Raw genomic sequence first — 72089 nt, 5'->3', positions numbered from 1 at the left:
ACTGTGTTTGTTTGTTTGTTTGTTTGTTGTTTAACGTCCCTCTCAAGAATTTTTCACTCATATGGAAACGCCACCACGCCGATGGAGAGCTGCAAATTTGACCTATACTCGGTACTCAGGGTCATTGAGCATTGAGGGATCTTTTTCGTGCCAGCACCTACTGCGACGCGGGACCTCGGTTTACACTGTCTCATCCGAAGGACTGGTCCCCACGCTCAACAGTGGAATTCGAACCCACGACGTTGGGATCAGCTCCTTACTCCGCGACTCTAGAGGAGGAACTCACCACTGCGCCACTCGGGCGACCTCCAACGTCGTTGCGAGGGGATAAATTTTTTTTTTCGGGTTTTTTTCTCAAGGAAAACACACAATTTTACTTTTAATATTTTCCTTGGAGAATACTTTTATAATTCTAAGTAAATAAAATGTTGACACTAGGTTTTGAATATTGAGCATGTTGAGTTTTGATATGTTCCATGTCATGAGGTATGTGCATCGCTGATACAGTTTGTATTTTCAATCAGTGTAAATTTATTTATGAATGATTCCTGAGTTAAAACTGAATGCAAGTCCCATACTTTGCAGCTATTATAACAAAAAAGTTAATGTTGATCTTAAGAATGTTGTTAAATATCGACTTCACTGTACGTAGTTAATTCAAACTACATGTATAATGATTGGACAAGCGCTATTAAGAAGTAAATGTTTACTTGCTTAAAAAAATACCGACAATAATCGTGGAGACGTAATCCTGTAGCGACTTCACTGTACGTAGGTAGTTCACGCTACGTTGCTAAATATGATGTTAACAAGAATTTTGAACCCCTTTGCACACAACTCCATTACAATTTACATTTGGATAAACAAAATACTGTTTGTTATGTTTTATTATTCCCTCGTTCAATTTTATTTGAATATGAGAAGATCAGACCAAAAAAATAAATAACGTCATTTCCCTTTCGCACACAGGACAAGCTAACCCCCCCCCCACACACACACACACACACACACACAAATAGCGCATTTCTAGATGCCCACCTCAACTCCGTTACGAAGGGATAATAAAGATGTACCATTCTCAAATGAAGAAAAGAGGATTTTTTCTGAGTTAAATAATACATTGAAATCTCAGTACAAAACCCTCACAATACTAGCATTTAAAACATTGATAATTCGTGTGAACACCTTAGTGACTTTAACCTTGGTCCGGGGATTCCAAGATATTTGTATTCACTAAAACAACGAAAATAGGAAAACAGATAATTGTCCACAAGTCGCCTAAGACAATAGACTGGAGAAGATCTAAAATTCTACGTTTATAAATCAATTGTTTGTACATGTGAGCATGGAAATAGTAGATAGTAGCGTTCATATTGTATTAAATCTGTGAAAGGCACGGAAAAAAAGATTATAAGGTGCTTCCCAGAACGAGTAGAAAAATTGACATACAATTTCAGACGTATTCTTGCAGTAACCCATAATGCATTTCAACTCATTTAGCCGATTGGTTAGTGTTTAAGTAACGCTGGCATCTCATTTAATATTATATTCATTCTGATGTCAAGGAAAACAGTTTCCTGGACCTGTGTAAGTGTCTCACAAATGGTTACCTTTGCAGGACTCAGCTTTTATGGGCTTCAACCGATTACTTTTTTTAAACTTAAGAATCTTTTGTAAAACTGATTTAATTGCAGTAGTTGAATGAAAGTGAATTTGGATAAGTAATCACTGTCGTTCATTATACCCGCACTTTCTAAAGAAAGTTCGGGTATATTGTTGTTACTCATGTCTGTCCGTCCGTCCGTCCGTCTGTCCGTCTGTCCGTCCGTCCGTCCGTCCGTCCGTCTGTCACACTCTTATTTCTCAAACTCCTCTTACATTTTACACAGTAGCCTAATCATCTTTTGGGAGATATTTCGTGGTGTCATGTAGATGTGCAGTAAAGTTTCGGAATTTTCATTTTCACCCTGGGGGTCAAATGGGGGTCGAAAAATGACGTTTTTTATGCAAAAAGCCCCTGGTTCCCTGAACTCCTCTTACATTTTTCACAGTAGCCTAATCATCTTTTGGGAGATGTTTTGTGGTGTCATGTAGATGTGCAGTAAAGTTTCGGAATTTTCATTATCACCCTGGGGGTCAAATGGGGGTCGAAAAATGACGTTTTTTATGCAAAAAGCCCCTGGTTCCTTGAACTCCTCTTACATTTTACACAGTAGCCTAATCATCTTTTGGGAAATGGTTGGTGGTGTCCTGTATATGTGCAGTAAGGTTTCGGAATTTTCATTTTCACCCTGGGGGTCAAATGGGGGTCAAAAAATGACGTTTTTTATGCAAAAAGCCCCTGGTTCCCAGAACTCCTCTTACATTTTACACAGAAGCCTAATCATCTTTTGGGAGATAGTTGGTGGTGTCCTTTAGATGTGCAGTAAGGTTTCTGAATTCTCATTTTCACCCTGGGGGTCAAATAGGGGTCGAAAAATGACGTTTTTTATGCAAAAAGCCCCTGGTTCCCAGAACTCCTCTTACATTTTACACAGTAGCCTAATCATCTTTTGGGAGATAGTTGGTGGTGTCCTATAGATGTGCAGTAAGGTTTCAGAATTCTTATTTTCCCCCTGGGGGTCAAATGGGGGTCAAATTTTTTTAAAAAAATATTTAACATGTTTAAACATCCTGGTTCCCAGAACTTCCCTTATATGTTATGCACTAGCCTTAAATCATGATCATTTGGAAGATGATTGATTTTGTCCTGTGGATGTGTAAAATGGTTTTAAAATTTGCATTTCCATGTGGATAGCAAATAGGGGCAGGAAAAAAATGGCCCCTCCCTAACCCATGGGGTCATGATTTGTACAAACTTGAATCTACACTTCTTGGGAATGTTTCCATATTAATCATGCTTTTGTTGTTCTTAAAAAGAAGAATTTTGGAGATTTTTTTCCTTTTAAATCTCTATAAAACTTTGATCCCTTATTGTGGCCTGACCCTATCCTCGTCGGTCATGATTTGAAAACTAGAAATATGTCCATAGGACTTAAATGCCCCGCCGAATGTATATTACTAAAATGCAACATGAAAATTTGTAAGAGTGTATGAAGTTTGATGAGAATATCTTGAACAGTTTCTTTAAAATTGAAACTAAAATCTAAAAAAAAATGGATATAGATGATAAATTCTCACAAAATTATGTATAAGTGCAATGCTTACATAAAAATATCTTAGATTGTTTCTTTAAAACTAAGCAAAATACAAATTAAAGAGAAGGGAGGTCAAGGTCACAGGAAAGTGCAAGGTGAAAAGTTTTTGATGCAGTTGAATAGCTCTCACTAATACATATCAGCATATTAGGTTTGATAAAAATATCTTGAATGATTTATTTAAAACTGAGCTTAACACTTATTTGAGAAAAGAGAGGTCAAGGTCAAAGGAAAGGTTGAGGTCAAAATGCTGATGCAGTTGAAAAGCTTATATCAGTATGTATTTACTATTAGCATAGAAGTTCAATAAAAATATCAGAAATGGTTTATTTAAAACATAGATAAACACTAATTTAAAAAAGTGAGGTCAAGGTCAAAGGAAAAGTCAAGGTCAAAAAAGTTGATGCAATTGATATCTCTCAGCAGTATATATCAGCATATGAAGTTCGATAAATATATCTTGAATTGTTTATTCAAAACTGATCTAGACACTAATTTAAGAAAAGTAAGGTCAAGGTAAAAGGAAAAGTCAAGGTCAAAAATTTTGATGCAGTTGAAAAGCTTACATCAGCATGTATCAGCATATGACGTTTTATTGAAGTCGGACATGACAAACACTATATGCCTCGGCCATATTCATGGCAGGGCATAAAAAACTTGAATCTACACTATATGAGGATGTTTCCATATCAAAATGACTAACAAGCAATTTCAAAGAATTGTGGTCCCCTGCTTTCCGTGTCCTAGTGGATGGGATGCCATTATTTATGACATATTGTTTCAAATATGCAGGCCTTATCATATGTCATTCAAAAGTAATCACCAAAGTTAAAATTTTTGAAAATTAGGTAAAACATCAAGGTCAAGGGTTAAAAAAATCATAGCATGCTTGAAAACATCTTGTTACAGGTAATGTACATGTCAAATATAAAAGTCCTATCTCTTCTCAATCAAAAGTTATAAGGAAATATAACATTTTTGAAAAGTAGGTTAAACTTCAAGGTCAATGTCACAGAGTCAAAAGTCATGATATATTTAGAAAGGTCTTGTCACAGGTAATATACATGTATAATATGAACGCCCTATCTTTTCTCTTTCAAAATGATCATTTAAAATAATGTTAAATTTTTTGAAAAGTAGGTCAAACTTCAAGGTCAAGGTCATGGGTTCAAAAATCATGGTATGTTTAGAAAGTTCTTGTAGGTAATGTACATGTGAAATATGAAAGCCCTATCTCTTATTATTCAGAAGCTATGACCAAGGTTAAATTTATTGTGTCAGTGGTTCTTGAAATTGGCCCAGCGGTTCTAGTGAAGAAACAAAAATGTGAAAAGTTTACAGGCGGACAGATGGATGACAAACAAAATGTGATCAGAAAACCAGAAAAACTCAAGTGAGCTAAAAACTGATGATCACAAGTACTTGGAAAGAGTTACAGTATTTGAAAAGCAGGTTTTTTTTTTTTCATGCATTGTTTTCAGAAGCTGAAAAGGTATGACTTGTATCCATGTTGAAAAAACTTCACATTTCAGAAAACAGTATGATTAAAAATAGTTAATCAAGGTGCTTTGAGTAGCAAAATAAGCTAAACTGGTATAGCTAATTCAACCACAGAGCTTAGTGAATTTTAAAATGCACAACCTTTTCAACTCTTAATCATTCTTAAAATATTTATATCATCATTTCTGATTCAAGGGAGAACTAGAGATATGATCAGAAGTATATCCGTTGACTAATAAACATGTACATGTATATTGTGTTTTTTAAGTCATTAATGTTTGTTTGTTGTTAAATGTCCCTCTTGGGAATTTTTCACTCATACGGAGACACCACCACTGAAAAATAATGAAGTCGTACAAGTCGGATTTGAGGTTAACATTCATTTTAGGAGTTTTCAACAATTAAGACGTAAAGAGATAACTCCTTCCCCTTGCCCCTTCCCAGACCCCTGTTTGTTCATGTATGCAAACTAGTCTAATACTTTGGTTTGACATAAAAAAAAAATCTGAATATATACAGATAGTTTAATGGTCCATCTCTTTGAATGATTTTCATTCCTAATTCTAGGAGGATACATGGGTTGACCCAAATTCATGAATGAAATGTCAAGTAATCTTATCATTGATGCACTTTTATTTAATTTGATGTAGTCATATTATGAACATTTCCAGTTCATTAAGAGAGTGGGGATGACCTCCAGGGGTTCATAACCTTAAACCATTAGATATACATAACATAATAACACAAGAAACAAAATTATGTATAGTCAAATGGAAAAGTTTTCTACTATTTAGGAGTCACATGATCATTTGTCATTTCAGGGACAGGGAGCGGCTAGGGAGATTGGAAACACCCCCCCCCCCCCTGGAATTTGCAGAGTTATTTAAATAGGACTATATACTGATTTACAGAAGCAAATAAAAAATGACTTTGGATGCCCTCCCCCTTTAAAAACATGGACCCCACCATCATTGTTTTTATTTTGTTTGTTTGTTCGTTTGTTTTTTTTTTTTTGTTTTTTGTTTTTTTTTTTTTTTGCTCCTCAGGAAATTCTGGGAAAAAATTCCAGGATCTGTGCCTATAACTGAATGTAATGTCGACAACGGGAGATAACTCTTCAGAATGTGAAATTCGTCTATTGTGGCATCTGATGATCCACTCTCTACCATTGGCCAGAGACATATGTCTCTGCATTGGCTCATACATTCAGTGTCTGAGAGAGAAACGAACGACAACTCTGCATAGAAGATTGCCGATGATCTTTGATCCTTTTTAAACTTTAACCTAACTATTTGCATTTCGGTTTATTTTACCCCAATCTATAGTTAAACTTGTACTTACCGACTGTCATAGGTCCTGTCAACTTCATGAAATATAATCCAATTATAACACAAAATGAATTAATTTCCACTGATATACATGTAACACTGCACCATGTCACATGGCATGTGCAATCTAAAAATGATAATGGTAAAACTAGTACTAGCACTGATAGGGTGACGCAAGCCCAATGTGATGTAGAAATTTTCAAGGTGTTCACATACATGTACAGTACAAGAACAAATTTTAAATTATCATAACTAACGATGTTTTAACATAACTTTGCCATCTAGGCCTATTTTCAAAAACAGGCAAATTGTGTGTGTGTGTTGGGGGGGGGGGGTGACAAAATTGATTGGGTATGGCTTTTCAAGGAGGTTTTTGCCTTATCAAATACTAAAAAAAGTTTGCACATTTTGATAAATTCATAAAAAACGCTTTGTACTAAAATAATATTATTTGTTGTTGAGAAAGTAAATTTAAAAAGTTCCAATTATGGGCCAAAAATTTATATCCCCCCCCCCTTTTATCAAAACCTAATTTACATCATTAATTAAATTCTGTTATTTCAGACTGGTAATGAATTAAGTATATGAAATGCGTATAAGAGGTTCATGGGTCACATGGTCACCTGAGCATTTTATGCTCGATTTGACGAATACATGTACTGTGTAAATTATAGAATTATTTGGACTTTTTCCTTGGTAAGCCCAATATGAAGGAGTGTGCATTTAGAGGCAAACACCTTAGTGCGGGTATTACTGTCTCATGACAGCATCTAGTTTGTAGTTGATTGTTCAAAAAGTTGGCGACATTGTCACGTCTGGTTGGGAGCAACAGATTCTGATATGGAAGGTAATTTCACCTGGGTCAGGAACAACAAGGAACTGACGTATCTGCCATGGGATGTTAATGAACCTGATGATGCCAGCGGAAAAAGGAATTGTCTGAGTCTTCAGCTAACTGGATTGTGGAATGATGTTAGGTGTGAAGATGATAGGCTTATCTACGTTTGTGAGAAATCTTACCAAAATTCTAATCTCTGAAAATGAGTTCAAAAATGCTATTGAAGTTTTAAACTATCTTCTTAAGAAAAATCTTTGTGCTTACTCTCTTTTGCTTTTAGATACATGTGCATGTACATTAAAAGAACCATTTTTACATTGTGTTAAACTTTCTCAGCAGGTTTTAAGACAATAAATAAATGTAATAGGGTTTAGAATATACTTTGCGTCCATGTATATCAATAAACACATGTTCACTGGTAACGGCATTTCTTTGTTGGCCTTCCATTTCGTGTGAACTACGAAGTATGCCCAGATTATGACATGCTTTGCTAAACGCATGTGAGTTAAGACTAGATATAGGCGTATCTTTGCAAATGAACCAATAAAAAGCAATTTAAGATATATATTAATTATTCAGAGAAAGTTTTGATTTATTTTCTTATACATAGTTAGTATCCACGATATGTTATAGCCAGTACAAATTATGACGACATATTATTACGTCATTGTTCTTACCTACTGGTGGTAAAAAATAGAGGATATTCAATGTTTTGTAGATGAATATGGAATTTATTTCACGAGTGGGACAGGATTATTTGATATTTTCACGAGTGCGAAGCAAGTGAAATAAATTCCATATTCATCTACAAAACATTGAATTTTCTGTTTATTACATTTCTTAAAGTTTTTTCCTTTGCCTCTGATTTTTTGTAACACAGTGTCATAAGCTGTGACGTCATAGTTGAGCGGTTGAGACGTCATAGCTATAAGCAATTGCGAGATTGAAAAAATGTTGTAAACATGGATTTTAAACGACATATTTGGAAAAACTTTGGCAGGATGGCTCATTAACTCATTATCTTATAACAGGCCAGGGATTTAAAAAAAAAAAAAAAAAACACTCTTCGTGAAGGGAAGGAAAATCGTAAGTTTTGATGCACTTCTGATATTCTCACACTGTGAGAATACCATTTTGATAACCCTTTCACACTGTGTCAGAATATCACTTTTATTCAGTAAATAAATTACAGTATTTCACTGTTGAAAATGTAATAAAACACATCAACTAAATAGCTACGGCGCAAGGGATTACCCTATTTAATTTTACATAAAAATTATGTTATGCTATAAAGAATATTCTAGATACATGTATTAATAAAACTGCTGCATAAATCCTAGGCATTTTCTCATTTGGTCAGAATTTGCGGAAAAGATACGTACTATACACCCTGATTTAACTTAAATGTTTACAAAGAGTAATTAAACAACTGAGCTGTTGATATTTGTGCAGCAATACCAGCGATTTCTGGAATATTTTGCTTCTAAATACATCTTGTTTCAGTGAAATGAAATAGAGCATGCCCTTGCGCCGAGGCATTTTTGTTGATGTCCTTTATATAATCTTGTGTAGTAAAAAACATTGACGTCATAATGTGTGCTGGCTATCTCACGTCGTGGGTACCAAGTATGTATAAGACAAGAAGTTACAACTTTTTTCTTTATAATTGATATAGTCCTTAGGCATTTTAATTAGTTTATATGCATAGAAATTCATATACCTACATGTAGCCCTAACTCACTTGCGAAGTTTTGTTTTATTAAAGCTTTTTAGCCTCACATGAGCCAAATGCTCAAATGAACTTTTCTTTACAAAATGTGTCCGGCGGTCCGTCCTTTTGTCTGTTCTTGTATGTAGGTAAAAGTGCACTGGGTCAAATATAAACAAACTTGCCAGAAAGCTTTCTTATGTAAAGAAAATTAAGATTTTTTCAAGTGAAGGGCACGCCAATATCCAGGAAAATCAAAAATATTGCAAAAATTGGTTTGAACATTGAGAAATCTCACGGAATACTTGGCTAGAAAAGACGAAATATGTGAAAGTTTCCTGAAATAGAGTAGATTCAAACATGTGAAAGTTTTCTAAAATAGATCCCAGTTTGTTCAAATCATGACCTACGTCTAGGGTAAATTTGAAGATAACAGTGATCTTTCTCAGAAGACCATTTAAACAATCCAAATTATGAACAGAGCCAACACAGACTTTTGAAAAAAGGGGGATCAGGTCCCAAGGATGAGTAAGCATCCCCTGTCGACAGTTCACACCCGCCGTGTGCTACTGTCACGATCGGGTAAGCGAAAAAAAACGGATACAATTTGGTGTGAAATAACAGCATAACAATCTGTATGAAAGACGTCAACATTCAACTTTAGTTAACGATAGATTGTATTGCTGACAAGGTCATTGTACAGACCATAGGATTTGCAAACTGTTGAATTTAAAAAAAAATAATTGATATTTTTGTATCATTAACTTAATTGCAATAACATGCCTCGTTTTAGAAATAGTAGGAACGTAAAACCTGCTCTTTCATTTGAAATCAACGGGAAATAAACTTTACATGCAGCTTAAAATGGAATATAGATGCATAATTTAGGGAAGTTGAGATAGGGAAGTTGAAGTCTTCACGTAAATCATAATATTTAGTTATCAGTTTGCCAACAATGTCTTTTTCTAGTAAAACATCCAAATACGAAACGGATGTGATAGACTATGTAGTGTATTATCTCCACATTACTAGTATTCATTTTTGGTATTTATTGTATCAACGTACGTAGGAATGAAACTGATTATTGTTAATTAGTAAATCAGTCATCAATATATCTAATGAACATAAATATAGAACTGCTTATAAGAAGGGGGTACCAACGGTAATTCCAATTATTTCTACAAAGACCTGTTCTCCGAAAACGACGAAAACATTGTAAATGAGAAACTCAAAGTAACGTTTTACGATTAATCTCCTTGTACATATGTGAAGAAGAGAATGATTTTTAACAAAATAAGTTCACAAATGTCCATTGAAAAGGCATGCAAATTAAAGTTCCATTTTTATTAAAGAAAAAAATTGCCTATTAAGTCAAAAATTTGATCTTTAATTTTTGGCGGGGAATGGTTGTTAAAAGTGTTCAAAAGTCGTACGTTTTGATGCTAATGATTTGCAAAATTATGTTATTTCAAATTTTCTACATGTAAATGTTCCTTTTTTTAATATCCACATCTGATAAACACCACTTCTTGAATATGCTGTTGTACAATACTTCTGAAGCTTCTTCTTCACTTCTCTCAATATTTTTGTGAGGAATAAAATAAGAAAGAGCAAGGGCCGCTTAGGGCCTTTTTTGGCCCTGTAAATTTCTGAAAAATTAAAACTGCATAGTTTTAGTCGACAAGGCAATAAATATCACTTGAACACTTGGTGAATGAATTTATACTAAAAATGACGTAATTTTCTTGAAAGTCAATGTATTATGACGTCATGAATTGCGTCATTATTCACATATCCCGAATATTTCTTCAAAAATGGCCAAAATATAATGCTATTTTTCAATATATCGTATACAACACAACCTCCGATCCAAAATGTGCAAATATATTAAAGAACTGCTTATTAAGATTATAAAATGTATTTTAATTTTTGGATCGAGGGGTGTGCTCATATTTTAATTCTTTGTTGAAAGTTCTCAAATTCAGCTGTTTTCTGCAAAATTGAAGAACATTGCAATTTCACACAACCTGTTTTCGAGCACCTGGACTCTTTAGAGGAAACTTTTATATACAAACTGAAAGCGCCAAGTCTCTACTTTATATTGATGTTGAGAAAGGGACATAGTGTGTAAGTGGATAAATTGGTTTATCTACAGGGCCATTTTATGCATAAGGTGAACCTAGCTCTTTGTTAGAACATTTACTGGAACCTACAGTGTACTATTTATCTTTTTGTAAGGATTTTAGTGTAGCTGAGGATTCCAGTTAAGTATGGTAATTCAAATTCACTGGTGTTGGAAATATTGAAAATATCTAAAACTGACATACGATTTTAAGGAATTTCTTCCTTAACGAGGCCCATTCTACTTAGTTTACGCATACGTTTTAACGCAGCATTGTTTCAGACGCATCACAGTACCCTTGATTGCCCAAAATTGAATATAATAATGTCACAGTTAAAATGAGGTCAAATTTTTTAAAAAATAAACTTTGTAACAATTTATTTCGAAATTTTGTGAATTTCTATTTATAAGTTTTAACTTATTTTAATTTTTGAGTTTTAAAAAATGCAACCTAAAGTAACAAATGAAGTTTTTCTCCTTGGAAATGTTATTTAACAATTTTGTTGAAAACTTAACTACATGTGTATGCATGCAGTATATTGACTTGTTTTTTTTTTTTTTTTTTTTTTTTTTTTTTTTTTTTTTAATCTACGAGTCTTATAAGTGTAACCAAGAAGAAATACTTTAGTTTCCTACATATTAACAAACTTTGTAATTTTATTACCCCCTCCTCACCTTTTTTACGTAAAAAACGTTTTGTGTAAGACAAAATAACGATTGGAGAGAAAATTCTTTCATTATGTAAGGAGCATTTAATTTTGAGAAACATCAATACAACAACCATTTCTTGATATTATGTAAACCTTACTTATAAATTATCTTAGATATAATTTTAAGTCCAATTTTTGTGTTTTGTATGCCCCCTTTTCACTATGATAAAGGCTACTCCCATTTTTCTTTTCATTTTTTAAATGAGGAATGGATATTGCATAAATATGTGAAAAACAAAACATTTCACCATTTTTTTTTAATTTATCAATTCCATTGTTTTATGTAGTTTTGGCATATAATTGTGTGTGAAACCACGAAAATTTCTCCATATTTTTAAATTACCCCATTTCCAATCAATTTTTCTTAGAATGGTACATACAAATATACATTGTATATCAAAAATTCAAAAATATTGACCGATCCGTTTTCGTAATTTCAAACTAGATTGGGCCTCGTTAAAAGAAAAATATCTACCACTTGTAGAATTCAATCGAAGTTCCTATAAAATTCAATTGTAATAATGAGCCTGAAAACAAAAACTATGTTGCTACCTTCTTCGTCAGCTTTGATCAGTCCATATTGATCGTGTAATCGTAGTCTTTTTTCACTTCGGAATTATTGAAGACAGAAGGAAAGATGGTTTCCACATTGCCCCTTAACCGTTCAACAAGGGATTTAAACATTCATCTGATACTTTTAATCGATTTTAACAAAGTGTCAAGGTCTTCTCCTTCGTTTTTGGCCCTTCATAATATTTAAGAAATATTGTCATCAGTTGAAAGATCAGGGTTCCTTAAATACATGTATTTTGGGTCCATTGTAATAATTGGTTTAAGGTCCTCATTGTTAACTTTATTCATGTCACCAGTAATGATGCTTCTTGAAGGACTATACTTGTTGGGAGAACAAGAACATGAACACGAATAGGAGGGTGTTATTTCAGATGTTTGACACCTAGGCAATAGAAAGGTTTGGGTTTTTTTTAATTATTTATTTAATTCAAAACACTGGAAAGAAAAGTCGACGAATATTTGTACGAAATACAAGCTGTGGATTTCAACTTGAAATATGGTGGAATACAAAACTGGACCCTTTTGTGATTACGAATAGTACACCGTTTACGGCATCAAACAGAGCTGATTTTGTTGAGGTAGAGACAAAAATGTGATGCAAATTTTATATCAAAATAATTTCAAATGCCTATTCAAGCACGAATATAAAAGGTGAAAAGAGTGATCAATCTCGTAGACAAAACGAATTGTGAACGGTGGAAAAATACTGCCCATGGAAACAGCATAAATGGGATCAGGTGGCGAGGAGGAGATTACATCCCCTCTTGACCGGTCATGCCCACCGTGAGCTCTATGTATTGATCAGGTAGACAAAACAGAGCATGCTATTGCTTATCCAATCAATTAGGAGCCATAAATACCATATACAAGTGAGTTTCACCAGCAATATGGAGTTAGCTCTTGAAAAAAGGAAGGAATGAAAATTAAGTGTCGGTCATTCTTTTGAGGGAAAATGAGTTCTTGATAAGAAAGCTTTGGAATTTCAATCATGTGCTCTGCATCAGCATAATATTTTGTTTCAAAATCTTGGAATGAGTAACACGAACATTAATATAGTAATACGTCATAAGATGCCAAATAATCATTATGAAAATGTTTAAAAATATTTCACCAGTATCATCTATTTTATCTATTTTTTCATTTCAAATGGAGAGTTTTCAAAATAAAATTTCAGAATATTCATCATTTATTAATAGAAGAATGTATTTTTCCCTTATGTGTCCATTTATTTCTTACATTCTAATGAAAAGATGAAGAGAAAATATTATTTTGGTAAATAAGAAATAAAGTTTAAACCATTTTGTATTTTCATGATAATGCAAATAAATTTTAAATTGATTTCTCTTATGAATATTTAGGTAAAGATCATAGTAAATCATCTTATTTTTTTATATTTTGTAGGGGCACCTATGGAAATTCAGTAAGATCAAGATTCAATTCAATGCCAGGCAGGTTTGTTTCAACAGGTCTTGCATGAGTTAAATATAAAGCAGAATAAATTGACTGTTTACCAGTTTTTGTAACGTTGCAATTTTGGTTATTGATCAATTTGATTATTTGTTAAAGTTTTTGTTTTCGTTGTCAATGATATCAGTCTATTGGAAATGATATTCATTTACTTATTGTTTTGTGTCAAATGTATGAAAACTATTTAATATACTTGAAACTATATTCCTTAAATTAACGGTGTTCTGGCGTAATCGGTGGCGCGTTGGCGTGAGTTCGATCCCTAGCATAGGTGCCAACATATTTTCTCTAGAAAAGACAGTCGTGCAGAAAGCCTTCTATGCAATTGACACAAAAAACAAAACAAATGACACTTTGGAGTTGTTTTCAAAGTAATGGAAAAGTTACTTTATTAACTTTTTGCTACATTTTAGGAATATAATGTCACAAACCATATGCATACTTTGTAGTTTTACATAATTGAGAATTACTTTTAATTTCTTTCACAAACATAGTTTATCTGATTGTTATCGCCACAATTAGCATCAATCCATTTTCCAGAAGGACTAAGACGGATACAATCCTGTCCTTTTTTATCATCAGGTTGTCCGTTACCCCAGGGCAGGTATGTCAGTTCCTTCTTATTTCTGATCCAGGTAAATGTGCCCTCTATATCGCGATCTGTTGCGCCGACCCATACAGTGCAATATCGCCATTCTGAACAATCACCTACAAATGCACGACACTCTTTCATCAAAGTGACATATTGCTGTGGGTAGAATTAAAGAACGTTTCAGCACAACATAGTTTTCTATAATATCATAATCAAATTGAATGATTAACTCAGATTATATTCATTGCACCATATACACACTTTCATTTCTAGGTAAGAAAGTTTCAATGATCCACATATTTTCCTCAACTGATTCTATTTCCAGAACATACGCTCCATAATTCTGGCATTGTATCTAGAACAAACGAAAAAATACGATAAATTGACGTAGTTTCAACGAAGTCTATGTAGATTCTTACTCATCATTGCCACAATATTTACCTGAGAGTTCGACCATGATATCAATGTATTCCCTATGTAATAACAATGACCGTTGAATGGAGTCCATCCAGAATCGCAAGCTTTTTTAAAAACAGAAATACAGATAATGAAGACACACACACATTATATTTTACATTTGATGACTTGTCACGCTTTTGAAAAATAGGGGTTTGGATCAGGTTACATATATACGTTATTTCTAAAGGTTCTGATTTATGGGCTATATAATATACATCGTATAAAAGAGAAGTGCAGCCTTTAGAGTCAAGCTTAAAGAAGGCTTCCGAAATCATAGATCTCATCATGGGGGTGGGGTCGAACATTAACAGATTTAATATGCTTTTCAGTTTGATAAATATTTCTTATAATAAAAAGTTTCAAACCACTGGGGAACGTTTTTTTTAAAAATACATTTCTTTTAGATAGATTTAAAAAAAACAAAACAATTATCATCTTTTGATTTTTCGATTTATTTATTTACCTTTAGTATCATAGAAGAACTTCCAACCATCATACAGCTCAGTCACAACGTTTTTATTCAAGTGTATTTTCAGTAACTTACAAAGCATCATTCCTCTATTGAACAGAAAGCCTACACAAACAGGCAGACGCTTCGAACACGCAATGCCACAGAATATAAGATTTATGTCCTCAAAGGATTGCAAGGAATAATTTGAATTCGTCGGTAACAGATTATCAAAATGACCTTCAGTTCTGAATGTTCTTTCTCTTTCGCATGGTAATAAAGATATTCCTATTTTTATATGAAATGCGCAAAGCAGGAAAAGTCCCAAAACAGATATCAACATTCTTCTTCTGCTTAAGGTTTCCAGATACACGTCTTAATACTAAGAGTGCTTTGAACTGTTTTAAAGCATCGTCTACTTAATATTGTTAACAGAAGTTTAACGAACCGATTCGTAAATTTATAGTTATTAATTTGACTTTGAAGAGTAGTGTTTAATCATCGAGTTTTAGAATAAGGAATGAATATTTCAGAACTTGGATTTTTCTCTTTCTTAAGAGATTACTTTCATATCTCTTAAACATTTTCTATTGTTCTTTGAATCGAATTTATTTACTGGAAATAAAAAGCCCTATAAGTACCTTGTATATTACTTGCATGACAGCGTTTCCTGATTTCAGATAAGAAAAGTAATCAATGCAAACTTCAGATGAAAGCTATTTTAAAAGAATTCAAATGTTACTTAATTTAGATCTTAAATAATTTCTGAATTTGCAGATTAAAAAAGATTTATTTTAAATATCTGATGGTATGTTCTTGCTTTCACCGACATTCTTGCGAATTTTGGATTGGAATTTATTATTCAATTTTGCATTAAAATCCATCATGTATATAACGAGTATTTTGTAGTTTTTGTTGCAAATTGGTAAGAAAGGTAAATGAAAGAAGGTAGAAAAAAGGTAGATTGCCTTCCAAATTTTTCATGAATTTGACAAAGCCCCAAGCTCAATCTTATGCTGATAATTACACTATCTTGATTTTGAATTTATTTTCAATGATATATGTTTGACTGAAATTTTTATATTCAAAAATTCAAATGCTCATTAAATATAATTTGCTTTTTAAATATCATTTTATAATTTTGTTATTTTATTCCTGTCACGTTATTTAGGCACTTAAATTAGTTTCATCTTGAGAGATTCCAACTCCATGATCTGTTTTTATCTGTAAACATAAAAGTTTAGAGACTGTTAACAACTGCTAGCTGTCAACTGTGATAGTGCCGAAGATGTGCAAGATTATGCTGGAGTTTCTCATTGACAACATCTATGTAGTCTTTGGAGATCAAGTCTTCAAATAACCTGTTGGAATTTCGATGGGCATCAATTGTGCTCCTTAATGAGCCGATCTGTTTATATATTATATTTTGAAGCAGAATTTATTCAGAAACTTCTACAGGAGAAGAAAATACTTGACATTCAGATATATCTTTAGTTATTAAATAGTTAATAGTTACTTCAATTCATGTTAACTTGATATATCCAAGTGAACACAAAAAACAGTAGACTCTTGGTTATAAGGACGTCACAAGAATTTCGCTTCCTTATAATTGAGATTCCTTATATTCGTTTAAGAAACATAGTACATGTGTATAAAGTCTTCTATGGCATTTCAATTTGCATTTACGGCATTTTTGGAATTTCAACAACTTCGTTTAAAGTCAGCATTTCGTAAATTCTATGGCCGTTATAATGACAACAGTGGTATAATATAATGATAATAATATAAATACAACCTATCTTTTGGTCTTGTTTTGACTGAAATATTTCATACCAGTTGTTAGACCTTTGTTTTATACTAATTTTGACTATGGATTACTCCTACTAGCTGATCAATACATAGGGCTTATGGCGAGTATGACCAGTCGACAGGGGGTGCTTAATATTCATCCTAAGCACTTGATTCCACCTCTGGAATTTTCAGGAGTCCCTGTTTTATGCCCTCTTTACAGATTTGTATTGTTCGTAGGGTTGTTTTTTTTTTTTTTTTTTTAGATCGATCACTATTTATCTTTTCCTATTTTATTGTAATTTAACTTTAGAAAACTGTTATATGGAACTGAATTCCATGTACTCCATGGAACTTGAACTCAAAATTAAAAGAATTCAAAATCAATCAAGGAATTCTCAGAGTGCAAAATGCTAACTCCATTAAATATTACCGGTATATAAAATATTATTAATATTCCGCACAATTACTAAATTATATTTCAAAATTTAGTGGTGTATTACATGGAGAAGGACAGTATATGCCATTGCTAGTATGCTTATAGCATTGGAAGTTTGATATTGAAATAATGATACCATTTCAGGAAAAAAATCACCAAACATTTCTTCTTTATCAAAAAAAATATAATTGTCAGAAAGAGATTTACTCCAGGAGATTGAGCGTAGTGAAATCAGGATAAATATCTGGAGAAAATCTAGCCTATTCAGGATTCTCCATTGGCCATTTAACGTGGCAGTCTCGTCACAGTTACATTGCTTAGCGCCACAGTAGTAAAATATTTTCTCCACAGTAAGATAATTGGTGATTAGGAGCATAAATTTATAATAAAAATGAAACTAAATATGTGTACCGTTTTCAGTTTCTAATGTTTAACCGTTAATTTTCCCTCATTCGGACCCATTGTTTGGCTTCATAATTAATTATCTTCTAGACCCTCACTGGACTTTACGCATGAATGAAAAGAGACAACCCATTGGTTTTCACACTTCCCAGTTTTCTCTATGTGAGTCATCGTATTGTTATCGTGGTTAATGAAATATTGAAAAAATAACGTCAGATCCAACAAAATAATAATCAATTTTATAACTCAAAATTGCCAAAGTTATTTAAATTCACATTTTCTGATACTTCAGTCCTGCAAATGTATTGATTGATTGCGTAGCCTACCAGAATTTCCTCTGCCCTTTAATGTACTCTGTTTTATTAGTACCTTTTGTAAACAAAATTATTTCCAGAAAATTAGCATTGAACACTTTAAACTTGTTTTTATTTGTAGTATTATTTTCAGATTCTATAAATATAACTATTTTTATTTGCGTATGTGTGTTGTGTTTAGAAAAAAAAAGGGGGGGGGGGATTGATCATGTTTACACGATATCGATTATTTATTTATTTATTTATTTATTTTTGTATCATTTTTTTTCCAAATTGCGAAATAAATACATGTAATTCCATTTGTGAAACAAACCTAGTGATTCAGAGAGTTGTGTGTATTTCATTGTATTAAGTGGTTTCATCGCGAATTTGGACGCGAAAATACCACAGAGAGAAAACTCGCTAAAGCCTGTGCCACAGTTAAATTTTAAATGACGGAGAACCCTGCTATTTTTCTTACATCTCTAATATATTATTTTTCATATATGTTTGAAGCAAAAACTACAATTATATAACATCAGTATTTTTAACTAACAATTTGCAAGAAAGTCTACGAAAGCAGGTGTAATAAAACAGACTTATGAAATTAAGCCTCTCGCATATGCAGATTATGGTTTTTAAGACTTAGTTAAAAAAAATTATTGGAATTCTTTTTACTTAATTGTCATCTTAGCTTTTTATAGATTATTTTTCATTTTCAAACAAGAAGACCTGTCATGCGATTGATAAACAAGGGATTTATATTGCTTGTTATTTCGGTATGCCTTAAATCAATTTAAAGAACATAGAAAAGATTAAGGAATTTCAATTAAAAAGTCAGAATTGTCTACTTCTCTTTCGAAGAATGAATGATCAATAGCACTACTGTTAAGGAAACCTGCAGAATAGCGACCAGATTCATAGTGGTCAATTTTAATAACCTTCTCTCAACTAGAAATAAAATTAGTTCATATTTTTGTCTGCATAACATTGTTCGATATCATGGGCACACGAAGAATGTTAATATCTCTTTTTGGACTTATCCTTTTTAACGTCTTTGATGTTAAAATTGGAAATTCTTTATTACAACACAAACGACAAGCAAATTTCAGAAAAGAAGCCTATTTTGATAACCTTTTACCGACAAATTCAAATTACTCCTTGGAGTCTTTTGAGGATATAAGTCTCAAGCTCTGTGGTATTGAGTGTTTAAAGAATCTGCCTGTGTGTGCAGGTTTCCTATACAAAAGAAGATCCATGTTATGTAAATTACTGAAATTACACTTGAATAAACAGTTTTCGACTGAGCTGTATAATGGCTGGAAATTCTACTATGATACTAAAGGTAAATTTAAAAATAAATGACAAAATCAAACGATGATTATTGTATTCGAGATCTGATTTACAAACCAAAAATTCTGCTTAAAATTTTAGAGCTACTCTTCATTCCCTTTTAATAAAAATGACTGCAAGAATGTACGTACATGTTCATGTATGTTCTTCATTATCTGTATTTCTGTTTAAAAGCTTGCGATCTTGGGTGGACTCCATATAACGGCCATTGTTATCTCATAGGAAATACATTGATATCATGGTCGAACTCTCAGGTAAATACTGCAGTAATAATTAAAAGGATCTTCTTGAACTTCGCAAAAACATAAAGGCTATCCGATTTTTTCCCTATGTTTTAGGTACAATGCAAGGCTCATGGAGCATATGTTCTGGAAATAGAATCAGTTGAGGAAAATATGTGGATCACTGAAACCTTCCTATCTCTACCTGCAAGTGAGTACACCATGCAATAAATACAGTCTTGGTTAATCCATTTTGAGTTTGGCATTCTAGAAAATTTTGTTTCATTGAATCAAGATATATTATGCTAAAATATTCTTTCATTTTACTCTATAAATGTTAGTGATCCACAGCGATCAGCCAAACGATAAATGTTAGTATCACCTCTGCATACCGTAGTTTTTAGTCCTTGTAGGCTGAAACAATGCCTTGCATTTGTAGGTGAATGCTTGGAATGGCAATTTTGCAATGTATGGGTCGGTGCAACAGATCGTGATACAGAGGGTACATTTACCTGGGTCAGAAACAATGAGGAACTGACATACCTGCCTTGGGATGACGGACAACCTGATGATAAAAACGGACAGGACTGTGTCCGAATTAATTCTTCTGGAAAATGGAAGGATGCTGCTTGTAAAGATTTCAATCATATGAACTATGTTTGTGAAAAAGATTCAAACTCTCAAATATGATATTTGAATTTTATACTCAAAATGCAGGTATATATAGAAAAACATGAATAAAGTATTATTAATCCAACTTTGAATTTTAACTGAGTTGTCACTTCTGTTTATTTCAAATGAAATATATAATATCCATGGGAAAAGTGGGATGTATAGAGCAGGTTTAAGAAACTTTAAATATAAATCATGACTGGACATTAGAACAAGATAAAACTTACTTATGTCATAGAAATTTGATACACAAACAGTGCAAAATGTACTTTTTAGTCGAAAGCAAATGTTTTGCTACTTTTAATAATGCTTGAATGATATACTCAAGTATACTAAAGTTCAAAATTTTTCAAATGTCAAAGCTTATTTTTCTATGCATTACTGATTTTAACAAATATTTAGAGTTAAAACATTTCCGAACAAAAAAAGTGGCGTTGATATTAATAAGACGTCAGTTTTAATTCATTTTAACATATCTGTGTTTTTCTGCACCACCCTATTTTCTGTATGTTGTTTATTAGACAATAACAGAAACATAAACGTACAAAACACCAAAATAAAACAGAAAATTATATTGTATAACTTGCCAAACACTCTTTAATGTTATCGTTGCATTGTTTATGTACAAATATGGGTGTAGACAATAAAAGTATCATTCAAAAATAAAAACCCATGCATTATACATTGCTCTGAGTACAAACTAAAAAAAAAACTTCATAATTGTATTACGCGAGGAAATTATTCCTTAAAAACTATAAAACTACGCCGAGTTACTCTTTGAGTTCTTAATAATAATAGTCTCGTATGAAGCAATTTCAGTTCGGGGGCACGTCCCAACAGTTCAGTTTGGGGAGGCACAATCTAACTAAAATGCCTTGACAGAAAAAAAGTTTGTCAGGGTTATTAGTGAGAGGTCACAACCGTGGGTTAGCTGCTTCGTTTCCTGTTGTATATACTGAAAAATGTATTAGGGGCACACCCCCTGTCCCCATGCCCCAGTTCCTACGGACTTACATTAAATATAAAAAAATGAATCTTTTCTTTATCAATATGCCAAGAAAATCTTGCAACAGGGTGAATACAAAAAATAGTTTGAAATACAATTGATTGAAAATATTTAGATCATCCAAGTTTTGTCAAAAGTAGTCTGCTTATTTACTTTATTACATATTTGATCCTACTCGTAGTAAAAATGCTATTGAGTTGTCACTGCAAGTATCTGGTTTCGTGTTATGTACATGGAAGATGAGCATGAATCTATAATATGGAAGTGTTATTCTGAGAGAAATATTTTTGATAAGCAATATCTTGAGATATTAGGTATCCCAGTTTTAAAATTATCAACTTAACATGCAGGTCGTTTGCAATGAAAATTTTGTTAAACATACGTCGTTTTACTTTAGTATGGATATACATGTATCTATCAATTCTGGGCAAGCAATTTTTGTGTATATTAACGAGCTTGATTTTTGCATCGGTGAACATAATTATAAAAACCAGTCCTAGATTTTCATGTACAGTGTACTAAGGGGTGTCTGGCATGTCAATCAAATAACACCTATTGTTTCTCGCTTGATTGACAAGAATAATGACATTCATCTCGATGCAAGCACATTTTGTGGGTGTTAACATAAAGTTAGGACTTGAAATCAATCAACATCTTACATGAACATATTTTTTCATTCTAAATAAAGTCTCTAGTCCCTACATGGGCTTTATACACAACCTTTATCTGTTCGAGCAGTTACTGTAGCATTTGTGAAAAAGTTCACAGCGTTTAACATTTCCATCTGAAGTTGACGGAAACTCTCAAAATAATGTATAAAAATTTTGTTAGACTTAATTTTCTTGCAGCTCTGTATTTGATATGAATGGTATCTTTACTTACTAAGTCAAAAAGGAAGCTTTTTCACATGGGAGGCTGAGTTTGATAACTTGCTTTCAAAACATCCATGTTTCCCTATAACGTCTTTGGAGAGAAATGTTCTTAAAAAGTATGTAATGGAATGTGTGAATCATGAACGTGGGTGTGCAGGATTCTTACACAATGATGAACTGATGTCGTGTAAGTTACTAGTATGCCATCTCAACGAAATGTTTTTTACCTTTGAATACGAAGATGGATGGAGGTTTTTTATTGACTATACACCCAAAAACATTTACAGTAGATATTTTTGTCCACCTGTATTAATGTCAGAGTCGGATATTCGTTTCTTCAGAACGTTTCTAAAGAGCTCAAAAAACTTTAAACGTTGTCGTTTCGTACAACGTCATGCAGAAAATTTGCTAATGTGAAGCACTGCACTTTATTCTTGACAGAAGCTTCCAAATTACATTTTGTACATGTACATTTCCATCACAAGAATTACTGAGACTTATTTGCATTACTATTTTTTTCAGATTTTTTTTTCTGGCTAGATTTCTTATTCCTCTGGCATAAGGCATTGAAATTTCATTTAGAAATAGAAATACATGTCTTAATTTTTGCTACCTTTAAAAAATATACAGCTTTGTTTTTATATTGAAGTAAGTTTTGGAAGATGGTGAAAACCAAGGCAAACTTTGACAGAATCCTTTATATATATATTCATGGGATCCGATTATAATTATTTTGTCAACTATTTCTAGATTTGTATATTTCTTTACATCTAATACTTTTTTACACCATAATAATAAGTGAGAAGACCTTATTTCGAAAACTCCCCATAATTTTATAATTATAATTCTAAAAACTTCAAATTAAAAAAAAATGCAAAAAGGTATTTATTAAAGTTTTTTTTTTTAAAGAAACACTTACTTTCGGGCGTCTGTTTTGAAAACCACTTATATTTCTTTAAAAGTTGGTAAGGACGAAGAAGAAAGCAAGGTTGTTTTGAAGATTAAGTTGCACCATAACGTTAGGTTTTCTTTTTTTATGTATCTAATGTTTATGAAATCGAAAACAATCATCAGGGACTGTATAGTACGAGTAGACAAGAAACACATTATAGGATAATATTTATTGTGTGTTGCATGTATCAAACTTGTTATATCTAAGGTGTTGAAATGGTGTGTACACGTTTCTCCTCGGGAATTAAGTGTTACTGGCATTCTATCTTTGACATGATGCCCTCTATTTAGAAGGCATCATGTCAAAGATAGAATGCCAGTAAATATTGTAATTGGGAAATAGACGTCCAGAAAATGGTTAATGAATAAAGAGAAAGTATTCTGTATTTAACTTGTAATTACACTGATTTTAATCAGTGTATTTCTGAAGGACTAGTTTGGTCCTAACAAATAAACAAAATGATTATAATCATACACATTTCCCATCTTTCATTGCAGAAAGGTGAAATACTAGAATTATTTTCACTGATGATTTCCAAAACAAAAATTTTCGAAAACAAATTACTCTGAAATCATATTAAAGTACATCAAACTTAAAAATTCAAATTTGATCAGTAGCTAACGCACCACTTGTTATTCTTATTTGTGAATTGAGAATTTACCTCATCGGTACTATTATATCTAATATGCCATCTTTTCCAATACAGTTGGATTGACAATGTCTTGGTGACTTGACAAGACCCTTAAATAGCCTTCTTCTCCGAAAACCAATTTCCAACGTGCACTACGCACCGTTTTTGCCCAGATATGTAGTCGATGATTACAGATGGTGGTCCATGAGGTTGCACCAGAAGTACATGTAGTCTCTCAGTTAAAAGTCAAACAATAAACAGCGATTGACTATCATATCGCCTAGTAGTCATCCTAATTTTGTGGAACAATCTTGAAATTGTCGTGTGATGCTTATTTAATGCCGTGGTTATCTATAGTTAACATTTTTATGTTTGTTAATCTATTTGCAACAATTTTGCACTAGAGAAATGAATAATCATTAATTGTTTTAATTTTTTTTTTTTTACAAATATCTCCAACCCCCCCCCCCCCCTGCCGACACCATACTGACTGCTTTAGCACTTTCTTCTAGGGTCAAACACCGCATAAGGTTTAATTTTCTTTATGATCATTGAGTTTTTATAAGTACAAACATAAAAAACGTGAACACAAAGAAAAAAATAGAAATTTATTCCTCCAAAAAAGCAAGGGTACGATTTTGATTATTTCTATGAAATGGTTACGCTTCAGTTAATATTGTAGTTATTTATCAGTTAAGACTTTTGAATGCCTGATTTTTTTTATTTTATTTTTTTACTTAAGTGACTTAATTATTATCAAATATATCATGAACAAGTTTTGAAAAGTAAAATATTGATTTTCTTTGGTGGTGCGTTAGCAATTTTGTCTTGTGTGCTCATTAAGGTCATACACAACTTTACAAATAAGGTCATATTATTCTGATATGATTTATTTCTTGACAATGATTCTGGAATGCTTTCTAAGTACATGTAGTTTGAACAAGTGTCGTTAACGTATAATATCAGATCATCGTAAATACTCAGAGGATATTCAGTTTGTTTCGTAGTTGGATATGGAATTTAATTCACGGGTGGGACAGGATTTTTTGATATTTTCACAAATCTCTCATGCAGAGTTGTTTTTCGTTCCTCTCTCGGAGCCGATGATAGAGAGTGATTTTCACGAGTGCAAAGCACGAGTGAAAATATCACCAAATTCTGTCTTAGAGTAAAATAAATTCCATATTCAACCACAAAAATATTGAATATTCTTTTTTATTATATTTTCTTCGGTGTCATAGGTTGAGACATTATACAAATCAAGAGTAATAATTTTAGGTGCTTGCATAGAGCATTTTAATTCACCTGTAAAGTGGTAGTTTGGTTGATTTTCAAACGCAGTTTCGTAAATTCAGCTATACTACATTATTACTTCATTATGTAATACAGACTGACAATTTTATCTCAATTTGAGTTATTATTGTAATTTTATTTGGGTTTGCTCCATTTTTTTTAATTTGTGCACTATTTTTTTTAATGTTTTATATTATTTATTAAAGCTATATATGGCGTATCTGAGCTTGAAAAATAATAATACGAGATTAAGTGTATAAATATACATGATATATATGTTATTTACGTTCAAATTAAAATTTTCACCGATTGTAAGCTTGAATAACCTCAAGTATCTATAGTTAAATTGACTTTAAATTTGTCTGTTATTTAATTGTGGAGTCGGTAAATATCTTGGTTATTATTTCAAATTTTTAATATCTTTGAAACGGGATTGATTAAAATTGTGTAATTTACGGGAAAGTCCTACCTTTACATAAAGTGATAAAACAAATAGAAAGATCTTTTTAATTTTGATTACATGAACTTATCAAAAAATATGCCATATATGGCTTTAATGTTGGGCTCTTCAAAATTTAATTTTAAATTTGTGTTTTATATTTTTTTTCTATTTCATTTTTTATTTTTATTTTAGTTTGTTTTCGTTTCTGTTTCAGTTAATTTTTATGCACTATATGGTCACTGAATTTTTCACTAAAGAATAAAAATAAACAGATCATCTAAGGATATCCCGACAAAGGTGTAAAACGGTGCTGAGAGAAGGTAATTTAATGATTTAATCTAAATGACATCATCCTCGTTTGTTCAAAAAAAGTAATTCAAAGACTGGTGAGACACAGTTCCGAGAACTAACAAGCACAGCAGTGCAGCTGACTAATTAATTTTAAAGCTAATTTCTTAATACTAGTAATTTGAATAGTACTCACCAAAAATACATGCTTAATTTCCCTAATGCTGAAATTTTAGAAATCCTAGTTACTATACAATTAGATTAGATACATATAAATCATACTAATGTAATACTAAAGGTCAAAGCTAGTTTGAAATGTCTGTGCAAGTTTTGCCTGAGTATAGGGAGTATTTAGAACTAAAAAATAAAGTAACAGTTTGAATAGAACTAAATGAGATTTTGGTCGAAATTTTCTGTTGGAAAATACTGTGTTGCAGTGATAGAATATTACAGACACGGATCACGTAACCTTCATCCTCCGTTCTTTAAAGTTCTTCAGACTGAAATAAATTAATTTTTATGGATATTAATCTGCTAAATTATTGCAGAAAAAATGTTTTAGTTTGACGTTTCGCAAGCTGTGTATGCTTATTTTTTTAGAATTTGTTAAAGATAAATTCGAAAATCTTCGTTTTGAGATTTTGTTTTATGTGCTATACAAGACTCAATCATACATTATAGTATGTTTATTTGACTGAAAATGTGTTGCTATAGTCTTCATTTCTACGAAGTTTTATCCGAATCGGACAAAACTGTATGGAGGGGTTGTGTCTTGAAATAAATTAAAATTCATTTAAAAATAAAGGAATCTAATGAAACTTTTGTATTTATGCAAATGAATGCAGTCATAGAGTATTTGGGTGGGGGGGGGGGGGTCTAACATATGGTGGTATGTACTTATCTCTGGGGGGAATATGTTCTTGGATATTGTTTGGCTAAAAATCTGTTTCTAAATTTACGTCGGAAAAATATCGTAATCCTTTCAATGGAAAATAAAACTTAAACAAATTTGATTTATTCACTACAATATATAAACACTGGAATTGAATTGTTAAATCCACTAGTTTTTAAGTTTTGCTCTCTGCCCGAGATTACCCTAACAAAAATTTACTATAGTTAACTATAGTTACATATTGTAACCATAGTTAACTATAGTTTACTATAGTTAACTATAGTGAAAACTTTGATACTTTGATTGACTATAAAACTTTACTCTGGAATTTTATTTTTTTGAGATTTCAAAGCTTAAAATCTCTAAAATTCGATAACAGTAATGTAAAATTTGGAAATAATGTGTGAATATACATATAATATTTCAATTTAACATAAAAAAATGTGCAGGTATTAATTGAAGAACAAAAAATATAACGCTCTGAAATCCATAGTAAAAATACTTTGATTTACTATAGTGAAAAAACTTTGAAACTATAGTAAACTATAGTTAACTAAAGTAAACTATAATTAACTATATTGTACTTTTTTGTTAGGGTAGTACATGTACATACCACCTCATGGTGTGAGACGAATTTTCCAGTCGGCAAGCAGGGTTACAGAGATATAAGAAAATAAAGACAAGCATGACAAAAATGGTTGTGTAGATAGATTATCGTTGAAGGGAATGATAATATTATAATAGTTCTTCTTTGCGTTTTCTCTGAATGTGTAAATGATAAATAATATCTTGTGTTATTATTATACTATGAGTAAAAAAATCATTACAAAAACAAGTGCCTGTGCTACAGCCATCCGCCACGAGTGTTCAAAACTCTAGATTTTACATAGCTAGCCATGCCAAACACATGAACAAAATGCATACAAAAAGAATTTATACCTTAATGATTTGTAGTTCAGTTTGAATTGAAAGACTTTTCCATTTCAGATTCTGTATAATTAGGACAATATACAATATATTTGAACTTTTCTCCAAAAAAAGAGTTACCCCCCGTTAGTCAACGTTCCTCTACGGCAATGTTCTTTTGTGGTCAGAACCCCCCACCCCACCCCCAATATACGACCCGAGTAAAAAGATATTTTACGTAAAATAATACCTCGGGTATTATGATTTTTCAATAAAACGTGTAAAAATGTACGCTAGACTGCTCTCTGCTTAGAAATATGCGTGTTTTTAGCTTACATGTGTATACGTTTTTCATTAATTTCTGTAAAACTTGTATTTAACAATTCTGTAATTTATTGGTAAGCAATATTTTCAGGTGAAAGTATAATTATTATACATATTCTACATGTATTTTAAAATAAACGTTTTCTCCTGACTGTTTATTTATTTTTCTTTTTAGAATAAATTCAGAATACTAGGCAACACGGAATGTCTATAAATACCCTCTCCATCGAATTATTCCTGGAAACACTGCGTTTTACGACGATCCTATGAGGACATTTTAAAAGAACATACGTATTACTTTCACTGTTACTTCATTGTCAGACTTCAGTTGAGACTGAGATGTATAGAAAACACTTGAATCTTACAGCTGATGGTTTGTTTGTTTGTTTGGTTTTTTTTTTTTTGTTTTTTTTTTTTTGTTTTGTTTTTGTGTGTTTGTGTGTTTGTGTGTGTTTTTGTTTTTTGTTTTTGTTTGTTTTTTTTTTGTTTTGTTTTTTTTGAGAAGCCGTGCCTTTTCATTTTCAATATGTGTTCATTTTCAGTCTGCCTATATAGACTTTTATATAGTAAGTTATATAGGTACAAAATGTACAACTTCGCAGCTGGATGCTCGTTTTTTAAAACTTTCTATAATATTTTTTGAATCGTTTATACAACAGGCATAATATTTCCGGGTTTATAAGAGGAAGAAGATAAAGTTTAAGAGGATGAACATAAATTATACCATGAAATCGTATAGGAAATCCTGTACTATTGACTGCGGAAATAAATAAATAGAAGCTGTCAGTCAATCTCATTAATATAATCTAATAAATGAATACTCTGGTTTGTTTCCCTTTGTTTGAAAAAATGAATGCATTAATTGCTTATCTACAATGTATATGTCAAAACAATATCCAGAACAAAACAAAATTAACCAAAACAAGTTCAGAACAGAAATATTTGCTTAAGTTATATAATCATACATATAGTAATAGAAGACTGAGAAATAAATGTAGCAAACTTAAACCAGCCATTTTCTTTCTTTTTTTTTAATTTTGGCTTACAAACCCGCAAACCCTAATTATTAAAATCCAGAATAAAAAATACAAGTAATCAAATTTTTTTATACCAAGCCCGCAGAACACTGGGAGGGGGAGGGGCACTTTTTGTTGCTGTAAGGTGGAGCATTGGAAAATTCCATGGAGGATTTGGACAATAAATCATGGCATTTTTTTATTTTTACTCTTTATTTTTCTAGTCAGACTATTTTGGGAAGTCCCTTCTCCCCCACTTTTGGTCAGTTTAGGCTTTTTTTTTTAAAATTTGCTTGTAAGATTTTTGGGGGAAGCCCTAGGCCTCCCCCTACTTTTGAAACCGTTGCTACGGGCGTGTTTATTCTGATAATTTGCACCAACCCAACATATTTTTTTTCTAAAAAATAAAAATGAATGCCTCTACTTTCCGTCTGTAATGCACATATGTGCAGGTCACATTCTAATCACGCCTAAATTAAGTACTAATCTAATGCTTCACATAATGTACTTGAAAGTAAAGGAAATTTACAGCTTCTGGTTATTCGCACTTGTCATGCTTTAAATCAGTTTTATCATAATGAAATTTAAACAATATGTGAGACTTCACAAAAAGACTCAATGTGGCATTTATATGGAACGCCATAACTGCCTGAAGGTCACTTTCATATATATTATATGAGGTGGTATAACCTTTATATAAAGTGGTGAAGTCATTATATATAGTGGTGAAATCATTATATTCAGTGATAACTTTATTATATGCAGTGGTTTTATCATTATATACAGTGGCAACGCCATTATATGTAGTGGTTAAATAATGTAAAGAAGTGATAATATTGCTACATTATGCTGTAAAATCATTATATGCAGTGGGTATTCCATTATATACATTAATGAAATCTTTCTATATGATGTGATAAGTTCAATATATACATTTATAAACATAGTTTAGTGTAATAGTGCAATCATTACATTATATGAAACACGCTGCATGTGCAGTGCCAAATGCATTTCATTCAGTGCGACACCTTTACATGAAGTGAAAAGCTTATTATGTGCAGTACTAATATCATACATTATGTAGTAAAATTATTACACTTGTATATATATATTCTAAAAATCATGCTATGCAGTAGTAACATCTTTATATGAGGTGGTTAATAATTATATGTCGTTGTTAATTCTTTATAAAAAGCGGCCAATTCTTTATATTCTTTAGTTGTTTCATGTTATGCAGTGGTAACTTCTTCATCATCATCTAAACTGGTCCTCTTAAACCGTAAAAAAGCGCGGAGATCCAGTTTAAAGCGGGTATTGCTAAAACGCGGAACGGAAAGCATAACGGAACGAAAAATGGGTAATGTGATACATGTACCAGTTTAAATCCCTTGAAAATATATAAATTATAACAAAAACGATATACATTATATAAGTTGTTCATATTTAACGTTAATTATGAAGAACGAGTTGATTTATTCATGTTTATTCTCAAATGAAGATTCCTGCAAAGCATAGGGTACGGAAAACATAAAATATAATGCCGTACACTGTACACATGTAATATATAAAACGTTGTGGTTAAATATGAGTTAAGTAACTTTATAAAAGACCACTTTGATCAACATGAATAGCCAGTATTCGATATTTAATTATACATGTATGAGCGAACACAACAAAATTTTCGATGCACAGGCACCTACACTGTATAAAGCGTGATTAACCATGATATCGTAAAACTCTGCACCCCCCAAAATTGTAAAACTGGAAAACAACACAGACCGATTGCACAGAATAACATTAAAATTGCTATAATGGAGAAATCACATTTTCTAGAAAATGCACTCACGTAATTTATATATTATTTGGTAGGGAGGGGGGATGATGAATAGATGTACGTTGTCCACCCTTCAAGTGCCTGACGGTGAATAGCGGGGATCCAGGATATTTTTCGGGGTGGGGGGGGGGGGGTTAGGTTACACCCAATCCAAAAACAGCGTTTAATGTTTACTTTTTCCCATCAACTTCACAGGGGTCCGTGTTTTCGGGGGGGGGGGGGGGGTTCCAGGGTCATTTTTCTTTTATTTACTTTACTATGTACACATACTGTACTTTGTCCTTACGTCACGGGTTCGAATCCCACTGCGAGACGTGGAGACCGGTCCTTCGGATGAGACCGTATAGACCGAGGTCCCGTGTCGCAGTAGGTGCTGGCACGAAAAAGATCCCTCCCTGCTCAATGGCCCTCAGTGCCGAGTACTGGTCTAAATTTGCAGCCCTCAACGGTCTCCATATGAGTGAAAAATTCTCGAGAGGGACGTTAAACAACAAACAAAAACTATGTACACATAGTAACTCCACAAATTTCAGGGGGTCCGAACCCCATCTCGGACCCCCTCTTAGATCTGCATATGCCTGTAGTTGTAATAAGCGTGTCCTCTATTCTTTCGTTGTCTAGAACACGAATGTGTACATAATTTTTCTCTTTCTCTTCCCTCCACCTGTTTTAAAACACCATTGCCCGTTTCATAATAAATGATAAAAAAAGAGAGTTTTGTCTAAGGTGAATAAGCTTTAAAAAAAAATAGATTTTGACGAGTGATGAATGAGGCATCAAGATAGATACTTGGGCTGTGTGTCTAATTAGTACGTAATTCAGTGACCACCGCATGTACTAGTATACACTATAACAGTTTGATAAAGAATTCTGGTTACTGCATGTCTGATTTATATATGCGTGTAGTAAATAATTTGATATCAGATTTTCCGTTCCGTTCCGCTTTCTGTTCTTTTTTTCCGTTCTGCGTTTTAGCAACACCCGCTTTAAACTGAATCTCTGCACGTTTTTTTACTGTTTAAGAGGACCGGTTTAGATGATGATAAAGAAGTTACCACTGCATAACATGAAACGACTAAAGCATATAAAGAATTGACCACTTCCCATTACGAATAAAAACAACGACATATAATTATTAACCACCTCATATAAAGATGTTACCACTGCATAGCATGATTTTTTAAAATTACTACATAATATAATGATTTTACTACTGCACATAATCATTTTTTCACTTCATGTAAAGGTGTGGTACTGAATGAAATGAACTTGGCACTGCACATGCAGTGTGTTTCATACAAACTATGCTTATAACTGTTTATATTGAACTTATCACATCATAGAAAGATTTCATTAATGTATCTAATGGAATACCCAATGCATATAATAATTTTACAGCATAATGTAACGATATTATCATTTCATTACATTATTTAACCACTACATATAATGGCGTTGCCACTGTATATAATGATAAAACCACTACATAAAATAAAGTTATCACTGAATATAATGATTTTACCACTATATGTAATGACTTAACCACTTTACATAAAGGTTATACCACCTCATATAATATGAAAGTGACCTTCAGGCAGCTATGGCGTTTCATACATTTAGATGAATGCATTTCAGGTTTCGTTGACCGTGACGCGACGTTGCCACTACCCTCTCCTTGTAGGTAAGTAAAACTGTTTTATGAGCTTAAATTGTTTTATCAAATGGAGAAAAATACTGACATGGTGAAATTTTACTTTGAAGTTTCTCATCAGACAAGTATTAATGATCCTATTTTGTATAAAACATCTACATGTGGAGAGAGTGTTCGAAGTGAACGGACGTGTTTTTCATCGCTCGTCACGGTTTATGAGTTCAGTATTTTAACGTGGCGTTGACTACTTTAGGACTATAGGATTCAGGACTATTGAATTGTGTTAAGATGTATGTAATGAATAAATAACGAGATGGTGTTGAATATTTTAGAGAAAGCATTCCCTCCGAGGGCCGAAGGACCGAGGAGGGGATGTTTTCTCTAAACTATTTAACACTATCGAGTTATTTATCTTACTTAAAAATCTTAATTTAAAAAAACTTACTTAAAAAACTTCCCCATTTTGGACCCCAAAGAAACATTTACCCATTCATTTATCCAAGAATGAAACTGCATAGTGCTAATGTCATTTCAAACCTTTCCATTGTACTGAACAGTCATGAAATCAGATGATGAATAGTTTTAAATCCAAAGTAAATTTTAAGAGGTTCAGATAGTGTTTTGAATACTTTTGACCTGAAAGCAGAAGAAAACTACAGAAGTTTTGTGAAAGGTTGGAAATCTATCATTTCGTATAAGATAATGATTTGTTGAGAACTGTGTTGGAATCTTATGGAGTTCCATTCGAACAATACTTCTAGTAGTGCTTAAACAGATGAAAAGATTGTCGGTGTTATGCGGAACCTGCTTTAAAAATATTCCATATCAAGATCTGCAATAAAAAAGGTGACATAAATATATACATGGACTGTCAATTTATCAGATTGTTTTGGGAAGTACGCTGGAAAAGTATGAGAACAGAGATGAACCTCGAAAAATCTGAGAGGATTTGCTGATAACGAACCCCTGAAATAATATTCAGCAACAGGAAGTGATGTGGTTTAAGTAAGGTTCAAGGTGAAATTGTATTTATAAGCGTGCTAAAAAGTGATGATTTCAAAAGGAGATGGGCGAACATAGCGTGCAGAAAGCCTACAGATTCAAATATATAAAAATCATGTTCAATTTGTGAATTCATTATTTAGATTAAAGTTCTCATTATTGGAATTTATGAAATTATGATAAACAAAACTTTTCGGAGGAGAATTTTCTCGGCAAAATTTATTCTTTTATTTAAAAAATAATGTGGTATTCGTGGGGTTCGAACCCTAGCAAATCCTGCGTATCATTTTCTTTCGAGACTAGCACGCTAACCATTAGACTACGCAAGTTCTGATGAATAGTGGCATTTAAATCATGTTTGTGATATGACCCTTGACTTAATGGACTTAAGTATTTCTCGAAAAGATATGCGAATGATATGTCATAAAAGCATATTTTTAAGATATAGTGTGTCCTTGCTCCATATTTTAGGAAACCAAAAAATGTTTATTTTTATGTAAACTTCGAGGATTAATTTTCAAAAAAAATGGAGCGAAGACCCATGCACTCATATCGAAAAATATTGTTAAAGTATGAGAAAATGGCTCTTTTTGCCCTCTTTAGTGTGTGTACAATATTTCATAAGCAAATAATTTCAATCTTTGTGAGATTTTTGCAAATTGTAGAGATTTTACATAAAGTATATTTGAATGTTAGATGAAAAATCAAGGAAAACTTTCATGTTTGTCACATTATAGGCTTTTCGCTCGTCATATTCACCCATCTTCTTTAAGACCGGAAACATTCTGTTAAAATACATTGGATAAGTATTGGATATTTTATTGACGACAAGAGTCTAACACTGTCTAATAGTGTGCAAAGTTCGGAGGAATTTTAATTTTTGTGAGCATTGGTAGTACATTTTTAACACGATTCTAATGGTGTGAAAAATGCGAAGTGATTTATTCCGTGCGCTTAAATTGGACATAAATTCCAATAGTGTGACAAATTCGGAGTAATTATTTTTTATATGCATTGGAAATACGTTTTAAACTCTTTTATCTCTTTTGTTCATTGCTTAATTACGTTTGTATGCACAGTTGTATATTTAGATATACAACCGATAGACAGTTGGATATTTGAATATCCAACTCAGGCCCGTAGAAAGCAATTTCAGTTGGGGGGGGGGGGGGGGCAGCCATACATTTTCATTTGAGGTGGTACTATCAACTACCAAAAATTCCTTGACAAGCAAAAAAAAAAAAAAAAAAAAAAAAAAAAAAAAAAAGGTCATCAGACGTTTTTTATTGAGGGGACACAAACAAATAGTATCTATGTTTATTATAGTACTCTATATATCGGCAAAATTGTAAACCCCCCCCCCCCGGTTCCTACGGCCATGCAACTGATGGCCAGTTGGATCTTTAAATATCCAACTAGTGATGTTGAATCGATAAAATATATGTAGACTAAATGGGTAACGTCAAAAAGCGGAAAGCAAATGAAAGCTCGGAAGTGAGCAGGTGCGTGGGTCTAGTAACAATAACATGAGTAATATGAGTAATTTCACCACTAGTTTGTGAGTGTAAATAACGTCTCTGATGGGCAAAACAAGACTTTTTAAGTCATTTAATCTCAGTGGCTAATAACGTTTTTTATGGGGCCCCCAAATTATGAGACGAGAAGCTGTGAGGGCGGAAAACAGCAGGGGGATCCGTCACTTATAACGTCAACACCAAAATGGCGGCCTACCGACTCGGACACTTTGAAAAAAAAGATGGGGACTGAAATGGAGACAAAGCATAAGATAGATCACGTGTTAAACAGACTAGACAAGTAAGATAGTATTGAAAATGTCATTGAAAAGTTGGTTGCACAAGTTTCTAACTTAAGGTCAGACGATACGTTCCTCAAATATCTGTTTTGTATATCTTCGTATTGTGTGGTAAATATCCAAGATTTTAATTACCTTCTGATTTCTAAATGGGTTTCTAATTGTCTTTCAAAAATTGAAACACTAGAAAATGTGTTATTGGCTAATTATTTTTTTTTCCAAAAGGATTATATAGGAAACATCATCCTCTGGTAATTTCCACATATGCCTGGTAAGGTACCTCATTTTTTTGTGAGTAAACATGTTAAAGTAGCAACACTTCAAAGAGAAAATCTTAGAAAAAATTATATATTATTGAGGAACGTATCGTCTGTCCTTAATTGGAATAAAGAGTCAAATAAGGTCCTGGAATCATCTTCGAACAATCATACAGACTTTAAACTTTTTGTCACATAAAGCCGACGAATTTGAAAAATTCGGTAAATACAGAAGGAGTCGGCCGCGAATTATCAAGGCAAGAAAAATGATTGAGAGTTTACACAGAGGCACCCCAGACGTTCACGGGAAGGACTACAAGAGAAAGCATCAGAGCTACAGTGGCGATCAATGAAAAACAACCTTGTTTTTACTGGGCTAAGGAATGATGAGAATTCTGAAGCCAAACTAAAGATTTCCTCCGTATTGAGTTAGACATCGATCATCACATTGACTTCGGGAGCGAACATCGATTCAGAAAGTACAGAAATGACGGGAGGAGACTAATAGTCGCTAGATTTATATACAGTCAAGATCGACCGTGGAACAAACCATACGGTATTCAGAAGCAATTGTTCCAACAGATATGACACATACGAGGGGTTATCAAAAAGTTCGTGGACTGATGCGATAAATTTAAAATACTATGTAGTCTGTGTTTACAAAATTTATAAGGAACATTAAACAACAAAAGTTTAAGAAGTGTGGAAAATTTTAGCTTGATACGTTGATAATTTGTCAAATTATTATAAAATAAAAAAGACATTATATGATCACCCGGCGCTGTTGTCTTTTAGTTTCATGACGTCCGACAACGTCATTACTTCTCAATGCGCACTCCCTCTGTCTCAATACACTTATCTTGAAGAGATTCCCTGGAGTTAAGTAAAACTGAAACCTGTTTTGTTTATATGGTATGACAATGTCATGAACGGCTGATTTCAATGCATATAAAATTGTAAACAAATCTATACATAGGGAGAGATACTCGCTTGATTATGCCAGCATATTTTGCTTGATGGAGTTCAATATCTACCACACATGATCAACGTTACTCTTTGACGTGATTGACTTTTCACACCTTGATTACAAATCGACATTAACTGTGCATCTCTCATCTTACTGAATCTCTTTTGGTATTTAAAAACAAGTACTCTGGATGGATTTTATTTCTCTATAGACAGTTTAAACATTCCCGAGGCTCATACCAGTTTTATCAGGAGCAAAACTTTATAGAATGTTGGAAAAAGAAATCCCTCCCCCCTTTTGACGTCATTTTAAGCCCTTAATTGTTTGGGCACTCCTTATAAAATAGACCATAAAATTTCATAGAACTTACAGAATTAGATTAAAATTGCACATTTTGCGGAACAATTGTGTCCCATCACATGTCTGAATTAACGGGATTTTTTGATGTCAAGTGCTCATATCAAAAGAGTTTTTCTCAGTTACACTCAGGTTGAAAAAACGTCATGTTCGAGGTTGCGCCGCCTGGACATACCATTGCTTACAAAACCAATACTAATTTATTAAAAATTAAAACTTATGATTTGTGGTTTATTCTATAGATAGAAAAGATGATGCTAACTAAGTATTTTAAAATTCATCAATGTACTTAAAGCGGTTTTAATTTTATGGCGCTAGTCCACGAACTTTTTGATAACCCCTCGTAGCTCCGACTCCGTGATGAGGGTAAACGTGTGAAATCAACTTGTGAGAGACAAACTTCTTGTAAATGGCAAGCGTTACATCCCGAACGAGCAAGATGGAAACCCAGAGGAGCAATCGGAACTTCACTCGGCCTTTTCCGTCAAGTCGAGAAAGACTTCACGGAAACGGCCGAGTGATGTTCTGACCCAGCCTCAAGCGGAAACGCGTTACGACGAGAATGGTTGAGATGAAACCTCCGTGGAACATAACATCTATCAGAAAAGTTATCTAACTCTGAATTCATATCACTGATTTGCAGTTATGACACCATTTGTCTGTGTGAGTGCAGGATTAATCCAGACGATAAATTTACTAAGCAGGTAAAAATTTATTGTTCCCAGGAAAATAAAATCTGATGGAATTTTTTTTTTTATAAAAGTTTTTTGAACTTTTTCAGTTCAAGGATAAAAAAAAAACTTCTATGAATTTACAATTACACTTGCAAGTACATGTGGATTCATGTTTGACAATGCTTTGCCTGAAAGACCCAACTGTTTGACAATATATGCTGTCAATATGGGGACATTCAGTTTACAACAACACCAGTAGATTTCAGATGATTTCAAAAGGAAGAATGAATTTGATATTTCAAGCCTTTTTTTGAAATTTGCTTGCAATGGAACATTTTGAAGATTTTATTTACATCCATCCTTCGATCAATCATTTAAAATAAAATATCAAAAATTAAAAAAAAAAATGCTGGTCTTAATGCAGATCTTCTGCATCACAAAATGTTGATTCCCATCATTTATTTTATCAAAACTTAAAAGAGACAATATACTAGGTGTATATAGTGTGATTTACTATGTCTGACTGACCAGTCTCTCTCTCTCTCTCTCTCTCTCTCTCTCTCTCTCTCTCTCTCAGTGGAATCTATTGTATACTTGAACACATGATTACTTATTTTACATACTGCTAGTATACTGCTATATCCAATCTTTTTCATGCTGCAATGAATAACAACAAGTATCGCGGATGTAGTTTGCTGAATCAAAATAATTCATTAATTTCCTTACTGTGGATATTTACATTGTCCTACAAAGCAAAAGTGTTTCAGCAACGGAAACTTGGTTTTATTATCTTCCAAAAATATTGGGAACAAATTGTTTTTACTTTTTTCACATTTCCTCTACGGAATTTTCTCTTATCCGCACGAGTTCTCGGAAACTATCCTTGAGATAATACAGATATGTTAAAGGTGCTTAGACACAGATTTGAACTTAATATTTTCTCAAATTTTCTATATAATATCACGACTTATATATTGCAATATCATTTCACACGAAAATATAATTAAAAACTTATTTTATCTGCAAATTATTGGAACTACGAATACCGGGACGCGTTTGATTAACACTTACACAAATTTTAACTTTATCCTTAATATTTAAGAAAAGAAGCGATTTTGTTATGTATTAATGAAAAATATTACATCTATAATCCAGAAAATTCAGAGTAGAAATGTTCGAAAGCAAAACCAACTCACCAGTATTGTCAGTCCGTGCTCTGTGATGTGTACAGAGTTTAAGAAATTGAACACACCCGTGAAATGTAAACTGTTTTTGTAAACAGGGCACGAGCTCTGTTATTGTTAATGTTTACGATTCACCGGGTGTGTTCAATTGTTAAACTCTGCACACACCACTGAGCACGGACTTACAATACTGTGAGTAGGTTTTGCTTTCGAACATTTCTACTCTGAATTTTCTGGGTTATAGTTTTAATATTTTTCATTAATACACAACAGAATTGCCACTTTTCTTACGTATTAAGAATAAAATTAAAATATGTGAAAGTGCAAGGATGTGTCAATCCAACGCGTACAGAAATTCGAAGTTTAAATAACTTCGAGATGAAATAAGATTTTTATTATATTTTAGTATGAAATGCTGTAGCAACATATAAGTCAAGAAATTATACAGAAAATTTGAGAAAATATTAACTTCAAATCTGTGTCCAAGCACCTTTAAGATCGTAGGTCATTTTGCGCGAACGTGCATGCATACACGATGTGTGTGCGCGTACAAGTGAAATGACTAATTAAATTCAAATAGTTCAACAATCACATATTTTGATGATATGCCTTGAAACTCGGTATACACGTACAAATTTAAACATACAGGAATAATTTACACAAAACAACATGGTTGAATGAGCATGAAAGTGGTTACATTAAAAGTTTAATCTGAAGTTTAAACTTATTTATAACTAAACTTTTAATGTTACAAAAGCAAGCGCATGCACGTGTTCATCGCTCTGAATTGGCTGCCGCAAAATTTCAATAACTTAATTCATTAGTTTTTGGCGAAATACTTTAAAATTTAAGATTTATCACAAGGTTCTATAATATGATATATATACGAAAATTCTTCAAAACACTCACATTTAATTGTGCTGAAATTTTGACTGAAACTTCAGTAGGTTGTAACTTTCTTTGTGTTCATCAACACAAGAAGAAATTTAGAACATCGATCAGTAAAATGTGTCCCTATGGTACTTGCAAATGTAAGTGCAAGGCGTGCATGAATGTTAACGTATGCTGGATTCTGATTTGGCAGCATAATGAATGTAACTCTTATATATAATTTTTATCGATTGCGCCTGCACAAAAGACAAAACAAAAATTATATAAGAGCAGTCCGAATGTAGCTTTTAGCGAAAAATACTCGATGTTTATTTTGTTAATGACAAAACACCAAAACGACAACATCTTTGCATCTGATTTATCATTTGTAACCAGATGTTACCAGATTGTAACCGGACTTTGAAAAATGAATTGATTCTCTTGCTCTTTTTTTTGGGGGGGGGGGGAGGGGGTCATGTATCAAGATGTGGTACAGGGCAATTTACCACGTATAGTGGGGATTTATTCTGTATAATGTTACAGAATGCTCTGTAAAAGTATTACATAATACTTGGTCCTCCCCAGTATGCGATTTAGGGTCATTAATGTTGTAACCGTTTATTATGTAAATTTTTGCGAAGCGTCTCAAATAAAAAAAACAACAAAAATAACAGAGATTAAAGCGAGGCAGAACACAGTTTAAGGGTCTTTTTTTTAACCTGTCCCTTTTTTCACACAACATTAACAATGCTACGTGTCTGTGACATAACAAAATACAGGTGTCAATATATATGTATATACAGTAACTGTTCATAAATCAATAAGCATGTGTTTCTCTATGTTAATAAAAACTATTGGAAGTAGCCATATTTATCGTACACATACACGTTCGAGACACTGTCAATTCATATCATTTAACTGGTGGGGAAATTTTTTCTAAGTTGTAAAATCATGCTCGGAAAGCAAACTCATTCACTTTCTGTAGTTAAGATATTGTGAATGAGTTGGGTTTCTTTCTCCGAATTGTCTTGCAGAAATCAATAATTATATAGCGGATATCCCTGAGACTGATGTATCAAGGAAAAGGATTTTGCGAAAGTCTCGGTTTCATATCAAATTTCCTGATCAATATGCTTATTTTGTAATATTAATTATTGGAAAACCTCACTTCTAAACAAGGTTTGCTACCTCTCAAAGAACTTATGTTCGATACACTAAAATAGTTAAGTGATTGCATATAAGTAAAGAATTTAAATGGCTTTTAATATTCAATTTTCTACGGTTTTTAGCGATTTACCAGGCGCGTCATTATAACAAGTATACATGTATTTTTAGCAATGCTAATTTCCTGTAAAAGGCATGTGGGCGTGTCTTACGCGCACGCTCAAGTGAACTACGTCTTGTTTATGCACACACACACACACTCTCTCTCTTTTGAGAAGGATGCGCGACAACAAATAGGAAGGTCAGTCTGCCATTTTCTTCTTCTTTCTTGAACTATACTTTTATACGCGCTGTTTATTCGATGCTTATACTAATGCTTACTAAATGGATATACATACTAAGGCCCTGCAATTATACATTTACGCTGAATGTAGCTCTCCAAATGGGGGACAATTCCCCTTTGTTTGTGACGTTCAGTGCTATTATAATTAATCACTTACTTGGCCACATGTTTTTAACGAACGATTAATAATCTTACTAGTATGTAATGAAGAACGTTAGCTGATCTGTCTGGCATACACTTGGCAGATCATTACGATAAACACATATATAACACAGCGGTTAACAAACATGTCGGAAGACATGGAAGGAGTTCAGCATCTATTAATATATTTTTTTCCCGGTATTATGAAGCGTACTTGTACACAATGTGAGTCGTTGTCAGTAAAATATCATCATCAATGATTAGAGTGCTGAACGTATTTTTTTAAAGATGGAGGCTGAGGCACATGAAGCATTGACTGTGTGATTGCTTTACATTTTAAGGAGATCTTTCATGTTAGATTGTGAGTGGGTGATTTGAACATACTTTAGTGTATCTAAGTTTCGATATGTATGTGTGTATATATATATATATATATATATATATATATATATATATATATATATATATATATATATATATATATATATATATATATATATATATTTATTTATTTATTTATTTATTTATATACATGTATATATAGGATCTCCCATGATTTGTAGTTGGATATGATTTTTATTTGTGTGTGGGTTTTTTTTTTTATCCCCGAGCCTTGGCGTACTTATTTGATGGAGGGCGTAAAAAAGTGGTTCAAGAGACCAGTTTTTCGGATCCACTTTAATAATACTTCGTTGATGATTATTTTTTTTATTCATTTTGACATGAATATTTAAAGAATCTTAAGTTTGGGGGTATACCCCTCTCTCTCTCATATGATTTCAAAACGTAAACCCTGAGTAATTCAGCACATAATCCATATATGAAAGAATCTGAATTCAAGAAATATGTAAGAACTCACTAAGAAGTATCATTTTTACGAAGTAAATCTTTTAGGGGAAGTGGCTGGTTTAGGCTGGAAATGGCTGGCCCTTTCGTAAAAAAAGAGGACATTTAACCGTTATATTCTATCACAATGTTCGAAATTTTAAACTACTATCTTTTAAAAACATTTTTGTAGTTTTTAGTTTTGTTTTATAATAGCGAAGTGTACCTTGATGTTATTTTTTTTTAAATTCTTGTCATAATTAATGTATGATGTAAAACAATTAATAGCAGGATGTTTTGTTGCACCTCCCGTGAATATTCAGTAGCGTCCGTCTTGGTCATATGTATGCTATGTATCGTCTCAGATGCGACAAAAGTGGCTGTGAGGTGCAAAATGATGTACACGAGGATAACGAATCAATATCTCATTAATTCAGCAACATGCGCTAGTCACTAATATTATATTATACTGTGTATCAATATTAGCACTGATCTAACACATGTGTCAGTTCAATTTTCGCCTGAAGATGTTACATAATATTTCTCTGTTTTAGAGGAAAATTTCGCAGCTTTATGGAGGCATGTACATGTGTGCACCATGTACACATAGCCGCACTTTGGACAATATCGGATTATTTTATCGACTAGTTTTCGCACTGCATTTAAGTGACTTGTATTTGCTGTAAATGTTGTCCTCATACATCACCAGTAGCTCAAAATCCAGGTCAGTTCAGCAGTCTAAGCAGAGTAAAATAATACGATTATTTGCAACAATTACATGTAAAAAGGCGATCCTTATAAATATACTTGAAGATCTACACTACCTGAGGATGCTTCCCTATAATTATGACAAACCATGGCTTTGATCACATATTGTGGCCCCACTCTAACCCCCCTGCCCCTGGGGGATGGGGGATGTTTTCATTTTTATTAAAGCACTGTATGTAACAGTTTTTCTTATTTACTGAATACATATTGTAATATCGATAAAATTGATAGATACATCAGGGACGTAAAAACTATCTGTGTTTTAGTACATACGGGGTCAGGAAACCAGACCACATGTAGATGACGTCAAGCGGCATTCTTTGACGAAGTTTTTGTGTAGCGTCATTCTTAGGGTAAATGAATGTTTAAATACTAAAAAAGAAAAAAAAGAGCTTCGCCCCAATTGTGCTCGCTAAAAGCTAATCATAGTACAGGTATTTTTTTTTATTTCCATATCACGTGTTATATAAGTAATAATCAGATAATTTTATGATATGACACCCCATCCCACAACACAGAGAATCCTGAATCAGGCATTTGGGAAAGGGTTGTAAGATTCAATGTACAATAACTTGAAAGTCCTTGTACAATTTTATGTTATACTTTGAACTCTATGATTTCATGCTCCTATTTTTACAGTAGCTCACGTGAGCTGATTTCAAGCTCAAGTGCGCTTTTCTGATCACCTATTGTCCTACATCTGTCCATATGTCTGTCCGTCTGTAAACTTTTCACATTTTCAACTTCTTCTCAAGAACTACTGGGTACATGGTATGTGTTCAAGCCAGGTCCCCACTCAGGTATACGTCAAATCTATAATGAAGACTTGTTTATTAGGCCTGGGTATCGCAAGCTACATGTACCTAACGATACGATACATGTACATATCACGATTCGGTCATGCGTCAGTGCGATACAACATGTATCATGATACAGCTGTCAACAATTGAATTAACCATTATCTTAATATATTATTCTTTGCTAACCTCCACAGTTATAGAAAATATAAAAAAAAATATCTTGATATCCCTGACCAAGGTGAAAAAAAGGTGGATTTATAATCTTGACATTGTATCTTTTCTTTGCTACCTTTTTTCAGCCATTTTAAAACATTAAAATTTGTTAGTTTGTATGTAGAAGTTGCAAACAAATTATACTGTATCACGATACATATGTGGCGATACGATTCGCGTATCGTGAGCCCTTGCCCAAGGGTGGGGCTAAGTTGGACATATATATATATATATATATATATATATATATATATATATATATATATATATATATATAGCAAATACATTAGGCGATCTTTAAAAAAAATTGTTTGGTTGCCCTCTCCTGACCAACTGGCTAAAAATGGCCTGACTCAAAACTTTTTTTTAACCTCCAGGAAGCAATTATTTTTTTTAAGCATTCCAGAAAATAGATTTTGAAAATTCAGGATTGATTTTGAAAGAGGGTGTTGCAGTTCTTTTGTTATTTTCCCTAAAGTTGTAGCAGTTAAAAAGAAAAATTTTATGTAACAGAAAACGGTCTTAAATTTTTTCAGATGCAACGGTATATACGGCACAGCGTAGAACAATATTTAGAAACTGCATATCGTCTTCCAATTTGCCATTAAATGAAATGTAAATTAGTCACATAGCAAAATAAGTCAAGTTTTCTATTTTTCAAATTGGGAATCCCCATTGTTCTGAAAAATTGCCTCCTTGAAACAGAATGAATTTGATATACGCATAAAGAGACAGGAGTTTTCTTCAAAACTGCCATTTCCGATTTTTGTTTCAAAGAGGCATATTTTTGAAAATCACAAAAATCGAATAAAAATTATTATCCATCCGAAATACAAAATGTTCACATAAAATAGCACGTTATATTTCACTGTCGGAGCTGGTCTAGTGGTTAAGCGTGTGGGCTCTATGCAAAGATTCTTTTTCCTGAGAATGGGTTCGAATCCTGGAATGGCTGGTATATACGTACATATTTTTTTTCTTATATAATGGAAGTACAATGTAACATCTCTCTTGAGAGAGAAAGAGAGAGGGAGAGAATGTCAGAAAATTAATGGATAATACTTTAAATGCATGCAGAATTAAATTGTTTTCCTTGATATTGTGATCTAAAACTAGTAAGACATATATTTAATGTTGTACCAGAGGACCAATGAGAGAAAAGCAAGTTGATAATTAGCACCGCCTACTACGAGGTGTCAAGCCCCGGTCCGTATATATAAGCTGTCTCCATCTGCAAGGATCATATTTAGCTGCGTCACTGCTACCTAATTTGTTGATAAAAGATTCGGAATTGGTACCTGTGAAGATATTGTACCTCTGGGATGTTGAAGACGCAGAAAACATGATCTTTGTCAGGTACAGGGGTAGCGATTGTAGGCTTTTATATTCAAGTCGTGAAGTCTGAAAGAAAATTTATCTTTCTAGATCGTTTTTTTTTAAAGGGGGGGGGGGTATGGGAAAATCGCCATTAAACTTTTTCTATATGGCAATCAGCGTACAGAAAAAAATGAAATGATTTGAAACAATTTAATTTAATTTAATTTAATTTTTTTCATACGCATTTCGTTTCATAATTGTTCTGTTTATTAGTGGCTCAGATTTGACTTGAAACAACTAAATTGAAATGACTCAATGGAATTTCTTTGATATTGCTTTAACAGCGTGATAAGTGGACACATTTTTATATATTGAAAAATATTAAAGCACGCTGTCTACAGTTCATCTTTCAAAATGATGTGCGAGGTGCACTTGCCATTGATTGTGCTTTTTATCGTTCTAACTTTTCTCGTGCAATATGGCGACAGTGACCATAGATGTGAAAAAAAAGTTTACTTACAAGTCGCCAGTCTATATAAGGAAAAAAAACTATGCATGAAACAAACGTAAAATGTTAAATGTTTTGTTATAGCAAGCTGGACATACCCGTCGTATAAATAAAGTCATCTACGTAGCATTATCTATATTTAGACATAACTCTTCAAGCGTCGTGGGTATTTAAATGTCCTTCTCGATATAGGGAATAATCACGAGTATTTGCAACACCCTCTTTTCTTTGAAAAAAAAAATCTCACCTACCTACCAACTCAATTTTCTCATCCTGAGTTGGGAGAGGGCAAGCAAACATTATTTTTAGATGGCCTTACACATTGGTAAATCATCTTTTATACTCATGGACATCCAACATATTATATAATATATAAATATTGAACAGGTTGAAAGTACAATATTGTCCTCTGAAAAAATTTAGAATTTTTCAATTTAAATTTGTATATGCCAATTTGTCATATACAAATTTAAAATGAAAAATTATAAATTTTTGAAGAGGACAATATTGTAGATTTAGATTTGTTCAGATCATGGCTTCTGGGGAGGAGGGGGGGGGGGGCAAATTATACATACATTAATATAATAATTATGTGAAAAAAATCTTAAAATTTAAAGAACCACTGGACTATGGTTAATTATATCAATATGCAAACTTCAGGTAGAGTAGATTCAAGTTTTTGGATTTTTTTTTCAATCATGGCCATAGAGGGTACTTGAAAGTTTTTCAAATTTTACTTTTAAATACATGTACATCATGTACATAGTACAAAGCTTTCAAATTCTAACTTCTCAAGAACAGCAGGGCCAAGATTATCCATATCAAATATGCAAGAACCCTTAGGTAATTTAGATTCAAGTTTTTTTTTTTCAAATCATGCAGGGGCTAGATTAAGGCCACAATAAGATTGAATTTTTACCTGGGAATACAGACATGTATAAAGGAAAAAAAATCTTTAAAAAGAAGTTCAGACTTGATTAGTGATATTTATTCTCAAGCATCCACAAGTAGTACAGATTTAAGTTTGATCAAATCACTGCCCAAGGGGTAGGGTGGGGTCACAATAGGAGATCAAAGTTTGATGTGGAAAGATGTAGGAAAAAAGTTCTTAAAATCTTCTCAAGAACAAAGTGACCATGATTAGTGAATTAAAGTAGTGACATCCATAGGTATTACATATTGAAGTTTGTTCACATTATGGCCCCCTGGGGTAGGATGGGACCACAATAGGGAATCCAAATATATATATATCCTGGGGTAAGATGGGTCTAAAATCGGAGATTAAAACTTGCATAATGTATGTATGGGAAAAAAATCTTTAATCATATCAAAGGACAAGATAGGGTAAGACCCCTTTTTGACCCCAGGTTTTGGGGGGTCTTTTATAATGATGCAACATTTTATCAATAAAAACCTGTTGTCACCACTGTCACAAAATGAGTATTGGTTTAAAGTTATGGGTTACAAAGAGGTCACAGGAGGGTCAGAAAATATGTCAATTTCTGAGTTTTCTCATTTTTATGCAAATTTTAATCAATTTTACAGCACATTTTCTTACTGAAAACATAGAGCACATGCTTGCCTATCTACCAAATTTATATTATATTTCATACACTAGTATCAGATGCATCTAGTGTATAAAAATCTCAGATGAGCAAGCTTGTGCTCTATGGTTTCTGAAGTGAAAAGTATCTCAAATTTGACGAAATTCCACCAGAATTGAGGAAATTTGGGAAAACTTCCTACTTCTCCACCCTCTTGTGGCCTCCGTGTAAGCTATGAATCAAAATTAGTGCTGGTTTTAAAACAAGCATCAATTTAAGTTCTTACTACAAACTGTCACAGTTTTAACTGTGTTCTGATTTTAACATCAAATAAGGGGCCAGATTCAGCGGTTACCATACCTTGTCCTTTGATGTTAAATATAAAAGTATTTATATATGGACTTATAATAAGGGTTTCCTTGAATATTACATGTAACTACAATAATTTAAAGCATAAAATGAATGTACTTGCATTGTAACCATCAAGATACTTGATATATACATACAATATACTAATTTCAGATAATAGCTGTTGAAACTACTTACTGTAATAATTGGTTTTATTTATCTGAGTGTATAAAATCAAAATAAAGGGAAAATATTAACCAAATTAACAGCTTAATTAACATTTTTGCCTAAGGCGAATTTTTGGAATGAATTATTTTCTGGTAGAAATGAACAAAATATTTCGATTCAAATTGACAGCAAAGCATCATTCCTTTGTAATGCCCTCGCAACGTACTCTGAAGCTCGCAGTGTTTGTACTTCTCATTTTCAATAAAAGTCAGTTTTTAAATTTAGACAATATCGGCTGTCAAAACCAAACTTTCAGATTGGTGCATAGGTGGATGATTAGATGCATGCTCTAATTGTACCCTTGCTTAATTATTAGGAAAAAACGGTGTGTCTATTACTTGGATTAATGACATTGATAGCAGAAGCACCCGAGGCGCCTTAATAAATCGCGCCCTGGGCACGCATGGTCTTGTAAACCTGTATTTCCGGGTCTAAAATTTGCTCGTTTTCACATGTGTCAAAATCATTTTAAATATTTTTAAAGAGGATACAGGCGCTTCATAAATCTGCACAATGTACACTGTAAGTATTAAAAACGATTTCTCTTAATTTTTTGTGTATATGCCTTTCTAACATATTTTCTATTTATCTATATATAATAATAAAAAAAATAAATGAAAAAAACTTCATTATAACCAATAAACAAACTAAAATTGAATAAATTCTAAATTTGATTAGGGACATGTATAATATGGTACATGTATCTAAACCTGTATGATTTCTCAAGCTATGTTATTAAGTTGTGATATATGTATATTAGCACAGAGGTTTTTACTTTACGTTATGCACATACATGTAAAATGGCGGAAAATCGCAGGTGTGCGTACAATCAGTCATTTTGCTGCATGTAATGAATGAAGAAAAACATTGATTATCATTAAACGTGTTCTCCCTTGAATTCGAAAAATTAAAAATACCGAAATGAAATTTGTGCTGCAAAAAAGCGCAGAGAGTAACATATTCTTCTTGTTGCTCATTCTCACAACTTCAGGGGGTCCAAAGTCAACACGTTGCTGTTCGCCAGCAATGTGTTGACTCAGGACCCCTGACTTTGAGAAGATGCTCTTGCTTAGCTGGACAATGTTACTTATTCGCTACGCTTCAGTGATATTTTTTATAATAATAAGATTGATTTTGTTTTCATATAGTTACATGTGGTCTTTAATCTGGGAAAAAATGTAACCCTGTCTTGGTGTAAATGAGCGTTGTTAAAGTACAGTGTATCCCTTAGGCTTACATGTAATCTGTTATTATTGAGTAGCAAATGTTAATGTGGTCAGTCTAGGATGGAATTTTAGTCAGGGCAGTGTGTGCAGGAATTGTGTGTATATATATACATGTACATGTGTCAAAATCGTTTAGCTGTTGTACATGGTAAGTGGACGCAGATAATTATCAGTATTTGTGAAAGAAAATGAATACTTTTAAAAGTCGTTAAAATTCGTTGTTATATGTGTTGATCAAAATCAAAGCCTCAGTCTACCTGTAGATATTTAATAGCGGCACGTTCAAAATAGCTGTGAATAAAAAAAGATGCAAATTGGACAAAAATACAGACTGTGCTTCAATTGCTAATTATATGTATAGAATAAGTGCCTGTAGAGAATGCCGCATTTCGTTCTCTACTTTTAATTAAAAAAAAGATGACCTTATGTTGAACCATTTGCGTCTACACGTATACATTAAAATCTGGTACAAAGGTAGTGAGAGAACGTCTTAATATATAGAACTCTCCAATGTCAGCTACAAATTCCAGTTAAGGTGGCTTCCAATCTGACATTTTCTTGGTTAATGTAATTGTTTTCTCTCTTGGAATCGTTAGAATAACATCTTAGATAATTAAAAATTCTGAAAAAATATATGTCTTGACTGTTTACTTTTCTTACCAGAATCTTCGGAAGTCGCACTGCTATAAGCAAACCGTTATAATCAAAATCAATAGGTTACTGTTTATAGCAAAATAACTCATAGATCTATTTATTTATCAGATAATTACCTGTTATAAATTCATCACCGAATTTTTATGCCCCTCGCTTGAAAAGCAGGGGGGGGGGGGGGCTTCCATCCTAACACTCGGGGTACCCATCTCTTATCCACAACTCCTCCTATTCCAATGAATAAAATTTAATGAGACTTTCTCACATGTAGAATCTTTATTACATAATGCCATTGTTTCTGTTTTTCATTTTAATCAGAAAGATATTTGGAGTTTCCCATAGTAAAACTTGGACACTGCCTAATATTCTATCATAATGATCGTTATATACACGTTTTTTTCAATCAAGTATTACAATTTATGACATCATTTGGGTACGGTTTTGGTTTTTGGTACATGTAAGTTTCTCGTTTGTCTTGAAAGAAGTTTGTACGTACATGTAGTCATGTAAGCCGACCCTAGTATAGGCTGAAAATTATTTATTATATACATGTACTTGTATATAATTATGATTATGGTATTAGTTAAGGTAGGTAAATACTATCAGAATTTTCTGTCAAACAATTTATTTTTTCATTTAAATATCTTAAACAACTCTTGAGCCAACAAAAAAACCCATATTACACATACCTTTGCACGCTTATTTTCATACTATGTGCTATAGAGCACATATACCCCCAACTTCAACAGCCAAATTCTAACACAAGGATGTATAATTTCATATTTTATTCAAATATGCACCAAAGCACACTGTATTGTGCTATAATTCATTAAATCTAATAGATAATTAACTACAAAGAGAATTTTTCGAGATATTCAATTGAAAACATGCACATTTAACATTTATACTGCTCAAATCCATCAGAAAAAAAATCACAAAATATCATTATTTTCAAAAGTCCCAAAATTTATATTGTTAACATGCCATTTTTTCTTTAAAAATATCTAAAATTATATCTAAGGTTAACAAAAAAACATATTTTATCACAGTAGACCAGAGATATTTTATTAAATCATATCTCGAATACCCCTACCCCCACTTTGGTAATAGCATGTTTTACAGTTATATTTTACACACTGTGAAAAATATCAAAATGTAACAAACAAATACAGTCTTAGAATGAAATACAAATGGAATATTAAAAAATACTGAAATTTTGGTCCTTCTAGACACTTAGAACATAAGGGGTAGGGTGGTGGGGGGGGGCAACCCCTTCCTTTTTTCACAATTTTTTTTTTACATATGTCACCGGGTTCACAGGTGTGTGAAAGTCAGTCAATATATCGGGTCTCAATAGCTCAGTGGTTAGAGCGCTGGCACGGTACGCCAGAGGCCCTGGGTTCGAGTCCCGGTTGAGACTTGATTTTTCACCACCTGTGACACATACAAGTACACATTCTTAACAATTTATAATCTAATACATATAAAGAGAATAAATGTAGTGTAACAAACATACATGTAGATTCTAGCAAGTATAGCTCATAAACAAATAATTTTGTTGAATGAAAATACTTATGATGAACTAACAAGAGTTCAAATACTCCACAACTTTGCCAGTGATCTTCTGAGACTTCGTAATTCTTGGTGTCTTTGAACCAGACACAACCTCACTAAAGACAGTCTGAATCCCACAATGGGGGTCACGCTTATGTATGAGTTTTAGCTTGTTTAAGCTTAGATTGTTAGCTGTAAGCCTTTTAGAGATCAGTGTAGAAATTACTTTGCTTTGTATCAATGGAACTAGTGAGGACTTGACATTATAATAATTCATATTAAATATATCTAAAGATTCACATTTGAATGCTAAATTTGACTCGTACAATTCTCGTAAACTACAAACATCAGCTAGAGCATTGTGTGCATCGTAACTTTTCCCTAAACACAATCTGACCAATGTTTCTTGTTTAAAATTTCCCATTGTTTTCTTGTCAAACACTTTCTGTGCAAGTTTGTATGTATCCAAAAAACCTAAAACATTTTCATCAAATCGTTTAAGTAGCCCATGTCGCTGCAAGTGATATTGAAGAATTGGAAGATCAAAGTTTTGAATATTATGGCCCACAATGACTGGTTTTGAAGCACAATCTGTTGTAAAGTCTACAAACTGGGTCAAACCACTGACTTGATCTGTTGAAGGCACAGGCTCTCCATAAAGAGTGAGCTGTCCCATGTCATATCTGAGACCCGTTGCAGCCGATGCTTCTTTACAGATTGGTACACTGGGGTTGAGATAAACATTGATTGACCTATCTTCACAAACTGCAGCAATCTGTATGATGTCAGATGTTCTACCTGAAAGCAAAATAATTTATTATATTTTATACCAAACTCGAAAATAAAAGAATATTTATATTTGTTAGTAGGGAAAAGGTAAACTAAAAAAAAATCTTACTAAGTCCAGTAGTTTCTAAATCAAAATACATCAAGCAGCTGCTCTCTGGAGAAATCCTAAGAGGCTCTGGATCAATGTCATCAAGATCAACATCCTCCTCAAGACCAATATCTGACTTATATGATTGACCTGTTACAAACAAAATTCAAGTAAATAATACTGAAATTCCACTAGCAATGGCTTCTCTAAAGGTGTGAAAAATACACAATAAATCAAAGTAAAACATTACATTCAATTCTGTTTTAACTGAAGCACTACCTTCTAGTACATTCCTCGCTGCTTCTTTAGACAACCTGGCAGCTTTAATTCCAATCGACGTTTCTTTGTGGTGGGTAAACTCTGCATCAGACGCTTCCGTTTGAGCTTGTTGGCAAGTCTAATGGTATGTTTCATTGTGAAATTGCCTGGTGACAATGCCATTTTCTTGTTCAACTGTAAAATATAATTCATGTTTCAGTAAATTTTTAATTTTGTGAGTGTTCCATATTCAAATCAAATGGTTAATAAGAACAGGGATTATAGTTTTGAATGTGAATTTCTTAGTAAATCCATATCTTTATGTACTTTATGTACATGTTTATTTAGATAAACATGATTGTAAACATCTTTTTTAAAAGCTACATGTATTTATAGTTTATAATATTTATTGTGGAAAACCATTAAAATCAAAATAAACTTCTAGGACACTAAACACATGTGAACATAACTTTCTTAGGTTTGCGATAAAAAAGAAAGAAAACAAAACATAACAAACAATAAATGTAGAGAAAAACAAATTTAAAAATGATCAACTTGAAACTTTTAACACATTTTTCTACCTCTGATATGTAACCATAACCCATATTCTTTTGACATACAGTGGCTGAGAGTCTAGCATGTAGACTTTCTGAACCTCCATAAAACCTAACAACACATTTTTTGCAATTTGAATCTCATATTTCAGACTCAATTTAAAAGATTATACCTAGAATTTTTGTTTTAAACAAAGAGAAATAAACCAAAGTACTTACAATCTTTTGGGGGCTTTAGTGGAGACCATATGGTTGAAATTCTCATTGACTTGGGTGGACCCCATCATGGCTAGCTCTTCTGCCTTACAGCAATACTTTTTGAATAGACCTTCTAAAGCTTCTCGAAGTAAGGTGCAGGAGAGAGGCTTTCCATACGGCAAATTTCGTGGTTTATAGTCAGTCTTTTTACTCTGGCACCAAGTTCCACAGTATTCGTGTTCACCTTCAAAAAAAAAAGTAGTTAAAATATTTTCACTCTTCATTCCTAATTTTGTAATGACTTTTTTATTGATACACTTACCATATAAATGTGGAACAATTTTGCCAAGTTCAATTTCAAGCTCTTTAGCCTTGCCCCTGTTTTGCTGTACACAATATGTAAAACATCTAAAACAAAGAAGGAAAAGATACTTATTTTATAATTAGCTATCGCACTTACAATTAACAAGGTTTTTGTTGGACCACAGTTGATCAAGGGATATTTTACTGAAATATTACACTTCAAAAACACAAACCTTTCAATGTGACCTCTAAGTTTTTGATTTTTCAAAACTTTGTGAGTATTGGCAAGCTCAATCAAAGCTCCTGTGAAACCTTTTTTTGTGTGGTTTTTGTCAGCTCTTTTGTTAATGGTTGGGTCCACAGTGGCTTTTACATGGGCAATAGTTGTTGAGTCATTGTCCATGACTAAAGTTCCTATCTGTAAAATACATTGGAAACATGTACTTTAATTAAAACAGCAAAGTTTTAATATATAATGTAGTCAACTTTACAGACATATTTGGCATTGCTCTAATAAGAATCAAACATTCAATGAAAAGTTACCTTGCACCCTTCATCTTGGATTGCACTCAGCATTTCACAGGCCATGGCTGGCTCCATTGCCTTTGCCGATCCATGCCAATTCCTTCGGCAGTTGTGTTTTCTGGGTGGAACTCCTTTACCTGATGCAGCTGAGCAGATTCTGCATTTTTTACTCTTCGAAGAGAAACTTACTATCTTTTTAGTTTTTTCTCCTACTAGAGATGCATGACCTGTAACAAGATAAATACTGCTAGTACATAACTACATGTATGTGTATTAAAATATGTTACTCTATAAGAAATCTCAATCCTTCTTGAGGAGGGAGAATCAAAACATGTAACATTATCACCAGGGCATACCAGTAAGACTATTGTATCCTCTACCAGTACCTCTCTTCTGCCAGGCACCATCAAAAGACACAGTGATGTCTCCATCACTCCTACAAAGTAATTAACACAAATGTGCAAATATTAACAAATGACATGTAAATACAAAGCAAAATTTAAATATCAATATTTGGTATATAAAATTACAGTTTCATTTCTTCTTGAAGAACTTTATTACAACTCTGCCCTGCCATTTCCTCTAGGTGTTCCCCAACCTCTCTTTCTCTGCTTTTTAGACTCCTGTTTGTGATCCCTGGGATATTCAGTGCAGCCAGTAATGCATTTACATGAGTTATTCCATAACCACCATTTAGCATACCTAAGATATCACAGAAATAAAATGAAAACAAAATAGTTCTTTCAGATGTAAACTTTTGTATAACTGGAAATAATTTATTTCTTATCTGCTTATTTACAAAATAAAATTTTTGATTTATACCTGCAGCAAGTTTTGTGTTGACATCCCAAGCATATTGCTTCATATCTGCTTTAACCCTATGCTTACTGCCCGTGGGTATGTCATTAACATGGGCACAGGTGGAATGTGTGCATTTTATCTGAAGAACCTGCATTTGGTCAAAAATTAATGTAAAGGGTATATACAACATCTTTAAAAACAAATCTTTGAAATACAAAGTCATTGACAATATTATAAAAAATAATAAATACCTGCCCTAGTCCAAATTTCCTTTCACCTATAGTGTTAACAAGCTGAAGTGCATTCCCACACATGGCGCAACCTCTTTTCAGATTATCTACAAGAGTGCCAAGTTCAACAATTCGTCTTCCAACACGCCATGAACTTTCTGCACTTTGACACTCAACACTTCGTAGAACAGGGGAAGAATCATTCTCCAAGCATAGGCCATCATTTTCAACATCTAATATTTACACAATAAATGATTGAATCTTTTGCTACATATTCCAACAGTCCATAGCAGAACGCTTACACAATAATTATTAATACAGACACTTACCCTGTTTACCTTTTAACGCACGGGCTTCTCTTGCTCTCCTTAGACCCTCAAGTCTCCGGAGGAACGAAGCTTTCACGAACGTTCCTTTTTTAGACCGGGGCATTCTTGTATTTTTATATAATCACACGAAATTTATGATAAATGGCCAGACTGAATGTTTTGCGCCAAAGCCGAGTCATAACCGGAAGTCTAGAGTCGGTGTATAAAATTTAAAACCGGAAGCGAAAAACTATGGCCTTTCCTTAAGTATTAAGTGCTGCATACATGTAGGAACCGGAAGTTGTCAGATTGTCCCTACATGTGAAGGAGGTTTTAATAAAATCCCTATTCATATTACTTCCATATCTGTTCAGATTTCATACATGATTTAATTCATTTTTTTTTTAATTTTCAGAAAATGAACATATCTCCACGAGTTCTCAAATTAACATTGGCCTGTGTCGTAGGCATGGTTACCATCGTCATGGTCAACAATTGGTACCGCTCAAAAAACATTATAATTCAGAACAATGCATTAACAGGCCAACAAATATCGCCGAATAAGAAACAATCTGGAAACGTTCAACCTCCGCTTGCATTCTTGGATAGTAACAATGTTCCACAACAGAAGAAGAATATCTACAATCCACCCCCGCCTAAAATCGAAATAAAAAGGAAACCAACAAAATGTGGCGAAACTGACGATGACTTTCGATATTCTGGATTGGAGACCGTCAAACCTTTGACTGAAAGAGTGTCAGAAAAATTTCGAAGCAAGGAAGCATCTTGTACACAAAAGAATTTTCCGAAACCAAACGATAAGCTGACTCCCGAAGAAACGAGACGAAAAACTGAATGCGTAAAAAACTGGGTTAGGGATCACAGACAGGGAAGTGGTTCGTTCTGGACGGGGACTGTTCAGTATGTTCGTCACTCACACCACACCTACCTAAATGAGGATAGCACCGTTTTTGACATCGGCGGAAATAAAGGCGAAGATGCAGAGGCCATGATAAAAAGATATCATCCCGGAACTTACGTCATACTTGAGCCGATCAAAACCCTGTTCTCTAATCTGGTTAAGATGTTTAAAAGCAACGATAAAGTCACATTATATAACTTTGGTCTAGCAAAGAAAGATGACAAGTTCTACGTTAATGTCTTGGGCCATGGAGGAGATGCAACATCCATTTTTGCCGGAAATGACAATGGCGGGAGTTGTTTGTTACGTGTCGTAAATACAACTCAGTTTCTCTTACAGGTCGGGGTTCCTTGTTACGAAGTGGACCTGATAACGGTCAATTGTGAAGGGTGTGAATTTGAAATAATGGAGGAACTTATAGCAAGTGGAATGGTTGGTCAGTTTAGACATGTACAATTTGCTACACACCCTACTTTGAAACATCTGAAAAATGCCCCAGAAAGATACTGTGAAATTCAAGAAAAACTTAAAAGGACTCATAAAGTCTCGTATCAGTATAAATGGTGCTGGGAAAGTTGGACACGGAAGGACGTTGTGTACATGTAGTTATTGGAAGAGAAAGTGTCATAGACGGATTTAGAAAATTAGTTATAATGTTTATCAATGAGTTACATGTATAAATTAAAATGACTTTTAAGGTCTATTTTTTTATTCATCTTACTGTCAACCTGAAGCATTTGTTATCCGTCCGTTTGCGGTTGGTTTTCTACAATGCAGTGATGAAGCAAACTAATGCATCATTTCAGTCATGCATTTTTGGATAAATGTTACGCAAATGTGCAGTATGCAAATGATTTCATGATTTACAAATTGTACGTCACATAAATGTACACAGTGTAAATGGTCCTGCCCGGTCTCAAATAGAACTCATTTTACTTTGTTAGTCCCAAATATCTTCAGATTACGTGAATGTTGGAAGAATGCAACAATTTTATGTTACATATGTATGCATGTATACGTATGAGTGCATTGGTGCCGCAATGAAACTTTTTTTTTTTTTGGCACTCATCTGTAAGCGGCCGTGTAAAGTGTAAAGTAATGCTCGGTTAAACCTTGGAGGCAACTTTCAAAGCTACCATACTCATTCCATTTTTTTTTTTAAATGCTAATGCATGTTTGTGTATGTACATATGTACACGTACGTACTTGAAGTTAAAGCAAATTTACTTTGAAATAAATGTACTTTTGTTATGATTATATAAATAAAGCATGTAAATTTCTTGTATACAATGTTTATTTGTAAGTTTATACATAGGATATTATTTAATTTAAAAGGTGAGAAAATATAAGCTCTTTAGCGGTACCTTGGATTCTTATTTTAATTCTTCTTGTAATATATCTATATGTGCTATGAGAGATATTTTAAAATAACGGAGTATGTTTCCTTTGTATTTTTTTTTTAAATTTTCAACAAAGGAATTCGCCCTGAACCCATCTGCTAAATTTGCCCGAATTTAATCTCCATCCCCCTAAGGAAGAACCCATAATTACCACAATAACAAAAATCCATTTAACCGAGTTAAGATTCCTTCTCCGTTGAATTTCACAGCAAACTTTTTTTTTATTTTTAAATAAAGAGGTGCGATGAAGCCTATCACTTTACTCTGTCGACAAGAACCTCATAATTGGAAGTCACTTAAACGAGGACCAAGTCTTTTGTCAGGACGATACATTGCCATCAGGCTGCAGGCTGACATATTCATTAAATACAAAATTCTTAGTTTTAACTAGGTAGATTGATAAAGGAAAGTGAGTATCTACATAAGATCCAAGGCCACCTTTAAAAAAAATGTTTGATCGCCCTTTTACGATCAACTGACTAAAAACATTTCGACTCAAAACATTTTTGACCTCCAGGAAACAATTTTTATTTATTCATTTCAGTTTTTTCATCCCATTAATAACTATTTTAACCTCATATTTTGCAGGGTTTTTTTTAATTTGCCCCTACCTACCTACCCATTTTTTTTATCTTGAATCGGGAGAGGACAATCAAACATTTTTTTTAAAAGATGGCCCAAGATATGATTAAGTCATTTTTTTCTCAAATCAATCTTTACCATAAAGCGCACACATGACCTTAATTTGGTTGTCTTACCCTTGGCCTTACTTTTGCGCTGCTTTTCGACAAAAAAGATGGCTTCTTCCCCCTCAGTTATGGCCCCTGTATCGTGTTGAGTATTTTGAATTTACTAGGTGGAGGTCAATGCAAAATTTACAACATGAAAACTATTATGTTGTAAATTTTACATTTACCTCCTCCTGGTGAATTCAGAATTCAAAACATGATATCTGTCCATCTTTGAATGACCTTACAACAGCTGATATGTATGACTGTGTTTCAACTTTAAAGATAGACCGTGACTCAGCGACAGTCCTGACACGCCTTGATGTTTACGACAGGACACGCCATGATGTTTACAATAGGACACACCATGATGTTTATGGCAAGACAAACCATATGATGTTTACGACGGGACAGACCGTAATACATGTATTTACAACAGGATACACCATGATGTTTACGACAGGACACCCATGATGTTTACGACAGAACACACCAGTTTGTTTGGACAGGACAAACCGTGATGTTAACGACAGGACTCATCATGATGTTTGCGACATGACAAACCGCAATTTTAACGACAGGAAACATCATGCTGTATGCGATAGGACACACGTCATGATGTATGCGACAGGACACCATGTGATGTTCACGACAGGACCGTAATGTTTAAGACAGGACACACCACGAAGTTTACTCTCATGTGAAGCCATTCTGATCATGGATTGATTGAACAGCCGATTTAATCATATAATTGACCTTGGCCTCAAAGATGTGACTTTGACCGAAGATTATGGCCTCTCTTAATAAGATAATGGGCAACAACATACTATGATGCAATCCAGGATTCGACAATTTTTCACCATACTGAATATATTCTCATTGCCCAGTGACCTTGACGTTTGATACATGACCTAAGGTCAAGGTGGTGATACATGTACGCCTTGAGGACATAAAGTGCATGTTGACAACTATCTTTTTTTAAAGTAGTATTTTTGGTTGCTTTAAAAAAAAGGGAGGGGGTCGTCCAAAAAACAAACCACTGTTTAAAAGTCTTATTACATGTATTAACATTTTAATTATGGGAGTGGATCCAATTTTTTTTCACTTTCAACAAAATTTGCTGTATTTTGTAAGCAAATGATCATTATCATTACCAAAAGAAATTGTAGAAGAGAATACTTAACTCATCCATGAGACAATCGCCTTAAAACTTATTTATTCGGTACTATACCGCTTATCTGTATACTTTGTGATCTACAATGTATCATTCCTTTGGTACTTTTGGAGTTTGTCAATTGAACCGTCGTACATGTGAGCATTCAACTATTTTAGTTCGATGAACCTTGACCTAAGATACCCCAAGTATAGCCATTTTAAAATAAAATGTTAGTTAAAAATACTCTCTTGAATGCTAAATTACCAATCATGAATAAGATAACGCAGACGAGCAAACAGAGGAAACATCACTGTACTAAAAAAAAAAAAAAAGAAGTAGGACCCCCCTCCCCCGGGCATGCAAGAAAATAAAAAAGGTATAGTCCTCTTTGTCCTCTAAAATTTCTTTTTCAAATTCTATAGAATACTCATCGCACATGCAGTCGTATTTTTTTTTTTTTTTTTGGCTGACGAAAAGATTCTGTTTAAAGTTTTAAGAGTTATCCCGCTTGAAAAGTTTTTACTGGATGTTGGATCGTAAAGCCATCTACCTGGCCGTATCACCAGTCATATTATGAATTATTTATTTGTAGTTTCTCAAAATAATAGGGTTCATATTTATATATAAAATTTGTGAACACTTAAAATATCTACTACTTCGATTTGCATACTATTATAGGCCACTCAATATTTCATTTATTAATTTAAAAAAAAGCCTTTGTGTATATGTAAATTACATTGTAGTTCTGTCACAAAATTGGAAAGTAAAGAAAGTATAACATTTTTTTATTAAAGCAGTGCTGTGTCCTTTCTGACATATTTCATTTTACCAAATAAAATCTGCAACATGACTATGTCACAAAGGACAGCAGAAAACGAAGCTATTTAGGTTGTTACACAATTTCTGAGGAATGAGACTTATTGGTTGAAGCTAACGAAACATTAGCAGCGAATCGAACTTTGACTGCCAGTACTTAAGAGGTGTACCTTTTCTCATGAAATGGACAGTGTCAAATTCAAATTTTACCATGAATATTTAAATTTCACTAAAAAAAAAATTCAAATGGAATAGTATAGTACATGTAGGTGTCACTGGATTTTATATGAAAAACAAATTAAAACAACAAAAGAAAGATTTTAAGTAATTTATAACAAATTCTAACAATTTAAAATATATTTCATTTTTTCAAATATCAAACTATATTTTTTTTATTTTTGTAATAATATGGCGAATCTATTTCCAAAAAAAAAAAAAATGTTTCATTTCAGTCTGAAGAACTTTAAAATATGGTTTCCAAGGTGTCTTCTTTTTGTAGGTATTGACTTCTGAAACAAAAAACATAAATAAATAAAATGTACGTCCCTAATGAATTATAAAATATTCCAAATATGGTGCTAAAACATAAACATCAATACATCAAGTTTTCACATCGTTCAACTAAATCAATAAAAATAATACCTTTTCTGTCGCAGTTTCTGTCACATAGTTGTCCTCCAATGAACATGAACACGCATTCAAAACGGGCACGGTTTCTTTAGGCATGGAATTCTAAAAAGAGACAGTATGAAGTCATTTTGATTTTCGAAGTAGTAAGGACGAAAAACATGAATCATTTTATTGTATCACAATCTAAAATCATTTTAAGATTTAAATGTGGTTCCAAATTGAGAGTATTCTTTCATAAACATACAAAAGTGAGATGAGGTTTAGATATAAAAGCAACAGAAGCAACCAAAAAAGACCCAAAAACAGGCGTTATGTGCAGTCATCCTTTGCAGCCCTTCACCGGCAAGTGGTGGCGTCTCAATATGAGTGAAAAATTCTTGAAGGAATGTTAAACAAACAAACAGAGAGAAAATTGAAAATTTTCAAAGTATACATGTAGAAGGAGGGAGTGGCGAAAGTAAAGGACATCTGCAAATTCTCACAGATACAGGTTGTATATACTGGGGTATGAATTTCCACCGTCCATTTCTGATGAAACGGTGGTAAATAATTACATGTAATGACTAAACCTCGATGCATGTGGGATCTAGGGACAGTTGAAGGGTACTCCAGCATGCTAGAAGTTCTTTTTCTTTTTAGAGATACTTTTGATTTGCCGCCGTGTCAGCTCTAGCATCCATTGTAAAAATTCTCGCCCGAAAACCCCTAAGTAGAAATAAAATGTTTAATCAAAAATTCAGGCTTTGAACATTAACAAATGACACGAAACAATAAAATATTCATTATTTGCGATAAAACTTACACTTAAAACAATGTTAATTCCTTCGTATAAGCGAAAAATTCAACATTTTCAAAATCGAAGCAGGAAACTAAACCATCCGGAACACCTCGGGCCTTTCACAGAAAAACACCTCGGAAACGAACGTACCCATGTGATCGAAAGTACAATGTAGCAGGTAAAGTAGCTCTTTAAAAAGCTGGAAAATGTACCCTAGAAGTACAACAAAAAGAAACCTATGGACTTGTTCTGTGAAATGCATAGCACTTATATTTTCTGATTTCTGCGCTGTTTATGATCAAGGGAGCTAAAAATACATAGGTGTTCAACAATTAGATTCACAAACTTCCATATTTCCCTCATGTTTCATGTGTCAAATACACCTTATTAGTAAGTGATAAATGCAAAATATTCATATATTTCTAAAATTCACCATTTTATCTTTCTATTGATATATAGATTGATATTGATATATAGATTTCTATGTATTAAGTTTTTATATTATTTCTTTATGGGGATTACTTTAGAATGTCCCTCATTTAGTAACGTCATACATAAAACTGTGTTTTGCACCCTAAATAATTGAAATAAATTACATGACTGTGATAATTAATTACCGCGAGCCGATCCCGATCTTTTTCCGGACATCGGATTCTGTATCACTCTGCTTTTTCCGTAAAGTCGAGAAACGAAAAAAAGGGGGGGAATTTTTACTTCTCAACTTCACGGAAAAGGCCAAATAATGTTCCGGCTGCTAACAGAACGTATAATACTACAATACCACTACATGTGTATAATAATTATGGATTCGATTTCTTGCTCATTTAATACCTGTGAATCAGAACAGAACTGTACCGTGCTTTGAATATTATAAACTAATTGAGCTAAAACATAGTCGGACTGTTATAAAGGCTGACTATAACAAGGTCGAACCATATAATATATTACAATTAAATTCAAACATTAATATATACATTTGTGGTATCTCTCTATTACATAAACATACAGAGAGCAAATATCTTCATACCTGTACATTTTGTATGAAGTTTTTCGAAGGTCATAGGCGGTCCTACTAAACAGAGAACTCTAGAGAACCCTAGAGAACTCAAGGTTTATTTGGTCAATTCAAATAAATTTTATGCATAATTGAGTTAATGTTTACATTATAAATCATATTCTATCTATAAAATCAATAATAGCGAGCGCAGCGAGCGGCGCAAAGCGCCGCTCGTCACTGCGAGCTCTAACGACAACGCCTGGGCGAAGAGAAAATTCGGACTTCTGCACATTCATTCAACAGAATTTTTTTCCGCAGTAATTCTGACCCACAATGCATCGCTTCTTGTTCTCGCTGCTAACTTCGTTCACGCGGTGACAACAACTAAAATTTCACAAAAAATAAACTCACCTTATTTAATGGCTATTGCATGCAGATAGTAGATTAAACGTTCTTTGTTAAAATATTTGCACTTTTTAAACTTTGTTTATGGAAATGCAGCTAACATACGACGTCATGTGACGTCACAGTTTAGACGTTCCAAATGTCTCGTGCGGTTTGAAGAGGCGGATCTTAAAATGAAGTGAACAATGCGCTCGCCCCAACGGTCGCACCGTCAACATATTGGTAGAGTCTATAACATAACCCAGTCACGGTTTTTGGGAAAATTATTTCCGGTATGGTTTTTTGTAATATAACGCATATTCGATCCCGATGCAATATAGTTTTGTAAACACTATGGTGTGTGGCAAATAATACGATCAATAGCCATAATCGGAGTCTTAATATTAGGACATTCAGGCGAATGAACGACTTTCACGAAGGTTAGGGTATTTAATAGTTATAACATGATAAATTAATAGATTGCGTTTTCATGGCCTGTTAGCCACTGGTAGAACTAGTGACCTAGTTAGCATGTGTGTATGCACAGCACTTGAATTTCTCAATAATTATTTCTTACGCTAATCTTCCGAGGGTAAAAGGAATCCCGCCCATAAAGACAATCACGTACAGTGAAAAAAAAAATCCCTAACTTGTTGACTTGCAGTTTTACAAGAAATATGACCCTGGTTTATAGCCATTATGTCACAGAAAAAAATTTCCCAGTTACAAACCAATATAATCTAGTCTTTGAACAACATAACCTAGTCACAATGAAACTTTACTCAGTCACTGGAAAACCTAACCTAGTCACTGTTCAACATATTATACCCAATCAATCATAACCATTTCATTGTTCAACTGTGAGATAATGAACACACATAATTTAGTAGATATTCATGGTTTTCTAAATTTATTTAAATCCTATTTTACAGCTTTGAAATAGACTGTAAAAGATGATAAAAAAACTTACTGACTATAAAACTTTCTGGCAAAAATGGGTTGTTATATTTAAATTTTTTTTGGCAATCACTTCAATATGTTACAAGTGAATCCCTCAAAACTGCACTGTTCTAGCTTTTCTTTCTCTTTTTCTTTCTCAATTGCGAGCTTATTAATAAATGAAACAACATAACCCAGTCACTGTTTAACAAAACCCAGTCACTGTTTAACAAAACCCAGTCACTGAACATCATAGCTTAGTCACTGTACAACAAAACCCAGTCACTGGGAAACCTAACCCAGTCACAGTTCAAAATAACCCAGTCTCTCAACAGCATAACCCAGTCACTGAAAAATATAACCCAGTTACTGAGAACCAAATCCCAGTCCCTGAATAACATAACCCAGTCACTGAAAATCATTACCCAGTCACCGAGCAACATAACCCAGTCTCTCAACAACATAACCCAGAGAGAAACATAACCCAGTCACTGTACACTGAGGAACATAACCCAGTCACTGTTCAACATAACCCAGTCACTGAACAACATAACCCAGTCACAACATAACACAGTCACTGAGCAACATAACTCAGTTACTGAACAACATAACCCAGTCACTATTCAACATAACCCAGTCACTGTTTAACATAACCCAGTCACTGAACAACATAACCCAGTCACTGTTTAACATAACCCAGTCACTGTTTAACATAACCCAGTTACTGCTTAACATAACCCAGTCACTGTTCAACATAACCCAGTCACTGAACAACATAACCCAGTCACTGAACAACATAACCCAGTCACTGAGGAACATAACCCAGTCACTAAACAACATAACCCAGTCTCTGTGTAACATAACCCAGTCACTGAACAACAAAACCCAGTCACTGTTTAACATAACCCAGTCACTAAGGAACATAACCCATTCACTATTTAACATACCCAGTCACTGTACATCATAACCCACTCACTGAATAACATAACCCAGTCACTGTTTAACATAACCCAGTCACTGTTCAACATAACCCAGTCACTAAGGAACATAACCCAGTCACTGAACAACATAACCCAGTCAATGAGGAACATAACCCAGTCACTGTTCAACACAACCCAGTCACTGAACAACATAACCCAGTCACTGTTTAACATAACCCAGTCACTGTTCAACATAACCCAGTCACTGAACAACATAACCCAGTCACTGTTTAACATAACCCAGTCACTGTTCAACATAACCCAGTCACTGAACAACATAACGCAGTCACTGTTCAACATAACCCAGTCACTGAGGAACATAACCCAGTCACTATACAGCATAACCCAGTCACTGTTTAACATAACCCAGTCACTGTTTAACATAACCCAGTCACTAAGGAACATAACCCATTCACTGTTTAACATACCCAGTCACTGTACATTATAACCCACTCACTGAATAATATAACCCAGTCACTGAACAACATAACCCAGTCACTGTTTAACATAACACAGTCACTGTTCAACATAACCCAGTCACTGTTCAACATAACCCAGTCACTGAGGAACATAACCCAGTCACTGAACAACATAACCCAGTCACTGTTCAACATAACCCAGTCACTGAACAACATAACCCAGTCACTGTATAACATAACCCAGTCACTGTTCAACATAACCCAGTCACTGAACAACATAACCCAGTCACTGTTTTAACTGGGTTATGTTAAACAGTGACTGGGTTATGTTAAACAGTGACTGGGTTAGGTTAAATAGTAACTGGGTTATGTTGTTTAGTGACTGGGTTATGTTGAACAGTGACTGGGTTATGTTGAACAGTGACTGGGTTATGTTGTTCAGTGACTGGGTTATGTTGAACAGTGACTGGGTAATGTTGAACAGTGACTGGGTTATGTTAAACAGTGACTGGCTTATGTTAAACAGTGACTGGGTTATGTTGTTCAGTGACTGGGTTATGTTAAACAGTGACTGGGTTATGTTCCTCAGTGACTTGGTTATGTTAAACAGTGACTGGGTTATATTAAACAGTGACTGGGTTATGTTGTTCAGTGACTGGGTTATGTTAAACAGTGACTGGGTTATGTTGTTCAGTGACTGGGTTATGTTAAACAGTGACTGGGTTATGTTGAACAGTGACTGGATTATGTTAAACAGTGACTGGGTTATGTTGTTCAGTGACTGCGTTGTGTTAAACAGTGACTGGGTTATGTTGTTCAGTGACTGGGTTATGTTGTTCAGTGAGTGGGTTATGTTAAACAGTGACTGGGTTATGTTCCTCAGTGACTGGGTTATGTTAAACAGTGACTGGGTTATGTTGTTCCCCAGAGAATGGATATACCGTAGCCCAACTGGTGTAGTTCTCATAAAATGTAATGTGAAACCCTAGACATCTCCGTCCTCATCTTTGCCTCATTATTAGTTTATTGGAAGTAGAATAAATAATGCATACTTACATCTTCTCTTGCTTTGCTTTGTTTCTTTTGGTTGTTTCGTTTGTCTCTGTCATATCCCTGGTGACATTCCAAGATTTTTTTGCCCATAATAATGAAAGGGATAGCATCATATTCTATATGGGGTTCAGCATTTTCCTTTGTGTCCACAAATCTGATATGGGATTTATCAATCTCTCCTACATCTACAGTAATTGCAAAAGAATTTTCAGTGTAAATTGGTATTAACAAATGTGAATCTGATAAAGGGGGGGGGGGGGGTTACTTTGAACAAATACATAAAAAAGTTTCTAAGTTCAACTTCTCAACTTTTCTGGAGAATAAGTTGAGAAGTTTTTAAAATGTTTACAACACCCAAAACACCAACAACACAGACAATGGACAAATTTCAATCACAAAAGCTCATGTGAGCCTAGAATGGGGATGGTTATCTTCCTATTACTTGTTTGACCCGCGTGGTTTCGACATAAATCCATGTTCGACACAAGTGGTTTTGTTCTGAAGCAATTAATTAACACTTGCAACAGTTTCACATTTTCTTTTTGTCTACATAGGATTTTTTTTTATCGACAATGCATATTTTAATTATTAATTTAAAAGCTATTATGTTATCAATATACAGCTACCAATGTACTTACCTGTGAGCAGGTCAAAACCACTTAATAGGTCGTAACCATGCAGGTCAAACACGGAATCAAAATGTAACCATCCGACACCATGAGTCTATGGTTCAGGTGAGCTTAAAATGGTTACAATAATGAGAAGATTCAAGAAATTGTTTTGCTAAAGTTGCATTTAAAAATAAAATATCGTAGCGAGAGATTACCAACATCCTTTCCAAATTGTTTGGAACTTTTTAAACATCGGAACCTAGAGGAAGGTGCATAATCATACTCCTGTAACAACTTGTCCAATTGTGTGGAAGATGTCACATACCCAGATAGTGATGTTGATTTTACATCGAACAGATCTTTCCAAGTGTCACTATAGATAAGAAAAAAAAAATATAATAAAAAAACAACTGTTAACACTCGACTAAATTTGGCACCCTCTCTCATTGAATCCGGGTATTATCAGTGATTATATCTTTACAAAACTTTATCCAGGTGTTGAGAATTTCTTGAATACCGCATATTCACTATATCATAAATATCTTCATACAACATTCTTACCTTGTTTCTTCATCCATTTCATACAGTTGCTGAGATGAAAGGATAACGGCATTCGAACCTTTCCTTACTTGGATTTCCCGCCTCAATGTCACGAAAAATTACAATCGGGTTCGGTGTTAAAGCAAATTGTACGTTTGAAAACCATACCGGAAATAATTTTCCCGGAAATCGTGACTGGGTTATGTTATAGACTTCCCTCGAAAAAAGTTGAAAACGTAACAACAAAGAGTAGTGTAATATTTTATGTCATCCCGATCCCGACTGAATTTCAAATACGTTGTTAATTGAAATAATAATTTTACCACATAATTTTACAATTCTTTTTCACATTATTTTTCATTTAATTTTATTTTTTAAGTTATATAGAATTCATAGTTATTAACTCTGGCGTAAAATTATTTGAAAAAATAATTAAAATAACACAAAGTATGATGAAGTCTTCATACATTAGTATTCCATTGAAAATAAGCATAACACCTGGCATAATATTGTTACGTTCCGATAAGTTTACCTGTGAAATTCGGATTAACCGTTGTTGACAAGTTCCGAATAAACGGACCCTGAACCCGATGTGTATAAACTACTAAAATATTTGTCTATGAACAATGAACGAAAGAATTGAACAATAATTGATTTATTTGAACTTTATCAATTTGATTTATGTATTGTAATGACAAAGCGTGATATTGTATATGTTCTATATAGGTACAACGTTATTTAGTAATTTTAGTGGTCAAAACCCGCTAACTTACAAATTAGATATTGATTGTGACGTTATTGGTATCTGACGTTTATACGTCATCATAACAACTTTTGTCTATAAAAGACAGCTGTTTTGTGTTTAGAAGTCAGTCTGCATTGGGTTGCGACTCCGTATACTTCGGGTGTAAGACAGTGGTATGTACAAACAGTACCAAGTCTATGTATACGAAATCATTAGTGAAGAGTCATTCAGAGTAGAAACGTCCTGGATTGACCATTGGTTCGTCATCTTTGTATTAACCAAATAACGTTGTACCAACCAGGTTTATCATTGTGCTTATAATTGAACCATTTGATCGTCTTAATAAATATCATAAACTTTACAACGTGTTATTCGTCACGGTTCTAGTGCAGATATTATAGTGAACTAAAAATTGGTCATTTCGCCAATTATTCAGTGGACCAAAAATTGGTCATTATTCCGATTGTATATAAACTTTGTGGATAACCATTTCAACCTTGACCAGTTAACAGTAACCAACAGCGGCCCACGATTAACTGATTAAGTAATAACCTTATACCCTCGGTTTCGTTACATTGGTGGCAGCGGTGGGATACGCTGTTTAAGAAAATTGTGACATTTAAAAAAAATATATAAAGATGTCAAGGAACGACGAAGTTATGGAGGAAAATGACCATATTTCAGGACCACAAGAGCATCAATTTATCGAAGGTACTCCAAGCAGAGAAGTGCTTTTGCGGGTTAATAACAACGACCAAATAGGAGATGGCGGCGGAGTAAGTTCATGTACACAAGACAGTTTACAGATAATTCTAAATGAATTAAAAATTTTGAAGTCGCAAATGAGTTCGTTACAAAATCAAGTGAGACCAACATGTGCTGACAGCCAACATGTAGACCAAAACAGTGTGCGATTCTGTACCAATACCACGTCTGAAGAGGACCAAATACGTAACGAACATCGACCATATAGAAATACATCTCGACAAAATTCGTATGACGTATCTCGTGATTATGAAGATTCAAGAACAAGTTGGTCAAACCCGATGGTATCACGCAGCTTCACTAACAACGCTAGAACCAACGAATTTCAGCCGACCATGCGCAGCTTTGAGTACGATGTACCAAATTATGGTCACACAAGACAAGTCCATGACCACAGATTCAGGCGAACACCAGAACCAAAAGGGAGAAAACCAGCAACATTTGATGGTGCCATGAACTGGAACGACTACATAGTTCATTTTGACATGATCGCCCAATTAAACTACTGGGATGAGGAAACGAAGGCATTAGAGTTGGCTACCAGTCTACGCGGCCCGGCATTAAGCGTGTTGAGTGATCTACGACCAGAATATCGATATAATTTTCGCCACCTTGTTTCCGCACTTTCAGCGAGATTTGACCCAGAAAATCAAACAGAGATCCACAAAGCACAACTTAAGAGTCGAACACGGAAGAGAAACGAAACTATCACAGAATTAATGCAAGACATAAAACGACTTGTAAGGATGTCATATCCAAACGCACCTTTAGGTTTCCGTGACCAAATAGCTAAAGATTCGTTCATCGAAAGTTTAAATGACCAAGAAATGGAATGGGCAGTGTTTCAAGGAAGACCTAAAAACCTAGAAGATGCAGTGCGACTGGCATTGGAATTTGAGGCCTTTCAACAAGCACGGGGGAGGCGAAATAAAGTTGCAGTACGTATGCAGAGAGAGGAACCAATGAACATAGATGGAAACGAGGATTATACACATCAAGTAGCTATGATCAGCCAAAACAAAGATAAGAAATTTTACAAGAAAGGTCCCTGTTTCTACTGCAAGAAAGATGGTCACATCAAAAGTGAATGTAGATTGCTACAACGACACCTCAAAGACGAAAAACACAGAAACCAAAGAAAACCAGATTACGCGGAAAACGTGACGACCAAGGAACCCGAGAACCAGGGAAACGCACTGTAGTTGACGTCGGCGGCCTAACGTCAACTACACAACAGAAAGGGCCACATGTTTTTGAAATAAAGGGTTCCAATAATAACTCATTAACAATGGATGTGTTTGTTAACAATGTTAAAATTAACTGTATTATTGACACTGGCTCAGCTATCACAGTTATTCATCCAAAGAAATATTACGAGATAGATAGATGTGTAAGACCTAAATTATCACCAAACCATAATAACTTACGAATGGCAAACGGTGAACTAGTGGTACCAGAAGGTCAGACAATACTTCAGATTCGTGTCAATGGGGAAATTATACAACATAGAGTGGTCGTCGCTGACGTTGAAGCACAGATGATCTTGGGTTTTGATTTTCTTAAAGAGCATAACTGTCAGTTACATTTGGGTGAAGGAACTCTTATCTTGGGAAACAAGAAATTATCATGTGACCTTAACATTGAACAAAGTCATGTATTCCAAATTTCCGTACAAGGAGCTTTACTACATGATAATAGTGATGGACTAAGCCGTCGACCATGTGCACCTTGTAACTACTGTGATAAGAAGGAGACAAACGACCAGACCAAAGAGGAATATGATAATCTAGTATTAAAGTTAAAAGAAGACCAAACCGACACTCGAAATTGGTACATGACAAAGACAAAAGAAGACCCTCAAAAGAAGCAGAATGCAGATCCAATATTAGCCAAAATAATAAAGTGGAAGACAGAGGACAGCAGACCAAATTGGCAGATAATAGCAAACGAACCAAAAGAGCTAAAGACATATTGGTCACAATGGAACCGGCTGATATTAAGGAATGGAATACTCTTCAGGACATGGGAAGAAAATGAACAAACGTTTTACCAGATGGTGGTACCAAAAGCACGTGTAAAAGAAATACTTAAGTCGTTACATCACAATCCTACGGGTGGACATTTGGTAATCTCCAAAACTACCGAGAAAATAAGAGAAAGGTTCTACTGGGCATCTTACAAAAACGATGTTGAGAAGCATATCAGAGGATGTACCGTTTGTGAAGCAAGGAAGAATACAGCAAGTGCAGCCAGAGGAAAACTGGGTCAGTATTTAGTTAGGAAACCACTGGAACGAGTGGCCATTGACATCCTTGGTCCTTTACCACGGACCAAGAAGGGTAACAAGTATGTTGTTATCATTTCGGATTATTTCACCAGATGGATAAAAACTTATCCGGTCAAAAACCAAGAGGCAATAACCATTGCAAAGGTTTTTGTAGGTGAATTTATTTCAAGGTATGGAGTCGCACTCCAGGTTCATACTGGCCAAAGCAAACAGTTTGAGTCGAAGTTGTTTCAAGACTTGTGTAAGATGTTACAAATAAAGAAAAGAAGAAAAACCCCATTCAATCTGAAGAGTGATGACCTAGTAGAGAGATTCAATCGAACGCTAGAAGATACGATAAGCAAGTATGTACAACCTAACCAAAAGAATTGGGACGAAGTTTTGCCATTTCTGATACTTGCCTACCGATCATCAGTTCATGAGACTACAGGATACAGTCCGGCAAAATTAAATTTTGGTAGAGAGTTAAAGCTACCTGTTGACCTTGTGTATGGGCACAATCCAAGGGAAACTTGTCATGAAAGCTACCACGAGTTCGTTGACGAGATGAAAACCAACTTAGAAGACATCCACGAGAAAGCCAGGAGAAAAATGATACTCGCGAACGAGAACCAGAAACGAAAATATGACACCAAGGCAAACCAGATTCAATACACCCCAGGACAACATGTGTGGATTGCATCAAAATCAAGGACCAAAGGAAGATGTCCCAAACTTCAGGTTCATTGGAATGGACCCTATGTAGTGTTACGTGCTGTGTCCGATTTGATATACAAAGTGAAAAAGTCTAAAGCCGAGAAACCAAAATATGTGCATCATGACCAGATGAAGCTGTTCCGTTGTGAAGCAGATGAGAATCTATCTCTGTAACGTGCATCTCTAAAAAGATATAAAAAAAAAATTCTTGATTGACT

At 33.6% G+C, this 72089-nt stretch overlaps 5 protein-coding genes and 1 non-coding gene across 6 annotated transcripts; 3 read left to right on the top strand and 3 right to left on the bottom strand.

Moving 5' to 3' along the window:
* Nucleotides 1–13915: 13915 nt before the first annotated feature.
* LOC133184867 (perlucin-like protein) lies at nucleotides 13916–15045 on the bottom strand. The gene is made up of 4 exons (XM_061319941.1): nucleotides 14958–15045; nucleotides 14477–14556; nucleotides 14297–14390; nucleotides 13916–14151 (listed from the first exon to the last, which is right to left on the bottom strand). Exons 1-4 carry the CDS (start codon nucleotides 15043–15045, stop codon nucleotides 13916–13918), a joined length of 498 nt encoding a protein of 165 aa, XP_061175925.1.
* A 4134-nt stretch (nucleotides 15046–19179) lies between these two features.
* On the top strand, nucleotides 19180–20128 carry LOC133184866 (perlucin-like protein). The gene is made up of 3 exons (XM_061319940.1): nucleotides 19180–19209; nucleotides 19556–19649; nucleotides 19878–20128. The coding sequence occupies exons 1-3, from the start codon at nucleotides 19180–19182 to the stop codon at nucleotides 20126–20128; spliced, it is 375 nt and encodes a 124-aa protein (XP_061175924.1).
* A 20595-nt stretch (nucleotides 20129–40723) lies between these two features.
* On the top strand, nucleotides 40724–57237 carry LOC133184812 (uncharacterized). Its single transcript, XM_061319890.1, has 2 exons — nucleotides 40724–40806; nucleotides 55441–57237. Exon 2 carries the CDS (start codon nucleotides 55444–55446, stop codon nucleotides 56551–56553), a length of 1110 nt encoding a protein of 369 aa, XP_061175874.1. The 5' UTR covers nucleotides 40724–40806; nucleotides 55441–55443; the 3' UTR covers nucleotides 56554–57237.
* On the top strand, nucleotides 50765–50837 carry Trnat-ggu (transfer RNA threonine (anticodon GGU)). Its single transcript has one exon. It is a non-coding gene; the product is annotated as a tRNA-Thr (tRNA).
* Nucleotides 51000–52289, bottom strand: LOC133184865 (uncharacterized). The gene is made up of 4 exons (XM_061319939.1): nucleotides 52274–52289; nucleotides 52128–52232; nucleotides 51870–51998; nucleotides 51000–51769 (listed from the first exon to the last, which is right to left on the bottom strand). Exons 1-4 carry the CDS (start codon nucleotides 52287–52289, stop codon nucleotides 51000–51002), a joined length of 1020 nt encoding a protein of 339 aa, XP_061175923.1.
* LOC133184928 (uncharacterized) lies at nucleotides 52181–55196 on the bottom strand. Its single transcript, XM_061319995.1, has 10 exons — nucleotides 55047–55196; nucleotides 54739–54950; nucleotides 54509–54635; nucleotides 54217–54388; nucleotides 54043–54122; nucleotides 53705–53913; nucleotides 53395–53579; nucleotides 53181–53266; nucleotides 52880–53102; nucleotides 52181–52301 (listed from the first exon to the last, which is right to left on the bottom strand). The coding sequence occupies exons 1-10, from the start codon at nucleotides 55147–55149 to the stop codon at nucleotides 52298–52300; spliced, it is 1401 nt and encodes a 466-aa protein (XP_061175979.1). The 5' UTR covers nucleotides 55150–55196; the 3' UTR covers nucleotides 52181–52297.
* Nucleotides 57238–72089: the final 14852 nt, after the last annotated feature.

Source organism: Saccostrea echinata, unplaced genomic scaffold (assembly GCF_033153115.1).
Source record: "Saccostrea echinata isolate AGI-Se365-2 ecotype Australia unplaced genomic scaffold, CSIRO_AGI_Sech_v1 ptg000011l, whole genome shotgun sequence".
Lineage (NCBI taxonomy): Eukaryota > Metazoa > Mollusca > Bivalvia > Ostreida > Ostreidae > Saccostrea > Saccostrea echinata.
The sequence above is the reverse complement of the archived record's forward strand: the minus strand, read 5'-3'. Positions and strand labels throughout refer to the sequence as shown.

Bases quoted from the DNA above. Each gene is read 5' to 3' on its own strand.
- LOC133184867 (XM_061319941.1), bottom strand. From the start codon at position 15,045: ATGCTTTGTAAGTTACTGAAAATACACTTGAATAAAAACGTTGTGACT. The intron at 14,391-14,476 runs GTAAATATTGTG...CGTTTGTTCTAG, and splicing joins TATCATGGTCGAACTCTCAG to ATACAATGCCAGAATTATGG. The intron at 14,152-14,296 runs GTGTGTATATGG...GTGCATTTGTAG, and splicing joins TTTCTTACCTAGAAATGAAA to GTGATTGTTCAGAATGGCGA.
- LOC133184866 (XM_061319940.1), top strand. From the start codon at position 19,180: ATGGCTGGAAATTCTACTATGATACTAAAG. The intron at 19,210-19,555 runs GTAAATTTAAAA...CCTATGTTTTAG, and splicing joins ATTCTACTATGATACTAAAG to GTACAATGCAAGGCTCATGG. The intron at 19,650-19,877 runs GTGAGTACACCA...TTGCATTTGTAG, and splicing joins CTTCCTATCTCTACCTGCAA to GTGAATGCTTGGAATGGCAA.
- LOC133184865 (XM_061319939.1), bottom strand. The intron at 51,999-52,127 runs GTAGTGCTTCAG...TGTTTGTAACAG, and splicing joins AGCGAGGAATGTACTAGAAG to GTCAATCATATAAGTCAGAT. The intron at 51,770-51,869 runs GTAAGATTTTTT...TTTTGCTTTCAG, and splicing joins TTTAGAAACTACTGGACTTA to GTAGAACATCTGACATCATA.
- LOC133184928 (XM_061319995.1), bottom strand. From the start codon at position 55,149: ATGCCCCGGTCTAAAAAAGGAACGTTCGTGAAAGCTTCGTTCCTCCGG. The intron at 54,951-55,046 runs GTAAGTGTCTGT...TGTAAATATTAG, and splicing joins TGCGTTAAAAGGTAAACAGG to ATGTTGAAAATGATGGCCTA. The intron at 53,580-53,704 runs GTAACTTTTCAT...TGTATTTTACAG, and splicing joins TCCAAGATGAAGGGTGCAAG to ATAGGAACTTTAGTCATGGA.
- LOC133184812 (XM_061319890.1), top strand. From the start codon at position 55,444: ATGAACATATCTCCACGAGTTCTCAAATTAACATTGGCCTGTGTCGTA.